Here is a 72089-nt window from a genome sequence, read left to right on the forward strand (position 1 = left end):
GTTATCTCTTGCTCTAGCAGTAACATTTTTGATTGGCCTTTCCTTTCCATTTGAATTCCTTCTCGTTTTATGGACTGAAACATTTTCTGTAGTAATATTTTTTTTACTACACATATTTCTTATGAAATATTTTGTGCTCTTACCCGGTGCTTTCTTCGTGACTTGACAAATCTTTTTGTTAGAGGACTGCTGCTTATTTTCTTTCACCTGCTGTCTTTGACGTTTTGCAGCCTTTCTCTGTCTTTCTATTGTTGGCATGGTGAAATCTTGAAATGATCTGCAGTTGAATCTGTGGTAAAATATAATAAAAAATGTTATTAACCATTATTACCAAACAGTAAAACAATAACAGTGATCAAAAACTTAACACACTACTTCACATTTTAAATAGAAGATTTTTTAGTCCTTGCAAATTTACAATACAGAAATAGCAGAAAAGAAATGACATTTATATTTATGTTACCTGTGCTATTTTATATGTGAATCTGATCTAATTTTATGAGCATATTTTAATATTTTATTGAAGACACTACACATAACCTGCTTTTGAAGGTGTCTTTATTTTTAAATTAAACGGTTTACCTTTTTACTTTTTATTAATTATAAATTTTAAAAATAAATGTTTATATTTCCATAGGCTCAAGCAGGTCAGCTTCCCATCCTATGTCATATAATTCGGACAAATCTGCATCCTCATCACGCTCTTCTTCATCCTCAGGATTTAAATCATCCAAGGGATCAACATCCACTGATGTTTCAATTACAAGTTCAATGATGAGGTCAAAATCAACTGATTGCAGATTGTCGCTCATGTTGAGGTTGTCTTTATCTTTAAAGAAAGATAACAACAATGAGATGTTGCAGAGTAAGAGACAAATCTCAGAGATTATAATAGTAAAATTGTTTAACAAGAGTAATATTTTGCAGCTATTATTTAGCCATGTCCAGCAATGCTGAGCAGGTGAAGACTATGTCTAAATTTTCAGTGAACAGGACTCATCTCTTCTTAACCTTGGATAAGCCTCACCGACTCTGTGTGTCCTGCACATACTTAAATGTAAAGGGGCAGATTTATGTTAAATGGCACATCCCCAGGCATGCACCAGTTAACGTGCACCACTACTCTGCCACCCATGGTGTGCCGTATTTACAATCAGATAGGAGAAAGCTTCGTCAAAACCCTGCGCCTGCTTTAAGCAGGCATAGGTCTTGACGCAACATTGTGGAGATGGGGCACCCCTGAGCCTTGCTTGAGCTGCATCGCACTTGCGATACAACTCCAGCAATCACTACCTTTACAGCACAGATACGTCACGCATCTGTGCCATTTTTGCCCCATGATGCCCCGTATTCTAAATGCAGCATACCATGGGTGGCGGAACAGCGGCGCAGGATGACTGACACATCCCTGGTGATGCACCAGCCATCATAAATCTATCCCTAAGCTTCTTATCTTGTTACAGATGAACCGCCATATGTAGCATGAAACTATTTTGCATTTCCTAAATAGCGAATTTTAAGGAATAAATAGCAATTCTTTACCATTCCTAATTTGCAATGAGCAAATTGCTAATTGCAAGTTACCCATTCATTTCCATGGGCTAGGAGGCTCATAGGAATGAAGGTTTAATTTGCGATTAGCAATTTGCTCATCACAAATTAGGAATTTTTCCAAGGGTGCAGGGGTGTCTCAAGAACACCCTGCTGCACCCCTGAAAAAGAAATTTGGGGGCATATGGCACACATACATGCCCTAAGGGCATGTGTTGGCGTCATATGGCACCTTTTGTTTTTTTGAAAAAAAGCTTTTTGAAAAGAATTCACAAATTACCACCAATTTACCACAATAGTTTCCAAATCCTTAATGTCATTTTTTACATATTTTTTGTTTGATACATTGCATTTAAGTAGTCACAAAATTTGCAAATCCTTCAGTGCAATTGCAAAATAAGGAATAGCAAATTTTGCTACTCCTTATTTTGCATCAAACTTGTTTGATACATACCATTTGTCTAATTAACATTCGCAAAGGCCGAAATTCGTAGAATTTTGATCTTTGCGAATGCTAATTAGCTTGATACATATGGCCCCAAGTGAGGCCTGTCTTGCGGCATGGTGCATCTTTTGCATCACTGCTGCATCGGTTTCATGTGGTACGTTTTTTTTACACCATGACATATCTGCCTAAATGCATCAATTTGTAATGTTGTCGCCTCTTGGCAAATCTTTTGCATCGCCGCTGCATCATAAAAGTGACGCACAGTGGCACAAAAGAGGCATACACCTATCATAAATCTGTCCCTAGCATTTTAAAAGATTAATCCAGGATGACGATAAGGTGTGGCCTATCCAGAGGTTTGTTTAAGGTGAGGCCTACTCAGGATTGCAGATTAAAGTTACGCTTGATGAAGAATACAGAGGAGATAATACATGTAAAGGCCTACCAATGAAGTAAGTAATGTGCACTTTATTGCGCCAGTCATCATAAATGTATCCCTAAGCTTCTTATCTTGTTACAGATGAACCACCATATGTACCATCAAACTATTTTGCATTTCCTAAATAGCAAATTTTAAGGAATAAATAGCAATTCTTTACCATTCCTAATTTGCAATGAGCAAATTGCTAATTGCAAGTTACCCATTCACTTCCATGGGCTAGGAGGCTCATAGGAATGAAGGTTGCAATTTGCGATTAGCAATTAGCTCATCACAAAATAGGAATTTTTTCAAGCGTGCAGGGGTATCTCAAGAACACCCTGCTACACCCCTGAAAAAGAAATTTGGGGGCATATGGCACACATACATGCCCTAAGGACATGTATAGGCGTCATATGGCACCTTTTGTTTTTTGGAAAAAAATGCTTTTTGAAAAGAATTCGCAAATTACCACAAACTAGAAGTTGGTGGTAGTTTCCAAATCCTTAATATAATTTTTTACATATTTTTTGTTTGATACATTGCATTTAAGGAATCGCAAAATTTGCAAATCCTTCAGTGCAATCGCAAAATAAGGAATAGCAAATTTTGAATTAAGGACATTTTAAGTAATTTCCACATGTGCAGTGTTTTCAAATTATGATTTGAAAATCGTTTTTGGGGAAAAGTAATGGTTTGCAAATTTATGACAAGGACATAATGGTGTATGCTTCTCTATAAGGCATTTCAGTGTCTCTGATGTCATTTTTCCCATATTACATTATAAGACCTTTCCCCATGGAGCACATTCCTTGTAAATATGCTCCCACCTGTGCATGGTGAATTTAGATTTTGACTGTTTGAGTCACATACCCATGTTAAAAGTCACCCCAAAAAATTGCAAACGCTTTAAAAAAACACATTCATGTGTCTTAAGGACATTTTAAGTCATTTCCCCGTGGACAGTGTTTTGTAAGTGGCGCAAAAGAGGCATACACCTATCATAAATCTGTCCCTAGCATTTTAAATGATTAATTCAGGATGACGATAAGGTGTGGCCTATCCAGAGGTTTGTTTAAGGTGAGGCCTACTCAGGATTGCAGATTAAAGTTACGCTTGATGAAGAATACAGAGGACATAATACATGTAAAGCTCTACCAATGAAGTAAGTGATGTCCACTTCATTGCGCCAGTCATCATAAATGTATCCCTAAGCTTCTTATCTTGTTAGACATCAACCGCCATATGTATCATATAACTATTTTGCATTTCCAAAATAGCGAATTTTAAGGAATAAATAGCGATTCTTTACCATTCCTAATTTGCGATGAGCAAATTGCTAATTGCAAATTACCCATTCATTTCCATGGAGCAGGAGGCCCATAGGAATGAAGGTGCAATTTGCGATTAGCAATTAGCTCATCGCAAATTAGGAATTTTTCCAAAGGTGCAGGGGTGTCTCAAGAACACCCTGCTGCACCCCTGAAAACGACATTTGTGGACATATGGCGCACATAAATTTTAACAACATTCCTTTACCTCAAAAACGATTTTCAATTCATAATTTGAAAACACTGCCCACAGGGAAATTACTTAAAATGTCCTTAAGACACATGAAAGTGTTTTTTTATTGCCTTTCCAGCATGGTTGGGTCACTTTTAACATGGCTATGTAACACAAACATTTAAAATCTAAATTTCCCATGCACAGGTCGGAGCATATTTACAAGCAACTTGCGCCACAGAGAAAGGTCTTACATTAAAATGGGAAAAATAACATCAGGGACAGTCAATTGCCGTATAAAGAAGCATACACCATTATGTCCTTGTCATAAATTTAAAAACAATTCCTTTTCCCCAAAAACGATTTTCAAATCATAATTTCAAAACACTGCACATGGGAAAATTACTTAAAATGTCCTTAAGACACATAAAAGCGTTTTTTGATTGCCTTTGCAGCATGTTTGTATCACTTTTAACATGGCTATGTAACACAAACATTCAAAATCTAAATTTTCCATGCACATGTGGGAGCATATTTACAAGCAATTTGCACCACATAATTCATAATTTTCTCCTAAAAGCACACTATTCTCTATCTAAATTAAAGAAATATTTTCTCACCTTAGCAAATACTTTGAGTTTGAAAACAGTCTCAGAAACACACCAATTTGTCTTCAGCAGAGCAAAAGGTATGCACTCCAGAGTCTGCAGCTATCAAAAGCACAGAAATGCTGTAATTCTTCACACATATCTCTCATGTCACCCAATCAAAACTCTTCCCTCACTTTTTTTCAAATGAAAACCCTTCCCCCCTCTGCCCTTTCTGCCTTTTCTGCATGGCAACCACCTCTTGGAAGACTTCTGGTGTTTGCAAGTTCACACAACTTTGTTGCAATTGAACTCTGAACTCTCAGTGCACCTGCATATCCAGTGCATTCTTTCATTTAATGATTTTTTATTGACCATTCAAAATACATCTTTCAAAGAACACATCCGTGCACCCTAACTTTCTGTTTTCAGCAATCAAAATCCACCAATCACTGTTACTGCTTCATGAACACAGAAACTCCACAGTTTTTTTCATTTTAAACTCTCATTTTTTCAACTGCCATTTCATTGCCACACTTCATCTGACTGCAGGAGAACCTTCTCTCACCATGTTTTCTGTCTGGATTGTTGGACATAGTTATATTCACTGGGCTCAAAGGTACGTTGAAAACAGGAAATTACCTAACCTCAATTTACAAGATGTGGAAATTAAGTGGTTTGGCCACAGAGGATTAAAATGTCACCAATTGATACCATTGGTGAAAACCTTTATGCATTTGCCCAAACCTGACCTGTTAATTGTGCACTGTGGAGGTAATGACTTGGGCACTTTGACTGGTGTAGGTCTGGAAATGCTTTTAAAGGACACCTTTGAGCAATTAATGGCACTTTTTCCTCAGACTGCCTTGGTATATTCAAATATATGCCAAAGACAGAAATGGAGGTGGTCAAACCAATTTTGTCCACAAATTGAGAAGTTGAGGAAGCATGTAAACAAATCTGTTTCAGCTTACATGAGAGACCATGGAATGGGCTCCCTGTACAACAATAACTTGCGTTACTACATGCAAGATATCTACAGAGGAGATGGAGTTCACTTCTCAGATGAGGGCAACAGAGTTTTCACTCTGAATTTAAGAATGTGCATTGGTACCTACTTATAAGTACCTAAATGTACCATAAACCCAAAAGCTCTTCTCAGAGCTACCCTACATCTGATCACTCACAATTATTATTTTACTCTAACATTTTTCACTAATTTCCAACAAAGTACGCTCCCTGGGGCGCTACCCGGTACGCGAACCGGGAGCTAACCTCGCGAAATTTTTTTTTTAAATGTTTTTTTTTCGCACATATAAGCCTCCTCAGCCACCCTCAGAAAACCTAGGGGGTCAAGATAACTCTACCGTGCCCCCTTCTACCCATTCTGAACATTATTTGCCCTCCATCTTGTATCTTAATTCGACCGAAACACAAAATGGTGGACTCCCGGAACGCTTAAGGTTCGCGAACCGGGGCGCTCAACGGTTCGCGTACCGGGTCGCTCTCTGGGAAGCGCACCATCAAAAAAGGTGGGAAAGTAGTTCACAGAAAAGCCACTGGAGACAATTTCACCAAATATAGATTAGCTCATACTACATACCAATCCCTACCATTTTCACAAATTTGATTGGAATTCCATTTAGTCATTTAGCCTGTAGACCTCTCTAAATACCGTGAGGTAAATTACTTCACAAAACACATCTGAAGTGTTGGAATTGACAACCAATGAAAATGTTACTTTCATTTTCTACTTTTTTTACCTGACATTTCATTGGTTATATACCTGAATATATATAAAGGAAGAGAAGAAAACACCGCCATTTTGACTACTACTTCTTGCTGTACATTTCAATAGTATTTTCACTAATTCCTTCAACTTCTTTCTAAAGGTAAGTTTTTATTTTTAAAACTGAAGTATATTGTGCACTATAAGTTAATATGGTAAACTTTTTCTGATAGATATATACTATCCCTCTGTAGTAGTTATAGATTTAGAGAGACTTCTCTGTTATAGTTATGGATGGAGTTAGGCTTCTCTTGTATAATTATGAATTTACTTACGTTAAATCACATACACTTTTTTATATTCCTACTTCCACTCTGATACTATACACTGCCCAAAGATAAATTCACTGATAAAAAATGCCTATCTAAAATTATTCCCAACATTGCCCTATCTCTACTAATATATATTTTTTTAATCCAAATTTCAGGCAAAATGGAAGGCGAAAACCAAGTTTCTTTTGAAATGGACCTGCAAGAGAGCAGCCAAGAATTGATTGATACAATTGATCAAATTGACATTGAATTTTTCGATGAAACTTGGGACAATGAACTACTGCAATGTGTACAAGCAGTAGATAACCTCCTTGCAAATGAGGACATTTTACACCCTCAGAGACTACAATGTATATTCCATGATAATTATGAAATTTCTGACAATGAAATGTTAGAAAGTTTAATAAATTATGAAACACAATCACAATAAAAAAAAATGCTTAAAAAATAAAGAAAATAAAAAATAATCAACAAAAACAACAATCAATTAACATACAGCATTTGAAAAGTCTATCATTCATTTTTCATTGCAGTACGCTGCCCAGAACGCTTCCCGGTTCGCGGACCGGGCGCTCCCCACGCAAAAAAAACAAAAAAATGTTTTTGTTTTTTTTGCCCCGCGGGGCCCTTTTAAAACCTCCACATTAAACCTAGGGGGTCAGGGAGGATCTAGTATGCCCCCTTATGGTCATTTTCGCCTTTGTTTTGGCCTCCTCTTGTCTCTCAATCCTACCGAGAGACAAGATGGCGGCCGCTCCGGACTGTTTAGAATGTTGACAGACACCGGAGAGCCAATCAGCTTAGCTACGCGAAGTTCCGGTACGCTTAAGGTCCGCGGACCGGAGCGCTGCCCGGTCCGCTGTTACAGATATATATCTTTTTTTAAACGTTAATTTCTCAAAATCCACTGGAGCACATATATTGAGACCTAGAAAAGGCACATCGGGCTACCAGTCCCTACAATTTTGCCAAGTTTCATGCAAATCCATTCAGCCGTTCGGGCTAAAAGTGAGGCCAACCGCCCTATGGAAAACTCAATGTTAAAAACACGTTTTGGGACCCCCCTTTTTTCTCGGCCCCCCCTTGACGAAACCCCCCCAAATTTCCAAGGGCTGCTCAGAAACGAAATGTTCAATTTTCCAGAAAATTTCAGCCAATTCCGTCCACAAACGCCAAAGTTATTAGACATAGAATTTTCAAAAATCCCATAGGGAAAAAATCCTAACTATATATACCTACTGGCGACCGCCAGTAGGTAATATATATATATATATATATATATATATATATATATATATATATATATATATATATATATATATATATATATATATATATATATATATATTATGAAAAAAGAAAAAAAAGGGGTGCCCCAAAGAGAGGGTCTCACCATCACGAGTTGCCGCACACCAATGCCGGTAGTTGATCACCAACACACTCTTTCACCTCTTGCGCTAGATCAGCATCGCGCAGCCAAACGCGTTTCGAGTGAATACTCTTCGTCAGTGGCTATTAATGAACACAAGAGTGGCGGTGATTGTTACTAATTTATTAATCAAAGTCCCGCCCCAGTGGGCGCATGGCATCCTGGTACTCGTAGTCCATAGAATGGTTGCCTGGGCTTTATACGTAACTCTTTCCCCAGTAGGCCACGCCCACTCTTGTGATGTCAAATCCAATGGAAAAATAAAATATAGTCAATCATATTCCAAGTGGGTAAAAGGTGTTAAAGGATGCTGGTAACCTCCTCAATACTCGTCCAGCACCGAGGCCTCGTGAAGTCTTGTGGTGCCTGTGGTTACCTGCACCAAGATCTGCTTTGAATGCAGCGGGACCCCCTCGCGGCCGGACCAGCCGCTAAACAAGAAAAACAAGGGGTCCCCCAATGAGAGGGTCTCACCATCACGAGTTGCCGCACACCAATGCCGGTAGTTGATCACCAACACACTCTTTCACCTCATGCGCTAGATCAGCATCGCGCAGCCAAACACGTTTCGAGTGAATACTCTTCGTCAGTGGCAATTAATGAACACAAGAGTGGCGGTGATTGTTACTCATTTATTAATCAAAGTCCCGTCCCAGTGGGCGCATGGCATCCTGGTACTCGTAGTCCATAGAATGGTTGCCTGGGCTTTATATGTAACTCTTTCCCCAGTGGGCCACGCCCACTCTTGTGATGTCAAATCCAATGGAAAAATAAAATATAGTCAATCATATTCCAAGTGGGTAAAAGGTGTTGAAGGATGCTGGTAACCTCCTCAATACTCGTCCAGCACCGAGGCCTCGTGAAGTCTTGTGGTGCCTGTGGTTACCTGCACCAAGATCTGCTTTGAATGCAGCGGGACCCCCTCGCGGCCGGACCAGCCGCTAAACAAGAAAAACAAGGGGTGCCCCAATGAGAGGGTCTCACCATCACGAGTTGCCGCACACCAATGCCGGTAGTTGATCACCAACACACACTTTCACCTCATGCGCTAGATCAGCATCGCGCAGCCAAACGCGTTTCGAGTGAATACTCTTCGTCAGTGGCAATTAATGAACACAAGGGTGGCGGTGATTGTTACTAATTTATTCATCAAAGTCCCGCCCCAGTGGGCTCATGGCATCCTGGTACTCGTAGTCCATAGAATGGTTGCCTGGGCTTTATACGTAACTCTTTCCCCAGTGGGCCACGCCCACTCTTGTGATGTCAAATCCAATGGAAAAATAAAATATAGTCAATCATATTCCAAGTGGGTAAAAGGTGTTGAAGGATGCTGGTAACCTCCTCAATACTCGTCCAGCACCGAGGCCTCGTGAAGTTTTGTGGTGCCTGTGGTTACCTGCACCAAGATCTGCTTTGAATGCAGCGGGACCCCCTCGCGGCCGGACCAGCCGCTAAACAAGAAAAACAAGGGGTGCCCCAATGAGAGGGTCTCACCATCACGAGTTGCCGCACACCAATGCCGGTAGTTGATCACCAACACACTCTTTCACCTCATGCGCTAGATCAGCATCGCGCAGCCAAACGCGTTTCGAGTGAATACTCTTCGTCAGTGGCAATTAATGAACACAAGAGTGGCGGTGATTGTTACTAATTTATTAATCAAAGTCCCGCCCCAGGGGGCGCATGGCATCCTGGTACTCGTAGTCCATAGAATGGTTGCCTGGGCTTTATAAGTAACTCTTTCCCCAGTGGGCCACGCCCACTCTTGTGATGTCAAATCCAATGGAAAAATAAACTATAGTCAATCATATTCCAAGTGGGTAAAAGGTGTTGAAGGATGTTGGTAACCTCCTCAATACTCGTCCAGCACCGAGGCCTCGTGAAGTCTTGTGGTGCCTGTGGTTACCTGCACCAAGATCTGCTTTGAATGCAGCGGGACCCCCTCGCGGCTGGACCAGCCGCTAAACAAGAAAAACAAGGGGTGCCCCAATGAGAGGGTCTCACCATCACGAGTTGCCGCACACCAATGCCGGTAGTTGATCACCAACACACTCTTTCACCTCATGCGCTAGATCAGCATCACGCAGCCAAACGCGTTTCGAGTGTATACTCTTCGTCAGTGGCACTTAATGAACACAAGGGTGGCGGTGATTGTTACTAATTTTTTAATCAAAGTCCCGCCCCAGTGGGCGCATGGCATCCTGGTACTCGTAGTCCATAGAATGGTTGCCTGGGCTTTATACGTAACTCTTTCCCCAGTGGGCCACGCCCACTCTTGTGATGTCAAATCCAATGGAAAAATAAAATATAGTCAATCATATTCCAAATGGGTAAAAGGTGTTGAAGGATGATGGTAACCTCCTCAATACTCGTCCACCACCGAGGCCTCGTGAAGTCTTGTGGTGCCTGTGGTTACCTGCACCAAGATCTGCTTTGAATGCAGCGGGACCCCCTCGCGGCCGGACCAGCCGCTAAACAAGAAAAACAAGGGGTGCCCCAATGAGAGGGTCTCACCATCACGAGTTGCCGCACACCAATGCCGGTAGTTGATCACCAACACACTCTCTCACCTCATGCGCTAGATCAGCATCGCGCAGCCAAACGCGTTTCGAGTGAATACTCTTCGTCAGTGGCAATTAATAAACACAAGAGTGGCGGTGATTGTTACTAATTTATTAATCAAAGTCCCGCCCCAGGGGGCGCCTGGCATCCTGGTACTCATAGTCCATAGAATGGTTGCCTGGGCTTTATACGTAACTCTTTCCCCAGTGGGCCACGCCCACTCTTGTGATGTCAAATCCAATGGAAAAATAAACTATAGTCAGTCATATTCCAAGTGGGTAAAAGGTGTTGAAGGATGTTGGTAACCTCCTCAATACTCGTCCAGCACCGAGGCCTCGTGAAGTCTTGTGGTGCCTGTGGTTACCTGCACCAAGATCTACTTTGAATGCAGCGGGACCCCCTCGCGTCCAGACCAGCCGCTAAACAAGAAAAACAAGGGGTGCCCCAATGAGAGGGTCTTACCATCACGAGATGCCGCACACCAATGCCGGTAGTTGATCACCAACACACTCTTTCACCTCATGTGCTAAATCAGCATCGCGCAGCCAAATGCGTTTCGAGTGAATACTCTTCGTCAGTGGAAATTAATGAACACAAGAGTGGCGGTGATTGTTACTAATTTATTAATCAAAGTCCCGCCCCAGGGGGCGCATGGCATCCTGGTACTCGTAGTCCATAGAATGTTTGCCTGGGCTTTATACGTAACTCTTTCCCCAGTGGGCCACACCCACTCTTGTGATGTCAAATCCAATGGAAAAATAAACTATAGTCAATCATATTCCAAGTGGGTAAAAGGTGTTGAAGGATGTTGGTAACCTCCTCAATACTCGTCCACCACCGAGGCCTCGTGAAGTCTTGTGGTGCCTGTGGTTACCTGCACCAAGATCTGCTTTGAATGCAGCGGGACCCCCTCGCGGCCGGACCAGCCGCTAAACAAGAAAAACAAGGGGTGCCCCAATGAGAGGGTCTCACCATCATGAGTTGCGGCACACCAATGCCGGTAGTTGATCACCAACACACTCTTTCACCTCATGCGCTAGATCAGCATCGCGCAGCCAAACGCGTTTCGAGTGAATACTCTTCGTCAGTGGCACTTAATGAACACAAGGGTGGCGGTGATTGTTACTAATTTATTAATCAAAGTCCCGCCCCAGTGGGCGCATGGCATCCTGGTACTCGTAGTCCATAGAATGGTTGCCTGGGCTTTATACGTAACTCTTTCCCCAGTGGGCCACACCCACTCTTGTGATGTCAAATCCAATGGAAAAATAAAATATAGTCAATCATATTCCAAATGGGTAAAAGGTGTTGAAGGATGATGGTAACCTCCTCAATACTCGTCCACCACCGAGGCCTCGTGAAGTCTTGTGGTGCCTGTGGTTACCTGCACCAAGATCTGCTTTGAATGCAGCGGGACCCCCTCGCGGCCGGACCAGCCGCTAAACAAGAAAAACAAGGGGTGCCCCAATGAGAGGGTCTCACCATCACGAGTTGCCGCACACCAATGCCGGTAGTTGATCACCAACACACTCTCTCACCTCATGCGCTAGATCAGCATCGCGCAGCCAAACGCGTTTCGAGTGAATACTCTTCGTCAGTGGCAATTAATGAACACTAGAGTGGCGGTGATTGTTACTAATTTATTAATCAAAGTCCCGCCCCAGGGGGCGCCTGGCATCCTGGTACTCATAGTCCATAGAATGGTTGCCTGGGCTTTATACGTAACTCTTTCCCCAGTGGGCCACGCCCACTCTTGTGATGTCAAATCCAATGGAAAAATAAACTATAGTCAATCATATTCCAAGTGGGTAAAAGGTGTTGAAGGATGTTGGTAACCTCCTCAATACTCGTCCAGCACCGAGGCCTCGTGAAGTCTTGTGGTGCCTGTGGTTACCTGCACCAAGATCTACTTTGAATGCAGCGGGACCCCCTCGCGTCCAGACCAGCCGCTAAACAAGAAAAACAAGGGGTGCCCCAATGAGAGGGTCTTACCATCACGAGATGCCGCACACCAATGCCGGTAGTTGATCACCAACACACTCTTTCACCTCATGTGCTAGATCAGCATCGCGCAGCCAAATGCGTTTCGAGTGAATACTCTTCGTCAGTGGCAATTAATGAACACAAGAGTGGCGGTGATTGTTACTAATTTATTAATCAAAGTCCCGCCCCAGGGGGCGCATGGCATCCTGGTACTCGTAGTCCATAGAATGGTTGCCTGGGCTTTATACGTAACTCTTTCCCCAGTGGGCCACACCCACTCTTGTGATGTCAAATCCAATGGAAAAATAAACTATAGTCAATCATATTCCAAGTGGGTAAAAGGTGTTGAAGGATGTTGGTAACCTCCTCAATACTCGTCCAGCACCGAGGCCTCGTGAAGTCTTGTGGTGCTTGTGGTTACCTGCACCAAGATCTGCTTTGAATGCAGCGGGACCCCCTCGCGGCCGGACCAGCCGCTAAACAAGAAAAACAAGGGGTGCCCCAATGAGAGGGTCTCACCATCATGAGTTGCCGCACACCAATGCCGGTAGTTGAACACCAACACACTCTTTCACCTCATGCGCTAGATCAGCATCGCGCAGCCAAACGCGTTTCGAGTGAATACTCTTCGTCAGTGGCACTTAATGAACACAAGGGTGGCGGTGATTGTTACTAATGTATTAATCAAAGTCCCGCCCCAGTGGGCGCATGGCATCCTGGTACTCGTAGTCCATAGAATGGTTGCCTGGGCTTTATACGTAACTCTTTCCCCAGTGGGCCACGCCCACTCTTGTGATGTCAAATCCAATGGAAAAATAAAATATAGTCAATCATATTCCAAATGGGTAAAAGGTGTTGAAGGATGCTGGTAACCTCCTCAATACTCGTCCACCACCGAGGCCTCGTGAAGTCTTGTGGTGCCTGTGGTTACCTGCACCAAGATCTGCTTTGAATGCAGCGGGACCCCCTCGCGGCCGGACCAGCCGCTAAACAAGAAAAACAAGGGGTGCCCCAATGAGAGGGTCTCACCATCACGAGTTGCCGCACACCAATGCCGGTAGTTGATCACCAACACACTCTCTCACCTCATGCGCTAGATCAGCATCGCGCAGCCAAACGCGTTTCGAGTGAATACTCTTTGTCAGTGGCAATTAATGAACACAAGAGTGGCGGTGATTGTTACTAATTTATTAATCAAAGTCCCGCCCCAGGGGGCGCATGGCATCCTGGTACTCGTAGTCCATAGAATGGTTGCCTGGGCTTTATACGTAACTCTTTCCCCAGTGGGCCACACCCACTCTTGTGATGTCAAATCCAATGGAAAAATAAACTATAGTCAATCATATTCCAAGTGGGTAAAAGGTGTTGAAGGATGTTGGTAACCTCCTCAATACTCGTCCAGCACCGAGGCCTCGTGAAGTCTTGTGGTGCTTGTGGTTACCTGCACCAAGATCTGCTTTGAATGCAGCGGGACCCCCTCGCGGCCGGACCAGCCGCTAAACAAGAAAAACAAGGGGTGCCCCAATGAGAGGGTCTCACCATCATGAGTTGCCGCACACCAATGCCGGTAGTTGAACACCAACACACTCTTTCACCTCATGCGCTAGATCAGCATCGCGCAGCCAAACGCGTTTCGAGTGAATACTCTTCGTCAGTGGCACTTAATGAACACAAGGGTGGCGGTGATTGTTACTAATGTATTAATCAAAGTCCCGCCCCAGTGGGCGCATGGCATCCTGGTACTCGTAGTCCATAGAATGGTTGCCTGGGCTTTATACGTAACTCTTTCCCCAGTGGGCCACGCCCACTCTTGTGATGTCAAATCCAATGGAAAAATAAAATATAGTCAATCATATTCCAAATGGGTAAAAGGTGTTGAAGGATGCTGGTAACCTCCTCAATACTCGTCCACCACCGAGGCCTCGTGAAGTCTTGTGGTGCCTGTGGTTACCTGCACCAAGATCTGCTTTGAATGCAGCGGGACCCCCTCGCGGCCGGACCAGCCGCTAAACAAGAAAAACAAGGGGTGCCCCAATGAGAGGGTCTCACCATCACGAGTTGCCGCACACCAATGCCGGTAGTTGATCACCAACACACTCTCTCACCTCATGCGCTAGATCAGCATCGCGCAGCCAAACGCGTTTCGAGTGAATACTCTTTGTCAGTGGCAATTAATGAACACAAGAGTGGCGGTGATTGTTACTAATTTATTAATCAAAGTCCCGCCCCAGGGGGCGCATGGCATCCTGGTACTCGTAGTCCATAGAATGGTTGCCTGGGCTTTATACGTAACTCTTTCCCCAGTGGGCCACGCCCACTCTTGTGATGTCAAATCCAATGGAAAAATAAACTATAGTCAATCATATTCCAAGTGGGTAAAAGGTGTTGAAGGATTTTGGTAACCTCCTCAATACTCGTCCAGCACCGAGGCCTCGTGAAGTCTTGTGGTGCCTGTGGTTACCTGCACCAAGATCTACTTTGAATGCAGCGGGACCCCCTCGCGTCCGGACCAGCCGCTAAACAAGAAAAACAAGGGGTGCCCCAATGAGAGGGTCTCACCATCACGAGTTGCCGCACACCAGTGCCGGTAGTTGATCACCAACACACTCTTTCACCTCATGCGCTAGATCAGCATCGCGCAGCCAAACGCGTTTCGAGTGAGTACTCTTCGTCAGTGGCAATTAATGAACCCAAGAGTGGCGGTGATTGTTACTAATTTAATACTCAAAGTCCCGCCCCAGTGGGCGCATGGCATCCTGGTACTCTTAGTCCATAGAATGGTTGCCTGGGCTTTATACGTAACTCTTTCCCCAGTGGGCCACGCCCACTCTTGTGATGTCAAATCCAATGGAAAAATAAAATATAGTCAATCATATTCCAAGTGGGTAAAAGGTGTTGAAGGATGCTGGTAACCTCCTCAATACTCGTCCAGCACCGAGGCCTCGTGAAGTCTTGTGGTGCCTGTGGTTACCTGCACCAAGATCTGCTTTGAATGCAGCGGGACCCCCTCGCGGCAGGACCAGCCGCTAAACAAGAAAAACAAGGGGTGCCCCAATGAGAGGGTCTCACCATCACGAGTTGCCACACACCAATGCCGGTAGTTGATCACCAACACACTCTTTCACCTCATGCGCTAGATCAGCATCGCGCAGCCAAATGCGTTTCGAGTGAATACTCTTCGTCAGTGGCAATTATTGAACACAAGGGTGGCGGTGATTGTTACTAATTTATTAATCAAGTCCCGCCCCAGTGGGCGCATGGCATCCTGGTACTCGTAGTCCATAGAATGGTTGCCTGGGCTTTATACGTAACTCTTTCCCCAGTGGGCCACGCCCACTCTTGTGATGTCAAATCCAATGGAAAAATAAAATATAGTCAATCATATTCCAAATGGGTAAAAGGTGTTGAAGGATGCTGGTAACCTCCTCAATACTCGTCCAGCACCGAGGCCTCGTGAAGTCCTGTGGTGCCTGTGGTTACCTGCACCAAGATCTGCTTTGAATGCAGCGGGACCCCCTCGCGGCCGGACCAGCCGCTAAACGAGAAAAACAAGGGGTGCCCCAATGAGAGGGTCTCACCATCACGAGTTGCCGCACACCAATGCCGGTAGTTGATCACCAACACACTCTTTCACCTCATGCGCTAGATCAGCATTGCGAAGTCAAACGCGTTTCGGGTGAATACTCTTCGTCAGTGGCAATTAATGAACACAAGAGTGGCGGTGATTGTTACTAATTTATTAATCAAAGTCCCGCCCCAGTGGGCGCATGGCATCCTGGTACTTGTAGTCCATAGAATGGTTGCCTGGGCTTTATACGTAACTCTTTCCCCAGTGGGCCACGCCCACTCTTGTGATGTCAAATCCAATGGAAAAATAAAATATAGTCAATCATATTCCAAGTGGGTAAACGGTGTTGAAGGATGCTGGTAACCTCCTCAATACTCGTCCAGCACCGAGGCCTCGTGAAGTCTTGTGGTGCCTGTGGTTACCTGCACCAAGATCTGCTTTGAATGCAGCGGGACCCCCTCGCGGCCGGACCAGCCGCTAAACAAGAAAAACAAGGGGTGCCCCAATGAGAGGGTCTCACCATCACGAGTTGCCGCACACCAATGCCGGTAGTTGATCACCAACACACTCTTTCACCTCATGCGACAGATCAGCATCGCGCAGCCAAACGCGTTTCGAGTGATTACTCTTCGTCAGTGGCAATTAATGAACACAAGAGTGGCGGTGACTGTTACTAATTTATTAATCAAAGTCCCGCCCCAGTGGGCGCATGGCATCCTGGTACTCGTAGTCCATAGAATGGTTGCCTGGGCTTTATACATAACTCTTTCCCCAGTGGGCCACGCCCACTCTTGTGATGTCATATCCAATGGAAAAATAAAATATAGTCAATCATATTCCTAGTGGGTAAAAGGTGTTGAAGGATGTTGGTAACCTCCTCAATACTCGTCCAGCACCGAGGCCTCTTGAAGTCTTGTGGTGCCTGTGGTTACCTGCACCAAGATCTGCTTTGAATGCAGCGGGACCCCCTCGCAGCCGGACCAGCCGCTAAACAAGAAAAACAAGCGGTGCCCCAATGAGAGGGTCTCACCATCACGAGTTGCTGCACACCAATGCCGGTAGTTGATCACCAACACACTCTTTCACCTCATGCGCTAGATCAGCATCGCGCAGCCAAACGCGTTTCAAGTGAATACTCTTCGTCAGTGGCAATTAATGAACACAAGGGTGGCGGTGATTGTTTTTTTTTTTTTTGTTTTTTTTTTTTGTTGTAAGACATTTATTGCACATTGTCATAGAAATAGTACAAACATATCGCCTACAACCTGATAAGGCCGGCTGCCCATGTAACCAGAGAACGTACTTAGGAGGTCGTCCATACACAGCCCATCAGCCGACAACCATAGGTCTGGCGGCGCAATTTTCTGTGTCAATGTAGGCTTAGTATTTGACAATGCTTCCGTATGGCATATATGTTCTTTCAGTCTCACATTTTCATTTTGTTTTTCAGTCAGAACCCCCGTAACCAAGGGGAGTGACATAACATAAAAAACAGTAACCCCCTTCAAACAAAACCCCAAAATACTGTGTCACAACATTCTCCCCCCCTCATTGCCCCAGCGTGTATCTCACAGAGTAATAGATGACCTGTAGTGCGTGTGTGCTCAGCACGGTTCAGTCTCAGAAGCCACCGACATCAGATATTGTCGGAAAGGTTCCCAATAGTCTCTGGGGCGGGACCCCATAGGCAGTTCCTCTTCATATGTGACTAAAGTATCTCTGCAATAGGTCAAGTCCTCTAGCCAGTTTTTTACCTTTGGTTTCCGCTTACTGTTCCAATGCAAGGATATTCTCCTCTTCGCCATCAGCAGTGCGACCATACATAGTTTACGTCGCCTCGCTCTCAGTTGTGGCACCAACCCCAGTAGGCAAAGTTTAGCTGTACATGGTAATGTGGCCCCCAAGATAGTGTTGATAGTCTGTACCACCTGACCCCAATATTGCACTACCGCATCACAATGCCAAGCCAAATGTGGGAAATCTGCGTGTTCCTGCCCGCACCGAATACAGTTGGAGTTGTCCCTCAGACCATATCTATGTAATCTTTCAGGTGTATGATACATGTGATGTAAATATTTATAATGGATCAGTCTAAGATTTCCATTTGGTGTCAACATCCCCGTTAGCATGCAGGAAGCCTCCCATTCCTCTTCTGTTAGGGTGTCCCCCAGTGCTGTGCTCCATTTTTCCCTGGCTTTTGTAGTGTTGCCCCCGAAGCTAGTTTGCGCACTGCGGTACAGTCGAGATACCAAGTGAGATGCCGAGGGGGTGGTGAGCATGAGTTGAAGCGGTGCAAATGTTTGTGGTTCTGCTGGGAATGTCGGAAAATGTTCTTTCACCGCCCTCTGCAATCTGTAATAGTTGAAACTAAATAATAGGGTTGGATTTTGGATATAAGTCAGTTTGTCTAGCGTTATAAATTGCCCGTCGCTATATAAATCGCCCAGGGTATCTATGCCTGCACTTTTGAGGAGATCCATTCCCACCCGTTCCTGTGTGACAGATAGTGCCGGATGGTGAGCCAAGGGGAGTGTTGGGGCGTAGATTGGTGTGCACTGCGCCTTCCTACTTAGTGTCCTCCATGCGTCCAACGTGTTGTTCACAGGGTTGATGTCGTGATCGTGTAACTTGGGACGTTTATGTGTTAAGATACACGACAGAGGGATGGGATCAGCGTCCCCTTTTTCTACCGCTACATGCGTCAGAAATGGGATCTCGTGAAACCAATAATGCGCGAACTGCGCCTGCGCGCATAAATAGTACAGGTAAATGTCTGGCACCTGGAAACCCCCTTTTATGTACGGTAGGGTCATAGTTTGCAGTTCTAGCCGAGCTTGTTTCCCCGCCCAGATTAAGGTGAGCATGAGGGATTTTATGTTACGAAACACCTCCGCCGGGGGCTTGATAGGTATGTTGTTGAAGAGATATAAGAATTTAGGCAGGAGTACCATTTTCACTATGGCAAGTCTGTCTGCTAGCGATAGCGGTAGCCTAATCCATCTCTTTACCTTATCCTCTAGCTCCGATATGACTCTCCCGTAATTGGTGCGGATGACCAGCTCCGGGTCTCTGTGGAACCAAATGCCTAACTATCTTGTCGGGTCTTCTTGCCATTCCAAGGGGTAGTCTAGCACCATGGGCTGGGTACCATCTGTCAGCGGGATTATGAGGGATTTGCTCCAATTGATGTGGAGACCTGAGTAGTGGCCGAATTTAATGTATTCCCGCAGTAGCGGGTTGAGATTCGTCTCTGGGTCTTTTACGTAGAGGACCATGTCGTTAGCGTATAATGCTATGTGTATGGGTCGCGAGGGTAGCTGGATAGCTGAGTGGTGGTAGTGTTGCCGTATCTTACATGCCAAAGGCTCAGGTATGAGGGCAAACAGCATTGGCGATAGAGGGCATCCCTGTCTAGTGCCACGCCTGATGTCTATCGGGGCTGATAGATGTTTGGTCACCCTTATGCGCGCTGTCAGGCCCGAGTACAGCATTGTGATCCAGCCAATAAACAATGGCGGGAATCCCATCCGGATTAAGACTGCGATGAGAAAGGGCCAGTCAATAGTATCGAACGCCTTGGCCGCGTCCAATAAAACTGCCACCGCCTTTACGGTTGGGGCCAAGTAGTGCGCCAGAGCAAAAAGAGTACGAGTGTTGTGGGTGGTCGACCTATCTGGAATGAAACCAGCCTGGTCCGGCCGTATTAGTAGCGGCATGAGCGGTTTTAGTCTGTCCGCTAATATGCTCGCTAGTATTTTAGTATCTACGTTGATTAACGAGAGGGGGCGGTAGGAATCACAGCTCTCTTCGTCTTTGCCTGGTTTCAGGAGGGCTATGATCAACGCCTCTCTCATTGACGGCGGAAGCGTTTGGGCTTCGTGCGCGGCTTCATATAAATTCACCAAATGTGGCGCCAGTGTGGTTGCATACATTTTGTAAAATTCTATGACGAAACCATCCGGGCCCGGCGCTTTGCCGTTAGGGAGTCTTTTGATGGTATCTATAACTTCTTGTGTCGTGATGGGCCGTGCTAAATAGTTCCTGTGACTGTCTGCCAGCCAGGCTATCTCCACATCTGCCATGTATTCCAATAGCTCCTCTCGCTGTAATTGTGTCCTTGCCTCGTATAATGCCCCATATGTATCTCTGAATTCCCCCATAATGGTTTGTATGTCGTGTGCGCGTGTGCCATCTTTAGTTCGTATTGCCGTTATATGCTGTGGTGCCCTACCTGAGCAGATCTTTTCCGCTAGTGCTTTGCCCGGCCGTCCCCCTTCCCCATATCTCCTAGCCGTTGTCCTCTTGAAGAGGTGCTTTAGCTCATCGTCAGCAAATGTGTTGTACTCCGATAGTAGTACCTGAATGTCGCTTAGTAATGTTGTGTTTCCAGTGTTTGTGTACCGCATCTCCAAGTCCTGGATCAACTACTCCCTCCTTTTCAGCTGGTGACGGATGTCTTTTAGTATTCCCGAGGATGTGCTAATGCAGACGCCCCGTATCGTTGCTTTAAAAGCTTCCCACAGGAGGCACGGGTCCTCCGTAGTGGGGGAATTTAGGTCAAAGTAGTCCGTAATCGCTTTCATGACAGTGTCAACATAGAGTGGATCCCGCAAGGCCTGTGCATTAAAGCGCCAGGCATATGGCGGGGGGACATAGTGTGGGATTCGTAACCCCAGGCACACCGGGGCGTGGTCCGATAGCGTTCTCGGGAGATGTGTTATCTGCTCTACCCAAGTGGTAATATCCTGCGTAGCCAACCAATAGTCCAACCTGGACCAACTCCTATTTGCCGCATTTACATGTGTGGCCACCTGTTCCCCTGGGTGCAGTATCCTCCACACGTCGCTTACATGCAGCTCAGTCATTGCATCCAGCAACATTTCCCTCGCTTTGGTATGTTGTTCAGGTGTGTGTGGGGCTCTGTCAAGCCCGTCGTGGAGTGTGACGTTAAAATCTCCCCCCCATATAATGTTGTCCGCCTGAATACCCGCTATTCTGTGCCATATCTTTTCAAAAAATCCCGCATCATCCACGTTCGGGCCATAGACATTCACTAGCGCCACTCTCTGCTGCCTTACCTCGCCCACCACTATGACATATCGTCCCCCCGTGTCGGTGTGCACGTCTGTGATTTTAAAGTGAGTCCCTTTCTTTATCAATATACTGACACCCCGTGAGTATGTCGAATAGTAGGAACCAGTGGTGGATTCCGCCCATTTGTTCCCCAACCTGGTAGTAGTATTAGGTGCCATGTGCGTTTCTTGCAGAAATACCACATCTACTTTATGCCTGTTGAAGTATGCAAACATTTGTCGTATCTTTTTCGGAGTCCCTAGTCCCCTGACATTCCATGTTAGGAAGTTGAGTGTGTCAAGACGGGCCATTACCAGGATGTCAGTTGAGATCTACTGCTGTGTGAGCTGTGCGGCCTTCTGTCTGATAGTGCTCTTTTAATATTCTCTTTACAGGCAACAAGTGAGGTCACAATGTTTCTCAGACACAGTGTGAACATGTGAACCATTCTCAGCATCCCCGCCCCCCCACCACCCACTTCAGCACCCAAACTTCGCCAAAGCCATTCCCCCCCGAACTGCAAAACTGTAATTGAACTCGAATTGGGGTACACCCTCCTGGGGGTGCCGCCCGTGGTGCACATCTCCATCCACATGGTGGATATGGACGGGCGCGGTTTTTAACAATAGCAGTGTCGAATTTGTTCTCCCTCTTCTACCCCTCCCATTCCCCACAAGCGTTTTGGACATTTCCCTACCCCCCCCCCGGCTTCCATGCGTGATTTCAAGCATTCATACACCCTGCCACCCGCCTTCATAGTCAGTGTCTCGAGGCTACATAATGGTGGCGCATTCAGTACAGTGGCTGTCCGCACGCCCCAAGTCAATCAGCTCATGAGCCTCGCGCTTGGGCCCCTCTACAAAGATCCCCAATTGTACTCACTGCGTTCCTTCCAGACATGGCCCCCTCCCAATGTCCGTTGGCAGCAATATCCGCACCCTTGCAGAGTGCAATCCAGAGTCCCGCGCCAAATGTATCTTCCGTTACCTGGGGCCATCTCTGAAGGAGCAGCGCAGTAATCCGCCCATGTCTGCCATTAGCGTTGTCAGTCGTTGTCGCTCATTCTGCTCGCATTTTCCCGTTCTTTCCGGCGTTTGGCAAGTGTTTTGACGTACTCCTGCGCAGCGTGCACCGTCGTGAGAACTACTGGCTTTCCGTCCGTTAGGATTTTAAGTTTTGCCGGGTATAGCATTGCATATCCGATGTCCAGTTCTCGAAGTTTCTTTTTCACGGGAGCGAACTCCTTTCTTGCCTGCTGCACCGCCATAGTATGATCTGGGTAAAACTCCAGCTTGTTGCCCTGATGGTTGATAGCGCCTTTTTCCCTTGCCATCTTAAGTATAGTGTCCCTGTCTCTGTAGTTAAGTACTCTGGCAATGATCATTCGAGGTGGAGCCCCGGGTTTTGGAACGGGGGCCAGGGAACGATGTGCGTGTTCGATCAGGAAAACCTCAGAAAAGCTCCCAGCGCCGAAAATATCCTTCAGCATGTTTTCTACGTTCGTCTCCATCCTGCCGGTGTTGGTGGATTCTGGCAGGCACAAGATGCGCACGTTGTTTCGGCGTGACCTCGCTTCCTGGTCCTCCACCTTTGCTTTCAGAGTGTCCAGGGTCTTTTCCATTGCACTGCATGCCGCCGTGGTATCCCTGGAGCGATCTTCCACCGTAGAGATCTGCTGTTCTGCTTCCACCAGTCTCTCCTCATGGTTTTCCAGTTTGGCCGTCAGAGTGTCCACTCGCGCCACTACGTTGTCCATTTTGTTATGTATGTCCTGCAGGCTTTGATGTATAGCCCGCAGTACCGTCTCCATGTTGGCGCCGTCCCCCATTGCCTGTTCTCCGTCAGCTTCTAAAGCAGCTCCTGTTTTCGTCGCTTGCTTCCTGGTCTCGAAAGGCAGTTTCGACTGCTGTTTGTCAGGTTTCCCCATTTCACCAGGAGACACAGCGTGGCCGATAACCTGCGGGCTCTTCGGGGTCGCTGGCTTGGCCGCCGTCCGTTTGCGCAGTAGTTGTGCACCCACCGCCTCCAGCGCCGTGGGTTTATGCATTTGATGGTGCTCCTAGCCTCATAGTTTCCCAGCTCGGCGCTTGATGCGGGTGTGCCCTGTGTGCCCTGCGGTTTTGTAGGTGTGGTGGGACCCTATCCCCGCTGGGGTACCCTCGCTGTGTGGGCTGGAACCCGTGAGAGACGGCGGTCCCGTTCGGCGCCCTGCGCATCAGCACGCAGTGGTGATTCGGAGCCCGTCACTCAGCCACACTTTCCTGTTCACCCCCAGCAACTGCTCTCTCTTTTGCCCTTTCGTTGTGATGAAGTACAACGTGTCTGCAGCCGGTCCCACGCTGCGCTAGTGATACAAGGCGCTGTCAGCGTTTTCCGCGGGTTCGCCGATTATGCGTGTCACCACCGCCGCCATTTTGGCAGCCCTGGAACGCATAAGTTCCGCTGCAATATCCCCACGTAGAGCAAGCATTCCGTACCTTATTGTTGCCGGTCCGCAGTCCACGCTGCTGTCTGGTTAGGGTGAGGTCCGCCCTGAGAGCACCTGGGGGTGGTTCCATTCATTTATGTCCGTGGTCGCTACGGAGGTTCTCCGCCATTTTGAGTAGCCTTTCAGCGCGGTATGAGTATCTGCCGTTTTCTCCTTCGCGCTTCACTCCATCCGGCTTATATCTCCACAACACGGAGCCGGGGCTTTTAGCCGTCCATGCAGCCGATTTGCGCAGTATTCGGGGCAAGTTAGGGGCCAAGGGCGACGATTTTACCGCTCCCGTCCGGCGGAGCCGACTCAGCAGCCAGCCATCCCGCAGTGCGCCCTCTAGCGCCCCCACCAAGGGTGGCGGTGATTGTTACTAATTTATTAATCAAAGTCCCGCCCCAGTGGGCGCATGGCATCCTGGTACTCGTAGTCCATAGAATGGTTGCCTGGGCTTTATACGTAACTCTTTCCCCAGTGGGCCACGCCCACTCTTGTGATGTCAAATCCAATGGAAAAATAAAATATAGTCAATCATATTCCAAATGGGTAAAAGGTGTTGAAGGATGCTGGTAACCTCCTCAATACTCGTCCAGCACCGAGGCCTCGTGAAGTCTTGTGGTGCCTGTGGTTACCTGCACCAAGATCTGCTTTGAATGCAGCGGGACCCCCTCGCGGCCGGACCAGCCGCTAAACAAGAAAAACAAGGGGTGCCCCAATGAGAGGGTCTCACCATCATGAGTTGCCGCACACCAATGCCGGTAGTTGATCACCAACACACTCTTTGACCTCATGCGCTAGATCAGCATTGCGCAGCCAAACGCGTTTCGAGTGAATACTCTTCGTCAGTGGCAATTAATGAACACAAGAGTGGCGGTGATTGTTACTAATTTATTAATCAAAGTCCCGTCCAAGTGGGCGCATGGCATCCTGGTACTCGTAGTCCATAGAATGGTTGCCTGGGATTTATACGTAACTCTTTCCCCAGTGGGCCACGCCCACTCTTGTGATGTCAAATCCAATGGAAAAATAAAATATAGTCAATCATATTCCAAGTGGGTAAAAGGTGTTGAAGGATGCTGGTAACCTCCTCAATACTCGTCCAGCACCGAGGCCTCGTGAAGTCTTGTGGTGCCTGTGGTTACCTGCACCAAGATCTGCTTTGAATGCAGCGGGACCCCCTCGCGGCCGGACCAGCCGCTAAACAAGAATAACATGGGGTGCCCCAATGAGAGGGTCTCACCATCACGAGTTGCCGCACACCAATGCCGGTTGTTGATCACCAACACACTCTTTCACCTCATGCGCTAGATCAGCATCGCGTAGCCAAACGCGTTTCGAGTGATTACTCTTCGTCAGTGGCAATTAATGAACACAAGAGTGGCGGTGATTGTTACTAATTTATTAATCAAAGTCCCGCCCCAGTGGGCGCATGGCATCCTGGTACTTGTAGTCCATAGAATGGTTGCCTGGGCTTTATACGTAACTCTTTCCCCAGTGGGCCACGCCCACTCTTGTGATGTCAAATCCAATGGAAAAATAAAATATTGTCAATCATATTCCAAATGGGTAAAAGGTGTTGAAGGATGCTGGTAACCTCCTCAATACTCGTCCAGCACCGAGGCCTCGTGAAGTCTTGTGGTGCCTGTGGTTACCTGCACCAAGATCTGCTTTGAATGCAGCGGGACCCCCTCGCGGCCGGACCAGCCGCTAAACAAGAAAAACAAGGGGTGCCCCAATGAGAGGGTCTCACCATCATGAGTTGCCGCACACCAATGCCGGTAGTTGATCACCAACACACTCTTTGACCTCATGCGCTAGATCAGCATTGCGCAGCCAAACACGTTTCGAGTGAATACTCTTCGTCAGTGGCAATTAATGAACACAAGAGTGGCGGTGATTGTTACTAATTTATTAATCAAAGTCCCGTCCCAGTGGGCGCATGGCATCCTGGTACTCGTAGTCCATAGAATGGTTGCCTGGGCTTTATACGTAACTCTTTCCCCAGTGGGCCACGCCCACTCTTGTGATGTCAAATCCAATGGAAAAATAAAATATAGTCAATCATATTCCAAGTGGGTAAAAGGTGTTGAAGGATGCTGGTAACCTCCTCAATACTCGTCCAGCACCGAGGCCTCGTGAAGTCTTGTGGTGCCTGTGGTTACCTGCACCAAGATCTGCTTTGAATGCAGCGGGACCCCCTCGCGGCCGGACCAGCCGCTAAACAAGAAAAACAAGGGGTGCCCCAATGAGAGGGTCTCACCATCATGAGTTGCCGCACACCAATGCCGGTAGTTGATCACCAACACACTCTTTCACCTCATGCGCTAGATCAGCATCCCGCAGCCAAACGCGTTTCGAGTGAATACTCTTCGTCAGTGGCAATTAATGAACACAAGAGTGGTGGTGACTGTTACTAATTTATTAATCAAAGTCCCGCCCCAGTGGGCGCATGGCATCCTGGTACTCGTAGTCCATAGAATGGTTGCCTGGGCTTTATACGTATCTCTTTCCCCAGTGGGCCACGCCCACTCTTGTGATGTCATATCCAATGGAAAAATAAAATATAGTCAATCATATTCCTAGTGGGTAAAAGGTGTTGAAGGATGTTGGTAACCTCCTCAATACTCGTCCAGCACCGAGGCCTCTTGAAGTCTTGTGGTGCCTGTGGTTACCTTCACCAAGATCTGCTTTGAATGCAGCGGGTCCCCCTCGCAGCCGGACCAGCCGCTAAACAAGAAAAACAAGCGGTGCCCCAATGAGAGGGTCTCACCATCACGAGTTGCTGCACACCAATGCCGGTAGTTGATCACCAACACACTCTTTTACCTCATGCGCTAGATCAGCATCGTGCAGCCAAACGCGTTTCAAGTGAATACTCTTCGTCAGTGGCAATTAATGAACACAAGGGTGGCGGTGATTCTTACTAATTTATTAATCAAAGTCCCGCCCCAGTGGGCGCATGGCATCCTGGTACTCGTAGTCCATAGAATGGTTGCCTGGGTTTTATACGTAACTCTTTCCCCAGTGGGCCACGCCCACTCTTGTGATGTCAAATCCAATGGAAAAATAAAATATAGTCAGTCATATTACAAATGGGTAAAAGGTGTTGAAGGATGCTGGTAACCTCCTCAATACTCGTCCAGCACCGAGGCCTCGTGAAGTCTTGTGGTGCCTGTGGTTACCTGCACCAAGATCTGCTTTGAATGCAGCAGGACCCCCACGCGGCCGGACCAGCCGCTAAACAAGAAAAACAAGGGGTGCCCCAATGAGAGGGTCTCACCATCACGAGTTGCCGCACACCAATGCCGGTAGTTGATCACCAACACACTCTTTCACCTCATGCGCTAGATCAGCATTGCGCAGCCAAACGCGTTTCGAGTGAATACTCTTCTTCAGTGGCAATTAATGAACACAAGAGTGGCGGTGATTGTTACTAATTTATTAATCAAAGTCCCGCCCCAGTGGGCGCATGGCATCCTGGTACTCGTAGTCCATAGAATGGTTGCCTGGGCTTTATACGTAACTCTTTCCCCAGTGGGCCACGCCCACTCTTGTGATGTCAAATCCAATGGAAAAATAAAATATAGTCAATCATATTCCAAGTGGGTAAAAGGTGTTGAAGGATGCTGGTAACCTCCTCAATACTCGTCCAGCACCGAGGCCTCGTGAAGTCTTGTGGTGCCTGTGGTTACCTGGACCAAGATCTGCTTTGAATGCAGCGGGACCCCCTCGCGGCCGGACCAGCCGCTAAACAAGAATAACAAGGGGTGCCCCAATGAGAGGGTCTCACCATCACGAGTTGCCGCACACCAATGCCGGTAGTTGATCACCAACACACTCTTTCACCTCATGCGCTAGATCAGCATCGCGCAGCCAAACGCGTTTCGAGTGATTACTCTTCGTCAGTGGCAATTAATGAACACAAGAGTGGCGGTGATTGTTACTAATTTATTAATCAAAGTACCGCCCCAGTGGGCGCATGGCATCCTGGTACTCGTAGTCCATAGAATGGTTGCCTGGGCTTTATACGTAACTCTTTCCCCAGTGGGCCACGCCCACTCTTGTGATGTCATATCCAATGGAAAAATAAAATATAGTCAATCATATTCCAAGTGGGTAAAAGGTGTTGAAGGATGTTGGTAACCTCCTCAATACTCGTCCAGCACCGAGGCCTCGTGAAGTCTTGTGGTGCCTGTGGTTACCTGCACCAAGATCTGCTTTGAATGCAGCGGGACCCCCTCGCGGCCGGACCAGCCGCTAAACAAGAAAAACAAGGGGTGCCCCAATGAGAGGGTCTCACCATCACGAGTTGCCGCACACCAATGCCGGTAGTTGATCACCAACACACTCTTTCACCTCATGCGCTAGATCAGCATTGCGCAGCCAAACGCGTTTCGAGTGAATACCTTTCGTCAGTGGCAATTAATGAACACAAGAGTGGCGGTGATTGTTACTAATTTATTAATCAAAGTCCCGCCCCAGTGGGCGCATGGCATCCTGATACTCGTAGTCCATAGAATGGTTGCCTGGGCTTTATACGTATCTCTTTCCCCAGTGGGCCACGCCCACTCTTGTGATATCATATCTAATGGAAAAATAAAATATAGTCAATCATATTCCTAGTGGGTAAAAGGTGTTGAAGGATGTTGGTAACCTCCTCAATACTCGTCCAGCACCGAGGCCTCTTGAAGTCTTGTGGTGCCTGTGGTTACCTGCACCAAGATCTGCTTTGAATGCAGCGGGACCCCCTCACAGCCGGACCAGCCGCTAAACAAGAAAAACAAGCGGTGCCCCAATGAGAGGGTCTCACCATCACGAGTTGCTGCACACCAATGCCGGTAGTTGATCACCAACACACTCTTTCACCTCATGCGCTAGATCAGCATCGCGCAGCCAAACGCGTTTCAAGTGAATACTCTTCGTCAGTGGCAATTAATGAACACAAGGGTGGCGGTGATTGTTACTAATTTATTAATCAAAGTCCCGCCCCAGTAGGCGCATGGCATCCTGGTACTCGTAGTCCATAGAATGGTTGCCTGGGTTTTATACGTAACTCTTTCCCCAGTGGGCCACGCCCACTCTTGTGATGTCAAATCCAATGGAAAAATAAAATATAGTCAATCATATTCCAAGTGGGTAAAAGGTGTTGAAGGATGTTGGTAACCTCCTCAATACTCGTCCAGCACCGAGGCCTCTTGAAGTCTTGTGGTGCCTGTGGTTACCTGCACCAAGATCTGCTTTGAATGCAGCGGGACCCCCTCGCAGCCGAACCAGCCGCTAAACAAGAAAAACAAGCGGTGCCCCAATGAGAGGGTCTCACCATCACGAGTTGCTGCACACCAATGCCGGTAGTTGATCACCAACACACTCTTTCACCTCATGCGCTAGATCAGCATCGCGCAGCCAAACGCGTTTCAAGTGAATACTCTTCGTCAGTGGCAATTAATGAACACAAGGGTGGCGGTGATTGTTACTAATTTATTAATCAAAGTCCCGCCCCAGTGGGCGCATGGCATCCTGGTACTCGTAGTCCATAGAATGGTTTCCTGGGCTTTATACGTAACTCTTTCCCCAGTGGGCCACGCCCACTCTTGTGATGTCAAATCCAATGGAAAAATAAAATATATTCAATCATATTCCAAGTGGGTAAAGGGTGTTGAAGGATGCTGGTAACCTCCTCAATACTCGTCCAGGACCGAGGCCTCGTGAAGTCTTGTGGTGCCTGTGGTTACCTGCACCAAGATCTGCTTTGAATGCAGCGGGACCCCCTCGCGGCCGGACCAGCCGCTAAACAAGAAAAACAAGGGGTGCCCCAATGAGAGGGTCTCACCATCACGAGTTGCCGCACACCAATGCCGGTAGTTGATCACCAACACACTCTTTCACCTCATGCGCTAGATCAGCATTGCGCAGCCAAACGCGTTTCGAGTGAATACTCTTCGTCAGTGGCAATTAATGAACACAAGAGTGGCGGTGATTGTTACTAATTTATTAATCAAAGTCCCACCCCAGTGGGCGCATTGCATCCTGGTACTCGTAGTCCATAGAATGGTTGCCTGGGCTTTATACGTAACTCTTTCCCCAGTGGGCCACGCCCACTCTTGTGATGTCAAATCCAATGGAAAAATAACATATAGTCAATCATATTCCAAGTGGGTAAAAGGTGTTGAAGGATGCTGGTAACCTCCTCAATACTCGTCCAGCACCGAGGCCTCGTGAAGTCTTGTGGTGCCTGTGGTTACCTGCACCAAGATCTGCTTTGAATGCAGCGGGACCCCCTCGCGGCCGGACCAGCCGCTAAACAAGAATAACAAGGGGTGCCCCAATGAGAGGGTCTCACCATCACGAGTTGCCGCACACCAATGCCGGTTGTTGATCACCAACACACTCTTTCACCTCATGCGCTAGATCAGCATCGCGCAGCCAAACGCGTTTCGAGTGATTACTCTTCGTCAGTGGCAATTAATGAACACAAGAGTGGCGGTGATTGTTACTAATTTATTAATCAAAGTCCCGCCCCAGTGGGCGCATGGCATCCTGATACTCGTAGTCCATAGAATGGTTGCCTGGGCTTTATACGTATCTCTTTCCCCAGTGGGCCACGCCCACTCTTGTGATATCATATCCAATGGAAAAATAAAATATAGTCAATCATATTCCTAGTGGGTAAAAGGTGTTGAAGGATGTTGGTAACCTCCTCAATACTCGTCCAGCACCGAGGCCTCTTGAAGTCTTGTGGTGCCTGTGGTTACCTGCACCAAGATCTGCTTTGAATGCAGCGGGACCCCCTCACAGCCGGACCAGCCGCTAAACAAGAAAAACAAGCGGTGCCCCAATGAGAGGGTCTCACCATCACGAGTTGCTGCACACCAATGCCGGTAGTTGATCACCAACACACTCTTTCACCTCATGCGCTAGATCAGCATCGCGCAGCCAAACGCGTTTCAAGTGAATACTCTTCGTCAGTGGCAATTAATGAACACAAGGGTGGCGGTGATTGTTACTAATTTATTAATCAAAGTCCCGCCCCAGTAGGCGCATGGCATCCTGGTACTCGTAGTCCATAGAATGGTTGCCTGGGTTTTATACGTAACTCTTTCCCCAGTGGGCCACGCCCACTCTTGTGATGTCAAATCCAATGGAAAAATAAAATATAGTCAATCATATTCCAAGTGGGTAAAAGGTGTTGAAGGATGTTGGTAACCTCCTCAATACTCGTCCAGCACCGAGGCCTCTTGAAGTCTTGTGGTGCCTGTGGTTACCTGCACCAAGATCTGCTTTGAATGCAGCGGGACCCCCTCGCAGCCGAACCAGCCGCTAAACAAGAAAAACAAGCGGTGCCCCAATGAGAGGGTCTCACCATCACGAGTTGCTGCACACCAATGCCGGTAGTTGATCACCAACACACTCTTTCACCTCATGCGCTAGATCAGCATCGCGCAGCCAAACGCGTTTCAAGTGAATACTCTTCGTCAGTGGCAATTAATGAACACAAGGGTGGCGGTGATTGTTACTAATTTATTAATCAAAGTCCCGCCCCAGTGGGCGCATGGCATCCTGGTACTCGTAGTCCATAGAATGGTTTCCTGGGCTTTATACGTAACTCTTTCCCCAGTGGGCCACGCCCACTCTTGTGATGTCAAATCCAATGGAAAAATAAAATATATTCAATCATATTCCAAGTGGGTAAAGGGTGTTGAAGGATGCTGGTAACCTCCTCAATACTCGTCCAGCACCGAGGACTCGTAAAGTCTTGTGGTGCCTGTGGTTACCTGCACCAAGATCTTCTTTGAATGCAGCGGGACCCCCTCGCGGCCGGACCAGCCGCTAAACAAGAATAACAAGGGGTGCCCCAATGAGAGGGTCTCACCATCACGAGTTGCCGCACACCAATGCCGGTTGTTGATCACCAACACACTCTTTCACCTCATGCGCTAGATCAGCATCGCGCAGCCAAACGCGTTTCGAGTGATTACTCTTCGTCAGTGGCAATTAATGAACACAAGAGTGGCGGTGATTGTTACTAATTTATTAATCAAAGTCCCGCCCCAGTGGGCGCATGGCATCCTGGTACTCGTAGTCCATAGAATGGTTGCCTGGGCTTTATACGTAACTCTTTCCCCAGTGGGCCACGCCCACTCTTGTGATGTCATATCCAATGGAAAAATAAAATGTAGTCAATCATATTCCAAGTGGGTAAAAGGTGTTGAAGGATGTTGGTAACCTCCTCAATACTCGTCCAGCACCGAGGCCTCGTGAAGTCTAGTGGTGCCTGTGGTTACCTGCACCAAGATCTGCTTTGAATGCAGCGGGACCCCCTCGCAGCTGGACCAGCCGCTAAACAAGAAAAACAAGGGGTGCCCCAATGAGAGGGTCTCACCATCATGAGATGCCGCACACCAATGCCGGTAGTTGATCACCAACACACTCTTTCACCTCATGCGCTAGATCAGCATCCCGCAGCCAAACGCGTTTCGAGTGTATACTCTTCGTCAGTGGCAATTAATGAACACAAGAGTGGCGGTGATTGTTACTAATTTATTCATCAAAGTCCTGCCCCAGTGGGTGCATGGCATCCTGGTACTCGTAGTCCATAGAATGGTTGCCTGGGCTTTATAGGTAACTCTTTCCCCAGTGGGCCACGCCCACTCTTGTGATGTCAAATCCAATGGAAAAATAAAATAGAGTCAATCATATTCCAAGTGGGTAAAAGGTGTTGAAGGATGCTGGTAACCTCCTCAATACTCGTCCAGCACCGAGGCCTCGTCAAGTCTTGTGGTGCCTGTGGTTACCTGCCCCAAGATCTGCTTTGAATGCAGCGGGACCCCCTCACGGCCGGACCAGCCGCTAAACAAGAAAAACAAGGGGTGCCCCAATGAGAGGGTCTCACCATCACGAGTTGCCGCACACCAATGCCGGTAGTTGATCACCAACACACTCTTTCACCTCATGCGCTAGATCAGCATCGCGCAGCCAAACGCGTTTTGACTGAATACTCTTCGTCAGTGGCAATTAATGAACACAAGAGTGGCAGTGATTGTTACTAATTTATTCATCAAAGTCCTGCCCCAGTGGGCGCATGGCATCCTGGTACTCGTAGTCCATAGAATGGTTGCCTGGGCTTTATACGTAACTCTTTCCCCAGTGGGCCACGCCCACTCTTGTGATGTCATATCCAATGGAAAAATAAAATATAGTCAATCATATTCCTAGTGGGTAAAAGGTGTTGAAGGATGTTGGTAACCTCCTCAATACTCGTCCAGCACCGAGGCCTCGTGAAGTCTTGTGGTGCCTGTGGTTACCTGCACCAAGATCTGCTTTGAATGCAGCGGGACCCCCTCGCAGCCGGACCAGCCGCTAAACAAGAAAAACAAGCGGTGCCCCAATGAGAGGGTCTCACCATCACGAGTTGCTGCACACCAATGCCGGTAGTTGATCACCAACACACTCTTTCACCTCATGCGCTAGATCAGCATCGCGCAGCCAAACGCGTTTCAAGTGAATACTCTTCGTCAGTGGCAATTAATGAACACAAGGGTGGCGGTGATTGTTACTAATTTATTAATCAAAGTCCTGCCCCAGTGGGCGCATGGCATCCTGGTACTCGTAGTCCATAGAATGGTTGCCTGGGCTTTATACGTAACTCTTTCCCCAGTGGGCCACGCCCACTCTTGTGATGTCAAATCCAATGGAAAAATAAAATATAGTCAATCATATTCCAAATGGGTAAAAGGTGTTGAAGGATGCTGGTAACCTCCTCAATACTCGTCCAGCACCGAGGCCTCGTGAAGTCTTGTGGTGCCTGTGGTTACCTGCACCAAGATCTGCTTTGAATGCAGCGGGACCCCCTCGCGGCCGGACCAGCCGCTAAACAAGAAAAACAAGGGGTGCCCCAATGAGAGGGTCTCACCATCACGAGTTGCTGCACACCAATGCCGGTAGTTGATCACCAACACACTCTTTCACCTCATGCGCTAGATCAGCATTGCGCAGCCAAACGCGTTTCGAGTGAATACTCTTCGTCAGTGGCAATTAATGAACACAAGAGTGGCGGTGATTGTTACTAATTTATTAATCAAAGTCCCGCCCCAGTGGGCGCATGGCATCCTGGTACTCGTAGTCCATAGAATGGTTGCCTGGGCTTTATACGTAACTCTTTCCCCAGTGGGCCACGCCCATCTTGTGATGTCATATCCAAAGGAAAAATAAAATATAGTCAATCATATTCCAAGTGGGTAAAAGGTGTTGAAGGATGTTGGTAACCTCCTCAATACTCGTCCAGCACCGAGGCCTCGTGAAGTCTTGTGGTGCCTGTGGTTACCTGCACCAAGATCTGCTTTGAATGCAGCGGGACCCCCTCGCGGCCGGACCAGCCGCTAAACAAGAAAAACAAGGGGTGCCCCAATGAGAGGGTCTCACCATCATGAGTTGCCGCACACCAATGCCGGTAGTTGATCACCAACACACTCTTTCACCTCATGCGCTCGATCAGCATCCCGCAGCCAAACGCGTTTCGAGTGAATACTCTTCGTCAGTGGCAATTATTGAACACAAGAGTGGCGGTGACTGTTACTAATTTATTAATCAAAGTCCCGCCCCAGTGGGCGCATGGCATCCTGGTACTCGTAGTCCATAGAATGGTTGCCTGGGCTTTATACGTATCTCTTTCCCCAGTGGGCCACGCCCACTCTTGTGATGTCATATCCAATGGAAAAATAAAATATAGTCAATCATATTCCTAGTGGGTAAAAGGTGTTGAAGGATGTTGGTAACCTCCTCAATACTCGTCCAGCACCGAGGCCTCTTGAAGTCTTGTGGTGCCTGTGGTTACCTGCACCAAGATCTGCTTTGAATGCAGCGGGACCCCCTCGCAGCCGGACCAGCCGCTAAACAAGAAAAACAAGCGGTGCCCCAATGAGAGGGTCTCACCATCACGAGTTGCTGCACACCAATGCCGGTAGTTGATCACCAACACACTCTTTCACCTCATGCGCTAGATCCGCATCGCGCAGCCAAACGTGTTTCAAGTGAATACTCTTCGTCAGTGGCAATTAATGAACACAAGGGTGGCGGTGATTGTTACTAATTTATTAATCATAGTCCCGCCCCAGTGGGCGCATGGCATCCTGGTACTCGTAGTCCATAGAATGGTTGCCTGGGCTTTATACGTAACTCTTTCCCCAGTGGGCCACGCCCACTCTTGTGATGTCAAATCCAATGGAAAAATAAAATATAGTCAATCATATTCCAAATGGGTAAAAGGTGTTGAAGGATGCTGGTAACCTCCTCAATACTCGTCCAGCACCGAGGCCTCGTGAAGTCTTGTGGTGCCTGTGGTTACCTGCACCAAGATCTGCTTTGAATGCAGCGGGACCCCCTCGCGGCCGGACCAGCCGCTAAACAAGAAAAACAAGGGGTGCCCCAATGAGAGGGTCTCACCATCATGAGTTGCCGCACACCAATGTCGGTAGTTGATCACCAACACACTCTTTCACCTCATGCGCTAGATCAGCATTGTGCAGCCAAACGCGTTTCGAGTGAATACTCTTCGTCAGTGGCAATTAATGAACACAAGAGTGGCGGTGATTGTTACTAATTTATTAATCAAAGTCCCGCCCCAGTGGGAGCATGGCATCCTGGTACTCGTAGTCCATAGAATGGTTGCCTGGGCTTTATACGTAACTCTTTCCCCAGTGGGCCACGCCCACTCTTGTGATGTCAAATCCAATGGAAAAATAACATATAGTCAATCATATTCCAAGTGGGTAAAAGGTGTTGAAGGATGCTGGTAACCTCCTCAATACTCGTCCAGCACCGAGGCCTCGTGAAGTCTTGTGGTGCCTGTGGTTACCTGCACCAAGATCTGCTTTGAATGCAGCGGGACCCCCTCGCGGCCTGACCAGCCGCTAAACAAGAAAAACAAGGGGTGCCCCAATGAGAGGGTCTCACCATCACGAGTTGCCGCACACCAATGCCGGTAGTTGATCTCCAACACACTCTTTCACCTCATGCGCTAGATCAGCATTGCGCAGCCAAACGCGTTTCGAGTGAATACTCTTCGTCAGTGGCAATTAATGAACACAAGAGTGGCGGTGATTGTTACAAATTTATTAAACAAAGTCCCGCCCCAGTGGGCGCATGGCATCCTGGTACTCGTAGTCCATAGAATGGTTTCCTGGGCTTTATACGTAACTCTTTCCCCAGTGGGCCACGCCCACTCTTGTGATGTCAAATCCTATGGAAAAATAAAATATAGTCAATCATATTCCAAGTGGGTAAAGGGTGTTGAAGGATGCTGGTAACCTCCTCAATACTCGTCCAGCACCGAGGCCTCGTGAAGTCTTGTGGTGCCTGTGGTTACCTGCACCAAGATCTGCTTTGAATGCGGTGGGACCCCCTCGCGGCCGGACCAGCCGCTAAACAAGAATAACAAGGGGTGCCCCAATGAGAGGGTCTCACCATCACGAGTTGCCGCACACCAATGCCGGTTGTTGATCACCAACACACTCTTTCACCTCATGCGCTAGATCAGTATCGCGCAGCCAAACGCGTTTCGAGTGATTACTCTTCGTCAGTGGCAATTAATGAACACAAGAGTGGCGGTGATTGTTACTAATTTATTAATCAAAGTCCCGCCCCAGTGGGCGCATGGCATCCTGGTACTCGGAGTCCATAGAATGGTTGCCTGGGCTTTATACGTAACTCTTTCGACAGCGGGCCACGCCCACTCTTGTGATGTCATATCCAATGGAAAAATAAAATGTAGTCAATCATATTCCAAGTGGGTAAAAGGTGTTGAAGGATGTTGGTAACCTCCTCAATACTCGTCCAGCACCGAGGCCTTGTGAAGTCTTGTGCTGCCTGTGGTTACCTGCAACAAGATCTGCTTTGAATGCAGCGGGACCCCCTCGCAGCTGGACCAGCCGCTAAACAAGAAAAACAAGGGGTGCCCCAATGAGAGGGTCTCACCATCATGAGTTGCCGCACACCAATGCCGGTAGTTGATCACCAACACACTCTTTCACCTCATGCGCTAGATCAGCATCCCGCAGCCAAACGCGTTTCGAGTGAATACTCTTCGTCAGTGGCAATTAATGAACACAAGAGTGGCGGTGATTGTTACTAATTTATTCATCAAAGTCCTGCCCCAGTGGGTGCATGGCATCCTGGTACTCGTAGTCCATAGAATGGTTGCCTGGGCTTTATAGGTAACTCTTTCCCCAGTGGGCCACGCCCACTCTTGTGATGTCAAATCCAATGGAAAAATAAAATATAGTCAGTCATATTCCAAGTGGGTAAAAGGTGTTGAAGGATGCTGGTAACCTCCTCAATACTCGTCCAGCACCGAGGCCTCGTGAAGTCTTGTGGTGCCTGTGGTTACCTGCACCAAGATCTGCTTTGAATGCAGCGGGACCCCCTCGCGGCCGGACCAGCCGCTAAACAAGAAAAACAAGGGGTGCCCCAATGAGAGGGTCTCACCATCACGAGTTGCCGCACACCAATGCCGGTAGTTGATCACCAACACACTCTTTCACCTCATGCGCTAGATCAGCATTGCGCAGCCAAACGCGTTTCGAGTGAATACTCTTCGTCAGTGGCAATTAATGAACACAAGAGTGGCGGTGATTGTTACTAATTTATTAATCAAAGTCCCGCCCCAGTGGGCGCATGGCATCCTGGTACTCGTAGTCCATAGAATGGTTGCCTGGTCTTTATACGTAACTCTTTCCCCAGTGGGCCACGCCCACTCTTGTGATGTCAAATCCAATGGAAAAATAAAATATAGTCAATCATATTCCAAGTGGGTAAAAGGTGTTGAAGGATGCTGGTAACCTCCTCAATACTCGTCCAGCACCGAGGCCTCGTGAAGTCTTGTGGTGCCTGTGGTTACCTGCACCAAGATCTGCTTTGAATGCAGCGGGACCCCCTCGCGGCCGGACCAGCCGCTAAACAAGAATAACAAGGGGTGCCCCAATGGGAGGGTCTCACCATCACGAGTTGCCGCACACCAATGCCGGTTGTTGATCACCAACACACTCTTTCACCTCATGCGCTAGATCAGCATCGCGCAGCCAAACGCGTTTCGAGTGATTACTCTTCGTCAGTGGCAATTAATGAACACAAGAGTGGCGGTGATTGTTACTAATTTATTAATCAAAGTCCCGCCCCAGTGGGAACATGGCATCCTGGTACTCGTAGTCCATAGAATGGTTGCCTGGGCTTTATACGTAACTCTTTCCCCAGTGGGCCACGCCCACTCTTGTGATGTCAAATCCAATGGAAAAATAAAATATAGTCAATCATATTCCAAGTGGGTAAAAGGTGTTGAAGGATGTTGGTAACCTCCTCAATACTCGTCCAGCACCGAGGCCTCGTGAAGTCTTGTGGTGCCTGTGGTTACCTGCACCAAGATCTGCTGTGAATGCAGCGGGACCCCCTCGCGGCCGGACCAGCCGCTAAACAAGAAAAACAAGGGGTGCCCCAATGAGAGGGTCTCACCATCATGAGTTGCCGCACACCAATGCGGTAGTTGATCACCAACACACTCTTTCACCTCATGCGCTAGATCAGCATCGCGCAGCCAAACGCGTTTCGAGTGATTACTCTTCGTCAGTGGCAATTAATGAACACAAGAGTGGCGGTGATTGTTACTAATTTATTCATCAAAGTCCTGCCCCAGTGGGTGCATGGCATCCTGGTACTCGTAGTCCATAGAATGGTTGCCTGGGCTTTATAGGTAACTCTTTCCCCAGTGGGCCACGCCCACTCTTGTGATGTCATATCCAATGGAAAAATAAAATATAGTCAATCATATTCCAAGTGGGTAAAAGGTGTTGAAGGATGCTGGTAACCTCCTCAATACTCGTCCAGCACCGAGGCCTCGTGAAGTCTTTATATATACATATAAAAAGAAGGAGAGAACTCTGGGTAGTTTTGTTTTGATATATATATATATATATATATTTATAAATTTTATCGTGTTTCTAACATTCTATAATTAAAATAAGAATGTATTAATAATAATAAGTTAATATATATATATAATTTATTTTATATATGTACGTTTCATTTTTTTATATTACATTTATTATTCATCATTTTTAACTTTTTTAAATAATTAAGGGGCCATTAGTATGGCGATCCGCCCGCCAAAACACCCCGCCGGACGGCCATTTACCCCCGCCACATTAGCATGGTGGGGGATACCGCAGATGACGGAAAAACCGTCAGCCGCTGTTCCGCCATCGGCACGATTGCCTTCCGGGCCGAAAAGGCCCATTCATATGGTGGCGGTGCCTTGCAGGCATCACCATCCATTTTATGATATGTGCAGAGAAATGCCTTTCCATGGCGGAGACTGCCATGGAAAGGCATGCGGTGTTTACTTTGGGGGCCCATTGCAGGACCCCGGGGGGTGGAGGGCATGACCTGGGGCATACCCATGGTACCCCCCTACATTGGTATTCACAAGGTGGCAGGCACCGCGCGGTGTTTGTCAAGTTGCGCATGCCAATGCACAACATGCATTTTCAACATTGTGGCGGGTGCTGCTTACACCACCGCCTGCCACAAAGTTGAATATGCGAGATGCGACCGACAGGGTATCAGTCGCATCCTAATTGGGAGTGCGGGATCACTGCACCACTGTTGCGATCCCAGCACCGCTAGGGTGGCGGGCGGACTGAAGTCCGCCCACCATCCTAATGGGGGCCTTTGTTTTTATTAATTATATTTATTATTTAATTCATTTTATATTATTTTCAAGACATTTAAAAACAAAACGATATTTTAAGCAACTTTATTTTGGTTTCAATATCTTTGTACTTACCTTTGTAGAGATAGGATGTCTATATTTTGTCCATTGATATTCTGTACTCTATATTCTTGCAGGTCGATATTCCTTCCGTCGATATTTTTTTCAGTGATCCCTTGAGTAGAATTACAGAAGCATCAAAGATACTGATCCAGACTCTGATTAGTTTGTTCAGTTGGAGAATCTCTATCAGATATAATGGTAGAAGCTAAACCAAGAAAATGAAAAATGTCTGTTAAGAAACATTGAACCATTTCTTCTGCTCTAACTAAGTTATGTAAAGGGGAAAATGTGTTGCAGCTTAACAAGTGTCTACTGTAAAGCTTTAGTTGAGCCTGTGCCATGGCTCGGGAGCCACCAATTATAGCTGCTAATGCCCCAGAGTTAAGAAGCGTGATGATTTATTTTGAGCACAAATGGGACAATAAAGAATATATACTTGAACATCAAAATGAACAGTTGGCTACCAGAATGATTGTAAGGCTAGATATAACATAGTATTAATCCCAATATGGCCAGAGATAGTATTATTTGAAACATACTCATCACCACAATATGTCATTCTTTAGTAAGAATAAAAAAGCTTGTTCAATAAAACTCATGTTGTTTCACCAGTGATATCTCAAGATGAAGTTCCTCTTGCACCACCTTCCCCCATTCTACGAGGACTGAGCAATGTCACAACACAAAGTTAGGGACACTAGGTTGGCCATAGACAAAAGATGACTGTTCACTCAATAGAAAAAGGCCCTTTTCATTGCTACTAGCTCCCTCCACTCTCTGACCAGCATGAGGCAAAAAGATGATAGGGTGTTCTCGCTCATCACTTTCTTTGCACTTGGTTTATCTGTAGACCTCAAGGCTAAGGTCTGCATTATTGCGGTACAAAAGGGGGTGGTGATGGACGCAGCATCTGAATCAATCAAACACTCACACCCAGTCAAAAGATCTGGGTTTAATCCATCACCGTTCTTTAGCCCACTCTGCCACCCCAGTTCAGACATGGCTATATGCAAATCAGTCTGACCCTGTGCCTCCTGGGAACAGTCCAGGCCGAAATGCCAAACCACGCCTTCCCTGGACCGGAAACAAGCTTCCGAAGACCGGTTTCTGGCATTCCAGCAGTCTTCAGCCCAGCTTGCTTGAATCCAGTGGCAAAGTGAGCAAGGGACTCACGTCTGAGCATACCCTGCCACACTTATGGCGGCCAAAAGCGGTACAAAAGGGGGTGGTGATGGACGGAGCATCTGAATCAATCAAACACTCACACCCAGTCAAAAGATCTGGGTTTAATCCATCACCGTTCTTTAGCCCACTCTGCCACCCCAGTTCAGACATGGCTATATGCAAATCAGTCTGACCCTGTGCCTCCTGGGAACAGTCCAGCCCGAACTGCCAAGCCATGCCTTCCCTGGACCGGAAACAAGCTTCCGAGGACCGGTTTCTGGCATTCCAGCCGTCTTCTGCCCGGCTTGCTTGAATCCAGTGGCAAAGTGAGCAAGGGACTCACGTCTGAGCATAACCTGCCACACTTATGGTGGCCAAAAGCGGTACAAAAGGGGGTGGTGATGGATGGAGCATCTGAATCAATCAAACACTCACACCCAGTCAAAAGATCTGGGTTTAATCCATCACCGTTTTTTAGCCCACTCTGCCACCCCAGTTCAGACATGGCTATATGCAAATCAGTCTGACCCTGTGCCTCCTGGGAACAGTCCAGCCCGAACTGCCAAGCCATGCCTTCCCTGGACCGGAAACAAGCTTCCGAGGACCGGTTTCTGGCATTCCAGCCGTCTTCAGCCCGGCTTGCTTGAACCCAGTGGCAAAGTGAGCAAGGGACTCACGTCTGAGCATACCCTGCCACACTTATGGCAGCCAAAAGCGGTACAAAAGGGGGTGGTGATGGACGGAGCATCTGAATCAATCAAACACTCACACGCAGTCAAAAGATCTGGGTTTAATCCATCACCGTTCTTTAGCCCACTCTGCCACCCCAGTTCAGACATGGCTATATGCAAATCAGTCTGACCCTGTGCCTCCTGGGAACAGTCCAGCCCGAACTGCCAAGCCATGCCTTCCCTGGACCGGAAACAAGCTTCAGAGGACCGGTTTCTTGCATTCCAGCCGTCTTCAGCCCGGCTTGCTTGAATTCAGTGGCAAAGTGAGCAAGGGACTCGCTTTGTTCGCCCTAAGTGTGGCAGGGTATGCTCAGACGTGAGTCCCATGTTCACTTGGCCACTGGATTCAAGATAGCCTGGCTGATGAGGATTATGAATCCGAAACCGGTCCCAGGATGCTTGTTTCCGGTCCAGGGAAGGCATGGCTTGGCAGGTCGGGCTGGACTGTTCCCATAAGGCACAGGGTCAGACTGATTTGCATATAGCCATGTCTGAACTGGGGTGGCTGAGTGAACTAAAGAATGGTGATGGATTAAACCCAGATCAGTTGACTGGGGGTGAGTGTTTGATTTGTTCAAACGCTCCGTCCATCATCCCCTTTTGTATCGCTTTGTTCGCCTAAGTGTGGCAGGGTATGCTCAGACGTGAGTCCCTTGTTCACTTGGCTACTGGATTCAAGATAGCCTGGCTGATGAGGATTATGAATCCGAAACCGGTCCCAGGATGCTTGTTTCCGGTCCAGGGAAGGCATGGCTTGGCAGTTCGGGCTGGACTGTTCCCATAAGGCACAGGGTCAGACTGATTTGCATATAGCCATGTCTGAACTGGGGTGGCTGAGTGAACTAAAGAATGGTGATGGATTAAACCCAGATCAGTTGACTGGGGGTGAGTGTTTGATTTGTTCAAACGCTCCGTCCATCATCCCCTTTTGTATCGCTTTGTTCGCCCTAAGTGTGGCAGGGTATGCTCAGACGTGAGTCCCTTGTTCACTTGGCCACTGGATTCAAGATAGCCTGGCTGATGAGGATTATGAATCCGAAACTCATCCCAGGATGCTTGTTTCCTGTCCAGGGAAGGCATGGCTTGGCAGTTCGGGCTGGACTGTTCCCATAAGGCACAGGCTCAGACTGATTTGCATATAGCCATGTCTGAACTGGGGTGGCTGAGTGAACTAAAGAATGATGATGGATTAAACCCAGATCAGTTGACTGGGGGTGAGTGTTTGATTTGTTCAAACGCTCCGTCCATCATCCCCTTTTGTAAGGTCTGCATTAATGCCAAATTGTAAACGAAGAATTATTGGTAACTTTTGTGCAAGGTCCTGTGAAGAAACAATGGCATGAAAAAGCCTGAAAATGTGTTGGAGGCACACTCTGTCAAAACAAGGATGCTGTGAAGGTCTAAGGAGTTTCCTTCTTGATTGCCCGAATTGTGCCACCCTGCACTTAATATACTTGGAAAATATGTCAAATGTATCCAAAAGACGGCCTCAGATAGCAGGTAGAAAGCAATCAAGGGCAGAAAAAAGCTCCTAGGCAATCTTGGTAGTTCTTGAATGAAGATGAAGATGATGAATTAATACAAGTATTCAAATGCAAACAAATGAATGGTTTGCGACTAATCTATCTCGTATCACTGCCTTCTCATACATGCTCTAAAACATAAATTACATTACAGCATATAGATTGGCTCTATTTAGGATTGGAAAATTCAGGTAATAATCACAGGAAAAAACACAATCTTGGGAAGAATCATAAGCGTATAAAGTATACTTATGAAAATATGTATAAGGGTAGCCATGCTTACTTCTTCAGAGATATTATGTCATTCTGGTATGAGATGAGCTTCACATTTTAATCCTTCCTCTGTCAGCGTCCACGCTCTAATGTCAGCCTTTGAATGCCCAAGCTGGGAAATGCCCGTCATGGCAGGCTCAGCGGCAGGAAAAACAGTGAATGAAGGGACTCCTTCCTTTGAGCTGAGCACTGGGACTGAAGACACACTGCCTCACCACATGTAGTGTGAGGAAACCAGGAACAAGCTGCCTTCTCATAACTTCATACCTCTGCCTCTGACAAAGTTCTGGCATGGATAGAAGTAACACAGATGTGTAGCTCACAAATCTGCTAGTTGTATTGTGATACAGTTTTTTCCCCATACAGGCTTTTTGTGTTCTTGAGAGTATGAACACAAATTATTGTTTATCAGTGCAGGAGGGTATGCATTTCTAAAACAAAAAACAAAAAAGGTCAGTTTTAACACAGCCCAATCAAAAACTCTATTCAGAAAAGGGGGTGGTGATGAACAGAGTGTCTGAATTAAGCAGACCACTCTTACCCAGTCCAAAGATCAGGGCTTGATTAATCACCGTTATTTATCTCACTGCCCCATCCCAGCTCAGAACCTGGCTATATGCAAATTAGTCTGTCCCTGGCCCAGTGCATCATGGGAACAGGGCAGACCAAACTACCAAGCCAATTCTTCACCAGACTTTAGCAGTGAGAAAGGGACTCATGTCTGAGTATACCCTGCCACACCTATAGTGGCCAAAAACGATTCAGAAAAGGGGGTGGTGATGAACAGAGTGTCTGAATTAAGCAGACCACTCTTACCCAGTCCAAAGATCAGGGCTTGATTAATCACCGTTATTTATCTCACTGCCCCATCCCAGCTCAGAACCTGGCTATATGCAAATTAGTCTGTCCTTGGCCCAGTGCATCATGGGAACAGGGCAGACCAAACTACCAAGCCAATTCTTCACCAAAAAACAAAAAAGGTCAGTTTTAACACAGCCCAATCAAAAGCTCTGGCATTTGTCTTTAATTAAGGTTTTTGGGATTATCATTAAGCTCTATGTTTATGGTATTTGATGGCAGTTTTGATAGGCCCGAATTGAATGGATAACTGATGCGTTATTACCTGCCTTCTGACATCTGAACTGCCAAGAAGTTCTCTTTGCTTTAGGAGTGGTGGATATAGTAGGATCAATTGAGAAATATGTAGAATATTGTTCTTAAGAAGTAGAGAGAATATGGTACAACCTCAATATGCAGCAGTTCGATATCACTTCTGTTCAAAGTACAGCAGTAACACAGCAGTACAAAGAACAAGGCAGTAATGAAAACCCACATTATCTGTAAAAGGTGAGTATTAATATGATATCACATTTCGTGGAATATGGAAACCAGCATTTACTCCAAAGTTTTTCATTCATTCATTCATAAATCTTTATTTCGGCAACTCTATCGCCATACAAGATGTACACAAAATATATAGAAAAACACATTAGATAATTGAACATGATATTAAGTTAAAACATCATTATCTACAAGAAAAAAAAACACCTTAATCAGAATGCACCATACAAAATATTGCACAAAGTCCCAAAGGTTGCAGTCTAAAGATCTACTCGTCTGTAAAAATCAATTTGCCATTTAGACATATGGGTACTTTTTATGGGGGCGTTATTAGGAGCCTACGCTTAAACCACATGGCTGTAAAAAATGTTGCTACAGCAAATTCAATAGAACCGGATAACTCTGTTTTAAATATTCTCTAGGCCTGCATACACTTAATAAATCCCATGATTTTGCAGACAGGTATAATCCAGTACTTTCTAGACTTTTTGTACGCTGGGCAAAAGAACAGTACGTGCAGTTCATCTTCAGAGCCACAACTACATCCCGGACAATTTTTTGGTGTGGGTGGAGACCAGTGGCTAGCAAGCGCTCTGATTGGTAAGGTGCCATGTTCCATTGTAGATATAATTTCCTAGTTAAAATTGGGAAAATATCAAATACATGTTCAAAGTGATAAAAATCTTTAACTTAAAAAAAAGATTCTGTTAAGGTGCCGATCTGTGGTTTACATAAAACAGCAGATATTTTGCTATCATAAAATAAGCTTACGCGGGATGCCATTACAAGCAGTTTCAGGATCGGACCATAATAAGGGTAGTCCCAGCCTCCCACATTCTTTCTTAATATACATAAGCCAGGGAATTTTCCCTAGGTTTGGTAAGGTTAAAATTTCCTGAAGCTCCTGCCTGTAGTTATGTAACTCAGGTGTTATCCATAATCTCCGCCAAAATCTTAAAGGTTTAAGGGCCAATTCCTCATCTATAGGTCTAATACCTAAATCAAACCGCAGAGGCAGAAGTGGAGTACTTGGCGGTAACGCCAAGAGTTGTTTTAGGAATTTATTCTCAGTGACGGTGATCTCTGGTCTGCATGGATAACCCCAAAGTTCACTGCCATTGATAACCGCCCCCCCTTGCCTGCATTTTATATATTTCCAGGGGTGGGCCAATAGGTTTGTGTGTAGAAGTGTTGTAAAGGTTCAAGATTCCCCCTGTAAGTTGTGCCAGTTTAAGCTGGCATTTAATTTGTTGGGGTAGCCAGGTCATGTTCTCATTCATGGTTACCCCTAGATACTCAAAAATCTGGACCCTCTTCAATCTTACAGGGCCTATACTGGGGGCAGGACGAGTAGTTGCCGGGGGTTAAAAATCATACATTTTGTTTTAAAGCATTTATTTCCAAACCCTGTTCCACACAAAATGCCTCAAACCCATCCAATACACGTTGGATTCCCATTGGGGACTTTGAAAGCAGAAGCGTGTCGTCTGCGAACATAATCGCAGGCACCCTTCTGCCAGCCTCGGTGCGTCAGTATTTGGAACGGCATTTGGGTGGGCGATTACCCCATTGACATAGAGGCAAAACAGGGTAGGTGCCAAAACACACCCCTGCCTTACCCCCTGTCAATGGGGAATCTGGAAGACAACTGTCCGCTCTTCCCATACCTGACCCGTGCATAGTTTTTCTCATAGAGCCTCATTAGAATATTCAGGCGTTGTGGTGGAATGGCCAGCTCAAGAAGTACTGACCAAAGTTTGCTTCGTGGGACCAAGTCAAAGGCAGCGCGCAAATCCACGAAAACCGTGTATAGCGAGCCGCCCTCTATCGTAACAGTTTTCCAAAATAATAGATTTAAACGGACAATTTGGTCCATAGTAGATGTATTTTTTCTGAACCCCGCTTGGAAAGGACTCAAAATTGAATGATCATCCATTCAGTCTTGTATCTGCCCCAAAATCAACCTCGCAAAAATCTTCTGCGGCACGTCAATAAGACTGATAGGTCTGTAGTTGGCTCGGAGCAGAGGAGAGCCCTTCTTAAATATGGGGACAATCTCTGCGCCCAGCCGGGTACAGGGTATCACCATTCCTCTCAATATTGCGTTGAAGATAGTTGCCAGGTACGGAGCCCAAATCACCGGTTCATGTTTGAAGAGGTCACGCGGGAGTTTATCCAAACCCGGGGCTTTAGCAGCCGCGAGTTTGGATATTGCAACACAGACCTCATCCGTGGTGAACTCAATCACCTCACACTGCTTGATGGAGTCCAAACTCATCCCACTTTGGTCCCCAGCTATCTCATCACTGTTCACTACATACAGGGCCCAAAAGTGGTCCTCCCAAACTTCAGCTGCTATATTGGGTTGTATAGCCGAAATAGATTCGCCTGACCCTGTATTCACGATTGACCAGAATTTACGTGAATCTCTGGTTGTGAGGAAGGTGGTTAGGTTGACCCATTTGTCTTGGTCCCATTCCATTTTAGCAGATTTGATTATGTGCTTATACTCTAATCTCCTGGCTTGGATTTTTGTCTTATTGTTGTTTTGCTTCAAGGCCAAGAGCAACTCCGCTTTTGCCTTTCTGCATGCTACATTGTACAAAGATGTTTTATTACCCTTGACGATCCTCTTGGTCACTCGGGGGTTGAAGGTTCCGGCCAGTGAGCTTGTTAAATCCCCATGTAGACCAAGAAGCTTGTTGTACCAGTCTGGGGAGTAGGGTTGCTTAGTTAGAGCCCCGACATCTTCCAATACAGGCACAACCCGCGCATACAGTTTACAAAGATCCCCAGGGTGTGTTACTAAGTTATCCCACCTGACTCTACGTCTATCATTGGATAGAGTCATCCTTGAGTCGTGGCATCACTGGCATTATATGTGTCCTTTCCGACTCCGGGGAGAGACAATTCCAGAATCAGCACATTGTGGTCGCTGTCCACTCTATCATTTACCCAGAAGTCAATAACTTTTGGGCCACAAACTAGTCGTTACCAGTATGTAGTCCAACCGCGACTCCTGTCCAGGCCTGTTAAATGTACACCTAGGCGGGATGTCAGCTTGCACACGGCCATTGCAGGCCCTTATCGAGTGTTTAAGTGTAAGCGCCGTGATTTGGACAGCCAAAGGCGTCCATGACCTCGGCGAAGGTGCCGCAGTTGCCGGTATTAACCAATATTCGTCCTCCTCCACTAGAGCCCCATCCCTCAATCCAGCCAACGGCTCAAAGTGGCAGTTGAGGTCTCCCCCAACCACAAGCAGAGTGTCACTGGGAATGGTAATCAAGAATAGGGACAATTCCTCAATCGTTCCTGACTCACTCGTGACGTTAACAGGTCTAGAATATATATTGACCAACGCTAATTTAAACACATTTGGTCACTCAAGCTCCACACATTGGACATCATCTGTCTGGGTATTCACTGACTTTGCCTTGCATTCTAGATGGGTACCCACCCAAATAGTGAGGCCCCCCGACGGGCGCCCTCTCCCTCCCCAATGTGCGAGTACATTAAAAGAGACAAAACCACTACGAGTTTGATTTTCTCTGGCCCAAGTCTCCTGAAAAAAATATACATCGTTCCTATCTCTGAACGAATCCCACTCTGGATTTGCCATTTTATTAGGCAATCCTGTCAGATTCCATGACACTATCCGCAGTGTTCCAAGATTGGCTTTGCCGGTCGATCGCCCTTCTTGGAGCCCGGTAGCCACTTCTTTTGGATTGGCCATAGCCAGTGTGCCCAAAGTGACAGGTTGATTCTTGGGGCCAGCAACCAGGATAGGCTGAACTAGACTGGGTGTGGATGGACAGACTAAGGAGGTTGGGAGTTTACTTAAACACGAGTCACTCCCTGTACTTCCAATCACTTGACTAGCTCTGGGGGTCCTATTAAACATGGTTCTTAAATTGATCGGTCCATCCTTCAACCTTAGTCCCGTGGCTGCCCCTTGCATATCTTTAGGTCAATCGACCATATCTAAACAACTGAACCGGTTATGATGGAAATACTGGGAATACAGAGGGGTTTGGTCAAGCTTGTCCCTATTCAACCTATTTATCCCTCTTGCTTCCACTCTTGCCCAATCTACGCTGTCCCTACATTGTGTGGCACAAAAAAAAGGTGGCTAAAAATAGGCCAATGGTAGTGACAAGATAGTAGACCCTGAGTCACCTTGTGACTGGCGATAACTATCGCCATCGTCAGTCATCGCAAGAAAAGTTAACGCTGCCTAGCCCTGATTAATATCGCCATTTTACTGGGCTATTTTCAAGCCCGCGGTATATGGCGATAGTAACAGGGAAGGGGTTTCAAAACCCACGTACTAATCATTGCGATGGCGAATTAAAATCCTGTGTTAGCCGGCAATTCGTTGTAAATGGCCAGTTATCGCCTAAGAAGTACCATCATCACTACTTTTAGCTCCCAGCCCAAATCTGCCCCTGCTGAAAGCCAGGTGTCACTGTGAGACTGACAGCATGGTGACCAGGGCAATCAGCTTTCTCGAAGTCTGACCATTTTTTTAACCAAAAATACTGTCATTTTAGTGGTGCTAACTTAGGCAGACACCTTCCATCTGGAATACCTGTATCTTAAAAGGCTCCTGGCTGTGTTCCCCTCCATGCTGCAAGTAGTCGTCCAGCTTAACACCTGCAAAAGGCAGGTGTAAAATCCCTGGTGCTACCGCGGGTTATCTCGTTTTTGCTTCGCTTCGCAGATCTGGCAGTTCATTGTGAATGGGTTGTTGTGGTTTTCTCTGGTTTTTGCACGGGAATGCCTACTCTGCATCTCATTAGTGTCAGTTGGTGGTGTCCTCCGTGGAGATAAATTTGGGGGCAGTTATCGCGGGAATACTGGTGTTGTCTGCAGTTTGCACCAGCTTGTGAATGGGGTGTTAATTCTATCACCACTTTTGATGTGTTAAAGTGGGGATAATTCGGAGATAAATCCTTGTGAATATGCCCCTTAGTTCATTTACATGATTTGTTAACCCCTTAACCAACACACGGGCACCATCTATCTGGGTTTAGAGTATGCAAAGCAGAAGAACAGCAGATGTTACTTTGACTCCTCAAGACAGCAGGGAGCTGGGCACAATTCACAATTATCAACAGTGGCTTAGCAGGTCCATTGGCGAGTGACAAAATGCCATATATAATCTTCAAATAAAGTGATCTTGCAAATAGAAGATTAATGTAATCTGAAAATTCCTCAGACTTAAATACATGTTTGGTAACCAAGAAGCATTTATACCAGATTACCAAGAGCATCAATGTATCCTGTTAGCTAAATACATAAGGCACAGTTCCTTGGTTTGGGTACAGTATCAGGGTTGCCAGATGGATGAGTGTGTACTAGCAATTTCTCATGCTTAGGTCTATTAAAGACTGCCTGACATGATACAGTAAAGAAACCCTCTGTATGTTAGGATAACTAATAACATTGCATAGAGCATCTTTTTCCATCTTCAGTTCGTTAGTACTCCAAATGCAAAATCTATATAGAGTGGGCTGTAACTTAACGAGCCCTAGCATGGGCTTAAGGGCAAGATCTAGTCTAAGAGGCAATAAAAGGGTACCCTGCACCAGATTAAAAAGAGAATTATAAAATATTACTTTCTTCCCCCAAATTAGCTGTGTCACCTTTGCCCCAAAGATTTGCTCTATCAAGGGCAGCACTCCCAACTTGAACATTGTAAACTTGATACCTGGAGAAATTGGATAAAAAGATGCCCTTTTGGTAATCCTAACTATAGCGGAGGCCCGGTGCTTAATCAGTGAGTAGGTCGTAGCAATTTGTGACTCCCATAAGTTAGAACCACATAGTCAGATTTCCAGGTAATCAAATTATTTAACCCTCTCATGGGTGATCTCACTCACACTGATATTCCCTTGATGATTCTCTCATTTGCTGTAAGTCACTAATGTCTTCTGTGCATTAATTACCAACCTACGATTATCAAAAAAATAAGGAAAACCTGTTTAATGATTTGAAAGCTAGCCGGGTTTATGAAATAAGGATGCAATCACAATAGAAAAGTAACAGAAGTACCTTCTGGATGGGTAAAATAAGAGATTCATTTACACAGTTTGCTGAAAATGCAACACAATCATTAATGTATAGACGGAACAGAGTCAGGGTCAGAGCGCTGGCTAACTTCTTTTTTTTAACATTGATTTTATCAATGAGTTCACCATTTTGGTCCCACCATATCTGTGCATAGTTGTCCTTTTATAGGTGGAATATGATCTTTAAAACATCACTCAGGATTTTCATGCTGGCTTGTACCTCCCATACGCATAAGCAAGTAGAAGTTGACGTAAGGTATCCCCCAACAATGTCGACCATCTTCCAGTTGGTCATGAAGAAACAGAAAATATAGTCCACAGTACCAGTTTTCATTTAAATCCTGCTTGGAGGAGGCATGGCGAGGATGGTGGCTAGGTAGGATACACCGTCTTGCTCCTCTATCTGGCCGCTGTCACATAGAGTAATTTCAGCACTGCACAAATGATTGGACCAAAATGTAGGGACTGTGATGGCAGGATAATGGCAGGGGTGCAGGAGAAAGCGGGTCTACCCCGATTGGCTGAAATGGCAGGCATGCTACTGAGGAGGGGCAACCCAGAGTCCTGCATCAAAATGGTGGTGATTCTGAGTGAAGAGGGCAGGTGTGGGTTGTGACGGACAGCCCGGTGGCGTTCCATCAACTCCGGAAAGAGCCAGCACCACCTGCAGCTTTTTGGCCAATGAGGGGTTCTAGAGGTGCGTGGAGGCCAGAACAAACTGCGGCCTGAGAAGGAGTACAGCTGCCTGTGAGACACCAGGTGCGTAGGGGTGGGTAGAGCTGTGGGAGAGCCGGGCCCTCCGAAACTATCGCCATCGTCAGTCATCGCAAGAAAAGTTATCGCTGCCTAGCCCTGATTAATATCGCCATTTTAGCGGGCTATTTTTAAGCCCGCGGTACATGGCGATAGTAACAGTGAAGGGGTGTCAAAACCCACGTACTAATCATTGCGATGGCGAATTAAAATCCTGCGTTAGCCGGCAATTCGTTGTGAATGGCCAGTTATCGCCTAAGAAGTCCCATCATCACTACTTTTAGCTCCCAGCCCAAATCTGCCCGTGCTGAAAGCCAGGTGTCACTGTGAGACTGGCAGCATGGTGACCACGGCAATCAGCTTTCTCGAAGTCTGACCATTTTATTAACCAAAAATACTGTCATTTTAGTGGTGCTAACTTAGGCAGACACCTTCCATCTGGAATACCTGCATCTTGAAAGGCTCCTGGCTGTGTTCCCCTCAATGCTGCAAGTAGTCGTCCTGCTTAACACCTGCAAAAGGCAGGTGTAAAATCCCTGGTGCTACTGCGGGTTATCTTGTTTTTGCTTCGCTTCGCAGATCTGGCAGTTCATTGTGAATGGGTTGTTGTGGTTTTCTCAGGTTTTTGCACGGGAATGCCTACTCTGCATCTCATTAGTGTCAGTTGGTGGTGTCCTCCATGGAGATAAATTTGGGGGCAGTTATTGTGGGAATACTGGTGTCTTCTGCAGTTTGCACCAGCTTGTGAATGGGGTGGTAATTCTATCACCACTTTTGATGTGTTAAAGTGGGGATAATTCTGAGATAAATCCTTGTGAATATGCCCCTTAGTTCATTTACATGATTTGTTAACCCCTTAACCAACACACGGACACCATCTATCTGGGTTTAGAGAGGCAAAGCAGAAGAACAGCAGATGTTCCTTTGACTCCCCAAGGCAGCAGGGAGCTGGGCACAATTCACAATTATCTACAGTGGCTTAGCAGGTCCATTGGTGAGTGACAAAATGCCATATATAATCTTCAAATAAAGTGATCTTGCAAATAGAAGGTTAATGTAATCTGAAAATTCCTCAGACTTAAATACATGTTTGGTAACCAAGAAGCATTTATACCAGATTACCAAGAGCATCAGTGTATCCTGTTAGCTAAATACATAAGGCACAGTTCCTCTGTTTGGCTACAGTGATCAGGGTTGCCAGATGGATGAGTGTGTACTAGCAATTTCTCATGCTTAGGTCTATTAAAGACTGCCTGACATGACACAGTAAAGAAACCCTCTGTATGTTAGGATAACTAATAACATTGGATAGAGCATCTTTTTCCATCTTCAGTTCGTTAGTACTCCAAATGCAAAATGTATATAGAGTGTGCTGTAACTTAACGAGCCCTAGCATGGGCTTAAGGGCAAAATCTAGTCTAAGAGGCAATAAAAGGGTACCCGTGCACTAGATTAAAAAGAGAATTATAAAATATTATTTTCTTCCCCCAAATTAGCTGTATCACCTTTGCCCCAAAGATCTGCTCTATGAAGGGCAGCACTCCCAACTTGAACATTGTAAACTTGATACCTGGAGAAATTGGATAAAAAGATGCCCTTTTGGTAATCCTAACTATAGCGGAGGCCCGGTGCTTAATCAGTGAGTAGGTCATAGCAATTTGTGACTCCCATAAGTTAGAATCACATAGTCAGATTTCCAGGTAATCAAATTATTTAACCCTCTCATGGGTGATCTCACTCACACTGATATTCCCTTGATAATTCTCCCATTTGCTGTAAGTCACTAATGTCTTCTGTGCATTAATTACCAACCTACGATTATCAAAAAAATAAGGAAAACCTGTTTAAGGATTTGACGGCTAGCCGGTTTTATGAAATAAGGATGCAATCACAATAGAAAAGTAACAGCAGTACCTCTGTATGGGTAAAATAAGAGATTCATTTACAGAGTTCGCTGAAAATGCAACACAATCATTAATGTATAGAAGGAACAGAGTCAGGGTCAGAGCGCTGGCTAACTTCTTTTTTTAACATTGATTTTATCAATGAGTTCACCATTTTGGTCCCACCATATCTGTGCATAGTTGTCCTTTTATAGGTGGAATATGAGCTTTAAAACATCACTCAGGATTTTCATGCTGGCTTGTACCTCCCATACGCATAAGCAAGTAGAAGTTGACGTAAGGTATCCCCCAACAATGTCGACCATCTTCCAGTTGGTCATGAAGAAACAGAAAATATAGTCCACAGTACCAGTTTTCATTTAAATCCTGCTTGGAGGAGGCATGGCGAGGATGGTGGCTAGGTAGGATACACCGTCTTGCTTCTCTATCTGGCCGCTGTCACATAGAGTAATTTCAGCACTGCACAAGTGATTGGACCAAAATGTAGGGACTGTGATGGCAGGATAATGGCAGGGGTGCAGGAGAAAGCGGGGCTACCCCGACTGGCTGAAATGGCAGGCATGCTACTGAGGAGGGGCAACCCAGAGTCCTGCATCAAAATGGTGGTGATTCTGAGTGAAGAGGGCAGGTGTGGGTTGTGACGGACAACCCGGTGGCGTTCCATCAACTCCGGAAAGAGCCAGCACCACCTACAGCTTTTTGGCCAATGAGGGGTTCTAGAGGTGCGTGGAGGCCAGAACTAGCTGCGGCCTGAGGAGGAGTACAGCTGCCTGTGAGGCACCAGGTGCGTAGGGGTGGGTAGAGCTGTGGGAGAGCTGGGCCCTCCAAAACTATTGCCATCGTCAGTCATCGCAAGAAAAGTTAACGCTGCCTAGCCCTGATTAATATCGCCATTTAAGGGGCTATTTTCAAGCCCGCGGTACATGGCGATAGTAACAGGGAAGGGGTGTCAAAACCCACGTACTAATCATTGCGATGGAGAATTAAAATGCTGCGTTAGCCGGCAATTCGTTGTGAATGGCCAGTTATCGCCTAAGAAGTCCCATCATCACTACTTTTAGCTCCCAGCCCAAATCTGCCCCTGCTGAAACCCAGGTGTCACTGTGAGACTGACAGCATGGTGACCAGGGCAATCAGCTTTCTCGAAGTCTGACCATTTTTTTAACCAAAAATACTGTCATTTTAGTGGTGCTAACTTAGGCAGACACCTTCCATCTGGAATACCTGTATCTTAAAAGGCTCCTGGCTGTGTTCCCCTCCATGCTGCAAGTAGTCGTCCAGCTTAACACCTGCAAAAGGCAGGTGTAAAATCCCTGGTGCTACCGCGGGTTATCTCGTTTTTGCTTCGCTTCGCAGATCTGGCAGTTCATTGTGAATGGGTTGTTGTGGTTTTCTCTGGTTTTTGCACGGGAATGCCTACTCTGCATCTCATTAGTGTCAGTTGGTGGTGTCCTCCGTGGAGATAAATTTGGGGGCAGTTATCGCGGGAATACTGGTGTTGTCTGCAGTTTGCACCAGCTTGTGAATGGGGTGTTAATTCTATCACCACTTTTGATGTGTTAAAGTGGGGATAATTCGGAGATAAATCCTTGTGAATATGCCCCTTAGTTCATTTACATGATTTGTTAACCCCTTAACCAACACACGGGCACCATCTATCTGGGTTTAGAGTATGCAAAGCAGAAGAACAGCAGATGTTACTTTGACTCCTCAAGACAGCAGGGAGCTGGGCACAATTCACAATTATCAACAGTGGCTTAGCAGGTCCATTGGTGAGTGACAAAATGCCATATATAATCTTCAAATAAAGTGATCTTGCAAATAGAAGATTAATGTAATCGGAAAATTCCTCAGACTTAAATACATGTTTGGTAACCAAGAAGCATTTATACCAGATTACCAAGAGCATCAATGTATCCTGTTAGCTAAATAAAGAAGGCACAGTTCCTTTGTTTGGCTACAGTGATCAGGGTTGCCAGATGGATGAGTGTGTACTAGCAATTTCTCATTCTTAGGTCTATTAAAGACTGCCTGACATGATACAGTAAAGAAACCCTCTGTATGTTAGGATAACTAATAACATTGCATAGAGCATCTTTTTCCATCTTCAGTTCGTTAGTACTCCCAATGCAAAATCTATATAGAGTGGGCTGTAACTTAACGAGCCCTAGCATGGGCTTAAGGGCAAGATCTAGTCTAAGAGGCAACAAAAGAGTACCCTGCACTAGATTAAAAAGAGAATTATAAAATATTGTTTTCTTCCCCCAAATTAGCTGTGTCACCTTTGCCCCAAAGATCTGCTCTATCAAGGGCAGCACTCCCAACTTGAACATTGTAAACTTCATACCTGGAGAAATTGGATAAAAAGATGCCCATTTGGTAATCCTAACTATAGCGGAGGCCCGGTGCTTAATCAGTGAGTAGGTCGTAGCAATTTGTGACTCCCATAAGTTAGAATCACATAGTCAGATTTCCAGGTAATCAAATTATTTAACCCTCTCATGGGTGATCTCACTCACACTGATATTCCCTTGATAATTCTCCCATTTGCTGTAAGTCTCTAATGTCTTTTGTGCATTAATTACCAACCTACGATTATCAAAAAAATAAGGAAAACCTGTTTAAGGATTTGAAGGCGAGCCGGGTTTATGAAATAAGGATGCAATCACAATAGAAAAGTAACAGCAGTACCTTCTGGATGGGTAAAATAAGAGATTCATTTACACAGTTCGCTGAAAATGCAACACAATCATTAATGTATAGAAGGAACAGAGTCAGGGTCAGAGCGCTGGCTAACTTCTTTTTTTAACATTGATTTTATCAATGAGTTCACCATTTTGGTCCCACCATATCTGTGCATAGTTGTCCTTGTATAGGTGGAATATGATCTTTAAAACATCACTCAGGATTTTCATGCTGGCTTGTACCTCCCATACGCATAAGCAAGTAGAAGTTGACTTAAGGTATCCCCCAACAATGTCGACCATCTTCCAGTTGGTCGTGAAGAAACAGAAAATATAGTCCACAGTACCAATTTTCAATCAAATCCTGCTTGGAGGAAGCATGGCGAGGATGGTGGCTAGGTAGGATACACTGTCTTGCTTCTCTATCTGGCCGCTGTCACATAGAGTAATTTCAGCACTGCACAAGGGATTGGACCAAAATGTAGGGCCTGTGATGGCAGGATCATGGCAGGGGTGCAGGAGAAGGCGGGGTTACCCCGATTGGCTGAAATGGCAGGCATGCCCGGTGGCGTTCCATCAACTCCGGAAAGAGCCAGCACCACCTGCAGCTTTTTGGCCAATGAGGGGTTCTAGAGGTGCGTGGAGGCCAGAACTAGCTGCGGCCTGAGGAGGAGTACAGCTGCCTGTGAGACACCAGGTGCGTAGGGGTGGGTAGAGCTGTGGGAGAGCACTGGTACTAGGGGGCTGACTTTGCAGAGCTAACTGGTAGGTCTGCAAGCCTGAAAGACATGAGCCAAGGGTGCCAAGGCCTGCACCACCAAGTGACCATTGGGGCTCCATGAGGCTGCATTTAACTGAGGAGCGCTGCTCATCACACGGCTGTGTTTAACTAAGGAGCACAGCCCACAGTGCTAGTGGAGTCACCAGGGTCTGCTGCACCCACCCTTCCATGAAGAGGTAAGTTAGACAAGTGGGGTGAGAGGGGTAAGGGAACCAGAGATGGGATTGCGCCACACCACCCCAAACTACAAGGCCTCCTTTTGATCCTCCTGGGGTGCCATCTGCACTTCTGCGACGCTGGTCTGCTTGGTCCCTGCATGTCCATGATCCCCATGCTTATTTGTGCATCCCTGGGATATGCCTCCTGATTAAGTATGGGTGGAAAATTTGTTCCGCTCGAGGAATTTGCGAATTTTTGGCAATTTCGTGATCCGTGAATCGCACAAAATGTGTCAAAGATTCGCAATTCGCAAGTTGGCGGATTTTTTTTTCTTGTTTGCGCTTCAAAAATACAATCTTACCATGATTCTGCGTTCGCTGATGAGTTTTCTTCCCTGTTCTTGTGCGCTGCGAGATTTTGGTAGCTGGCCGAGCGACGCCGCGATCACATCATTGCGACCCGAAACAGGAACTTGTGAACACGTCATTGCGACCCAAAACAGGAAATTGCAAACTCGAACACGTCATTGCGACCCGAAACAGGAAAAAGTCATCGCGAGCAGGCTGGTTAAGTGGAAACAACATGTTCGCGACCGTTGCGACCGCATGCGCAAGTTCTCGTTCCCGAACTGGTAAGAAAATCTCGCGAACTGGCATAAAAAAAATTTGCAAGCTCGCAGAATTTGGCAGATTTTTGCAAATCGTGATTACGAATTATTGTGAATTCGCAAATGCTTACTCCTGATACGTCCATTTTGAGGCCCACCCAGGGACACAGACTTGCCCTCAAGCAGCGACCCCACCATGTGCAGCTAGATTTCTGAGTTAGACTCTCTACCTGTGGCTCTTGAAGTATACAAGCACTGCTGGCTTTTCCAGGGAGCTCCATCAAGAGGACTCGATTAAGGGGTCCAACTAGCGGCAGCTTAAGACAATGCCCTCCAAGAGGGGCACGCTGTTCTAGCACCGCAATGCAGGAGAGCATGCAGACACTGTGCGATCAGCAGTGGATGAGGGGGACAACGAAGAGGCCCCATTAACGAGATCCTTCATGGAGGCTCTTTTTGCTCCTCACCATTAGGACATTCACACAGTAACGAAAGAACTGAACCTGGACATCAAGGAGGTCAAGTGGGATCTGGCGGACTTGGGTGACAGGATATCCACCCTTGAGGACCATGAAGCTGACCACGATGAAGAGATGAGCAGTTGCAACAGGAGATTATCCATCTGCACGACCAGCAAGCCAACCTTCAAGCCCATGCCGAAGACCTCAACAATTACTTCAGAAGAAAAAATACCCACATTTGTTGTGCGGCAGACAGGGCGGTAGGTTCGGACATTGTGGCTAAAATGGCACGGAGGTGCAACTGGACACAGTGCATAGAGTTTGCCTCTCGTTGGGGTTGGGTGCCCACCCACAGGGCTTCCTCATCAGGATCTACCATGACCCCTCCTACCCTTAAGAGGGAAGCCAGGCAAACGGGTTGAGGCAGGGTAAGAGAACCAGAGACTGAAGTTCTCCACACTGTGGTGAACTACAAGACCCCTTTTGATCCTCCTGGGGTGCCCCCTGAACTTCAGTAACACTGTTCTGCCTGGTCCCTGTGTGTCAGTGACCTCCCTGTTCATTCGGCATCCCTGGTATCTGCCCCCCTAATATGTAGTTCACAAACCCATTGACAGGCCCGCTCGGCATTGCAGCATCATGCTGCATGTACCTCTTTGGGCCAGGGCCAGCTTGATCGTGCTACATCGCCATTGACTACTGGTTTGCTTCTGGGCGGGGTAGTGAGGGTGAGCTTGTCTCATTTTGTTGGAGACAGTTTTTACTGATATTTTCCTAGGTGCCCCCACTGGAGTTACCCGTTTACCCCTGGCAGACACTCTTTTGACATTGTTCTTGTTTTGTTTTCAAGATGAGTTTTGTAGGGGTTCTTCTTTTGAGGTAGGCGCACACTTCCTTATGCTTGAATCTGAGCTAGCCAACCCCCTTCCCACACCTGAGATGGGGGAGCCATGAACAGATAAATGTGTCCTGATGTGTCCATGCCCTTCACAACGTACACTGCCACACTTCCCTTTCCCTCCACGCTGAACTGATGGTAGTCACCTTATATGTGAAAGGGCTTAACAGCCCAGTCGAATGCAAGGCAATCTCATCGTACCTAGAATGTACTGGGGGGATACTTGTCTCCTTCAGGAGACACACTTACTAGCAGGAGGCTGGCATAGACTGAAGTCTTCTCACTTTTCATGACAATACTTCTCTAACTCCACCAAAACAGGAGGGTTGCCAAACTTATAGTGTTTTTCTTTAAATGTACTGTGGGATGTAAAATTACACAATTGAGGGAGCAACTGCTAGCATACCAAGGGGACTTAACCCTCATATTAGCCTCTATTTGCACACCCCGGACAGCCCATAAAAATGCCTTAAGCAGGCCACTTTGGAAATACTGAGCTCTCTTGATCAAATGGAATTGATCAGAGGGAATTTGAACCTGGTGATGAGGAATGACATGGACAGATCCGGACAGAGCTATGGACAAATGGAGGAGCTGTCTTAAGATGGATTGTGCTGGATACAAGAAATAGGGCTTAGTGACTTATGGTGAAGCATGCACCCACAAACCAATGATTATTCTTTCTACTCGCATGCAGACAAGACATACGCTCACCTTGACCACTTTCTAGGCACAATGGACATAAAGGTGCAGGTCATAGAAGTTGAGATAGACTACCCTATGGAAAACATTAAAGCCAGTAATAGGGGGAATTCGTCGCCCTCTCTGCTGCAGATAACAAGGTTTGTATAGCAAAAAGACAGGAGTTTGATGGTAAGGTAAGGGAACTAGAGATTATTTACAAATGAACAGGGACCCCAGGATATGGCGGGAACTGGCGTTGGCTTGTATGCAGCTTAGCGGATTAGACTTCTATAAGACAGAGTACGGCATACTTCTCCTTCAACACTCTTTCTACATAGGGGGAGATAAATGCTGCAAAATGTTGGCTAATAAACTGCAGGCCAAGTGACAAATGCAGAGGGTGGATACACTACTCCTTCCAGATGGCACAGAAATACATGGAGACATATCCCTACCAGCTGCCTTCTGTGACTACTACATGTCGCTCCACAAGACACAAGACTTTATACAGGAGGCTCTGCAAGATTTACTCCAGGGCGCACAGACACCATGGCTTACGCCCCAACAGGCCGCCACTCTCAACCAGCCCATATGTATAGAGAAGATGGTGATGCTCATAGCATACCCGAAATTGTTGAAATTCCCAGCTCAGATGGGGTTCCCTCCCTCTTCTACAAGCAGTTTGGCCAGATACTTGCACTCAACTCTTCACCTCCTTTGCCGACCCCTGTACTCTACCACCTTCTATGCTAGAGGCTTCAACCACGGTCATTCCCAAACTTAGGAAAGACAAGAAGCAGTGCAGTTCCAACTGGCCGATCTTACTAGTCAATGTGGTTGTGAAGCTATTCACCAGCATTCTCGCAGCAAGATTGGCATCTTATATGTCGTTCTTGAGGAACCCAATTAGTGGGGATACATTCCCATCGCCTGTGTGGTAACAACACCAAGCTTATGTTGCATCTGGTGGACAAAGCAAAACGCTTGTGCAAGGAGATGATGCCCCTCACCATCGATGCTGAATAAGCATTCGACCGGGTACCTGGAACTACCTGCAGGTGACATCAGCCCACTTTGGTATCAGAGACAGGTTCCCAGACTGAACTATTAGCAACTGAGGAGCACTGTGGGAGACAGTTTTGGCAAATGCTTTGGTTTCTGCTCCCTTTCCTATAAGCAGGGAGACCAGACATGGGTGTCCGCTGTCCCTCTTCTATTCACCCTGTATATGGAACCGATGGCGCAGAGGGTACGGGATAATTTACAAATCACTGGGGAGCTTTTCAGGACTGAGGTACATACCATCAGCCTATACACTGATGATGTCCTAGTGGCATTAGAAGACCCTTTACAGACCTTTCTGTTTTTTATAAGCATTGGGGAGATTTGGAGAAGCTGCAGAATTTCGCACAAACCTCCAGAAGTCTTAACCTCTCTGTTTCTGCTAGGACATTGACCCACCTGACTGATAGATACCCACTTCAGTGGGCAGACACCTCCGTATCTTACCTGGAGATTCAAATTGATGCTACACTACAGGACACCATAGTCAACTATCAAAACGTACTCAAGCAGATAAGCAGCGACCTCGTCCAGTGGAAGCACTACAGCCATTCATGGCTTGGATTAATAGATGTGCTCAAAATTACCTTGCTGCCTTAAGCACTTTTCTTGTTTCAAATGACACCACTAGCGCCCCCAGTGGCTATATTGCAAGCTTTGCAGACAGTAGTTAACTGCTTTGTGTCCTAGGGTAAGTGAGCATGTATGAGTTGTGAACAAGCCTATCACCCCAGTGGTGAGGGGGCCTGGGGATTCCTAACCTGCGATGAAAATCGCAGGCATAGATACTATCAAGCAGCTCAGCTCCGCTTTCTTGTGGAGTTGTACGGAATCAGAGAAGCTTTGCTGCTTCATGGACAGGGTGGTAGCGGGCGAGCATCTCTGGAAGGTCCTCTTCTTGCACAAATCCCAGAGGGCACGGTGCTTATAACCCTCCCCTATTACAAGAGCCACTCTGGAGGTGTGGGATCAAGTGGTGCCCACAATGGGCCGACTTCCTTCCCATCACCACTGACGCCCATCTGCATAAACCTAGATTTTTTTCCTGGGGCTTCATCCCACTTAATTTTTGGCCTGGAAGACTACTTGCTGCCAATCACTGGGCCAACTGTTTGATACCAACGGGCCCCTTACTTTTGACAAACTTAAGATAGTTTAAGGTCTTCATAAATGGAACAACTGCACTTAATGCAACTTAGACACTGGGTCACTCACCCAAGCATATATAAGTTGTGCTCAGAGCCCGCTCACTCCCTTTGAGAAGTGTCTACTCTCTAAGGACACCAACAGATGCCTCATTACTGAATTATAAGCTTTCCTAAAAGATGAGCTTGCCAAAGACAAAACTCTGGGGCAGAAATGATGGAATAAGGAACCGTGGTGGACACTGACATGTAAGAAGTGAGACAAGATATAGGGCAAGACACACAGCGCAGAAAATCGCAGGCATTGAGTCACTTGTTATGATTGTAACTTACTTGTACCAAACTTGCGCTCGCCTCCCCTGGGGCAACAACAGAGGATGTGGGGCCCCTGGCACCTTGCTTCATCTTTTGAAATTGAGAAATTGAGAAATATCTCGACACTCAACTACCATGCTTTCCAGCTTACATTATCTTGGGGTCGATTCTGATTCGGGAAAAAGCGCTCCAATTAGCTGTACGGAGCGTTTTTCCCGTACGAACCGTACACCTACAAAGTCCCCGTACGTACGAGCAAGTACGATTCCAACCCAAAGCGCCACTCGTACCAAACACCGTACAACTAGAAAGTACATACGGATTGTCTCCAGGTGACGCTGTACGCTACGTACGTACATAAATAGGCAGCCATTTCCGGACCAGGAAGTACGATCCGTGTTGACGACACTCCGTACGGCTTTTTTGCTACGAAAGCTGTAAACATCTGTAAAACCAGAGTCCGGCCCGAACTGCACCCCGGTACGCAACATACACGACATGAACCCCTTCGAGCGTGTCATCCCAGAACAGAACGCCTACGACCTCGTATATAGAAACCGACGACGGCGCAGACAGTGAGTACAACGTACTGCAACAACGGAAGTATACCTGTACGGTGCGCCACACGCTAGCGCATATCACCATTGCTATAGTGATACGTGTCACACATACGCCAATAACGTCGGGGTACAGTGCGCCACACTCTAGTGCATATCACCATTGCAATAGTGATACGTGCCGCACATACGCTATTACCGTCAGGGGGGGTATGGTGCGCCACACGCTAGCGCATATCACTATTGCAATAGTGATAGCTGCCGCACACACGTCTGAGATGTCGGGGTACGGTGCGCCACACGCTAGCGCATATCACCATTGCAACAGTATAGGGGGTGGGTGCAGAGGACTCCCAGAAGTGCCCAGCAGTGCCCAACAGTATAGGGGGTGGGTGCAGAGGACTCCCAGCAGTGCCCAGCAGTGCCCATCAGTGCCAAACAGTATAGGGGGTGGGTGCAGGACTCCCAGCAGTGCCGAGAAGTGCCCAACAGTATAGGGGGTGGGTGCACAGGATTCCCAGCAGTGCCCAGCAGTGCCCAACAGTATAGGGGTGGGTGCGGAGGACTCCCAGCAGTGCCCAGCAGTGCCCAACAGTATAGGAGGTGGGTGCACAGGACTGCCAGCAGTGCCCAACAGTATAGAGGATGGGTGCACAGGACTCCCCGCACTGCTCAGTCATAGGGGTGTGCATGTCCAACATCATACAGCAACTACATGCTTGTATGTGTACATCCCTAACTGGGAACACTCATCAATCAATCAATCATGCCATTTGTATAGCGCACTACTCACCCGGGAGGGTCTCAAGGCGCTTGGGGGGAGGGGTATGCTACTGCTCGAACAGCCAGGTCTTGAGTTGTTTCCTGAAGGCGAGATGGTCCTGGGTCAGCCGAAGGTGGATGGGGAGGGAGTTCCAAGTCTTGGCAGCCAGGTAAGAGAAGGATCTTCCTCCGGCGGTGGCTCTTCGGATGCGTGGTACGGCTGCGAGGGCGAGGCTGGTGGACCGTAGCTGGCAGGTGGGCGTGTAGAAGGTCAGGCGGTCGTTGAGGTACTTGGGGCCCAGGTCGTGGAGAGACTTGTGTGCGTGGGCGAGGAGCCGGAACGTGATCCTCTTGTCGACGGGGAGCCAGTGCAGGTTCCTCAGGTGGCTGAAGATGTGGCTGCGTCGGGGCACATCCAGGATGAGTCGGGCGGAGGCGTTCTGGATGCGCTGGAGTCTTTTCTGTAGCTTGGCTGTGGTTCAGGCGTAGAGGGCGTTTCCGTAGTCCAGTCGGCTGGTGACGAGTGCCTGGGTGACAGTCTTCCTGGTCTCGGTCGGGATCCAGCGGAAGATCTTGCGAAGCATACGCAGGGTGTTGAAGCACGATGAGGAGACGGCGTTGACTTGTCTGGTCATCGAGAGGGAGGGGTCCAGGATGAAGCCCAGGTTGCGTGCGTGGTCGGTTGGTTTGGGTGCGGTGCCCAGGGCTGGGGGCCACCAGGAGTCGTCCCAGGCGGAGGGCGAAGATACCAGGATGAGGACTTCCGTCTTGTCCGAGTTCAGTTTCAGGCGGCTGTCCTTCATCCACTCGGCGACGTCTTTCATCCCTTCGTGTAGGCAGGTTCTGGCGGTGTTGGGGTCTCTGGTGAGGGAGAGGATCAGCTGGGTGTCGTCGGCGTAAGAGATGATGTTGAGGTTGTGCTGGCGTGCGATGGCTGCGAGAGGTTTCATGTAGATGTTAAAGAGGGTGGGGCTGAGTGAAGATCCTTGCGGGACGCCGCAGATGACTTCGGTGGCCTCGGAGCGAAACGGGGGGAGGCGGACTCTTTGTGTTCTTCCGGCGAGGAACGAGATGATCCATTCCAGTGCCTTCTCTTGGATACCGATGTTGCTGAGGCGCTGGACTAGGGTGCAGTGGCAGACCGTGTCGAACGCAGCGGAGAGGTCCAGGAGGATGAGGGCCACTGTTTCCCCCTTGTCGAGCAGGGTCCGGATGTCGTCGGTGGCTGCGATGAGGGCGGTCTCGGTGCTGTGGTTGGCTCTGAAGCCGGACTGCGAGGGGTCGAGGGATCCGTTCGTCTCGAGGAAGGCGGTCAGCTGTCTGTTGACTATCTTCTCGATGACTTTAGCAGGAAAAGGGAGGAGCGAGATGGGGCGGAAGTTTTTGAGATCGGTGGGGTCCGCTGTAGGTTTCTTCAGGAGGGCGCTGATCTCGGCGTGCTTCCAGCTCTCCGGGAAGGTGGCGGTGTTGAAGGAGGCGTTGATGATGTTCCGGAGTTGGGGTGCGATGGTGGAGTCGGCCTTGTTGAAGACATGGTGTGGGCAGGGGTCGGTCGGTGATCCAGAGTGGATGGTGTTCATCGTGCGGGCTGTGCCTTCGGTGGTCACCGTGGTCCAGGTGCGAAGGGTGGTGGTGGGGGGCGTTGGTTCGACGGTTGGGTGCGTGGGTGGGGCGCCGAAGCTGTTGTGGATGTCGGCGATCTTGCGGTGGAAGAACGAGGCGAGGGAGTTGCAGAGGTCTTGTGACGGAGTGATGTCGTTGGTGCCGGTGCTGGGGTTGGAGAACTCCTTGACGATAGTGAAGAGCTCTTTGCTGTCGTGGGCGTTGTTGCCCAGTCGTTCCTTCAGGGATTTCTTCTTGGTGGTGCGGATGAGCTGGTGATGCTTGCGGGTAGCGTGTTTGAGGGAGGTCATGTTGTCGGTGGTCCGGTCGAGGAGCCAGGCTTTCTCGAGGGTGCGGCAGGTCTTCTTGGAGTCCTTGAGGTCGTCGGTGAACCAGGATGCCTTCTTGCTTCTGGGTCTGCTGGGAGGGTTCTTTGGTGGCGCGAGGTCGTCGGCGCAGGCGGTCAGCCACTGTGTGAAGTTGCGGGCTGCTTCGTTGGGGTCTGTTGTGTTGGCGGGTGGGCTCTGGCTGAGGGAGGTGGTGAGCTGGTCTGCGGTGATCTTGCTCCAATTCCTGTGAGGTACCTGTTGCGGGTGGTGGTGGGTTGTGGATCTTTTGAAGCTGAAGTAGACGCAGCTGTGGTCGGTCCAGTGGAGTCCGGTGGCGTGGCTGAAGGTGATGTACTTGCTGGAAGAGAAGACGGGATCAAGCGTGTGGCCGGCGTAGTGGGTGGGGGTGTTGACCAGTTGCTTGAGTCCGAGGTTGGCGAGGTTTTCCAGCAGGGCGGTGGTGTTGCGGTCCTTGTTGTTCTCCAGGTGGAAGTTGAGGTCCCTGAGGAGGATGTAGTCAGTGGAGGGGAGGGCGTGCGGGCTGATGAAGTCTGTGATGTCTTCGCTGAATTGTGTGCGTGGTCCCGGGGGTCTGTAGAAGAGGGTGCCTCTGAGTGTCGTCTTAGGGTCGGTGTGAATCTGGAAGTGGAGATGTTCGGCTGCGGCGAAGGAGTCGTTGGCGTCGGTCGTGATGCGGATGGTGTTCCTGTGGACGATGGCGATGCCACCTCCGGTCTGGTTGAACCGGTCCCTTCTGATGATCTTCTTGTACCCATCCGGGATGGCGATGGCGATGTCGGGAGCAGAGGAGGCGTTCATCCAGGTTTCCGTGAGGAAGGCGACGTCCGGTGATTTAGCGTCGAGGAGGTTCCAGAGTTCCACGGCGTGTCTGTGGACGGAGCGGGTGTTGATCAGGATGCACTTGAGGTGGTTGCTGCTGGTGTTTGTCTTGGCGGGTGCGGGGCAGGTTCGGAGGCAGGTGAACTTGCAGGTGCAGCAGGTGAAGGGTCCGTGGGTGCGTCTCGGGGTGGCTCGGCAGCAGGCGTGGGTCCGGCCGGCATTGAGTGCGTTGAGAGTGGCGGCGTCGTAGGTCAGTCGGGTCGTCTTGCCTCGGCGGGGAGGGCCAGGGGTCCTGGCGCTGGGCGCGGTCCAGGCGCGGACGGGCGCAGAGGGGCTTACCTTTGGCGCACCTTCGGCGCTCAATCGGTGCTCCCGCTGCGCGCGTCCGCTGCGCGGTCGCTCTGGGGGCGTCATAAGTAAGGAGCCGGGAGGGAGGAGCAGCTGGATAGCGGGGCGGCAAATGGAATCACAGGGGGGCGGGGCCGCAGGGAGGCAGCGGCGGGAAATTCCAAGAAGCAGCGGGCAGCTGGAAATTCCCAGGAGCAGCGGGAAATTCCCAGGAGCAGCGGGCAGCGAGCGAAGGAATCTGCAGGCAGGAGGCGGCAAAGGCAGGCAGGAGCGGCAGCAGTGAGTGGGGCGACCAAGCCCTGTGGAGGGGCTCATGATAGTTGCATATCAACACATCACACACAGCAGTGACCCACTCCACGGAGATTGGTATCCTGTCACACACTGGGTGACACACCACATGTGGGTGTATTGTCAGATCCCACATGTATATCCACCCGTCTAGTTTGCTGGCACACACCCCTCCATCATGACTCAATAGTGTGTAGTCATGTAACAGACCACCAAACAAATGAAGCACAAATGGAATAATAAAGTGTCATGTACATCCCGGACATGATGTGAATGTCCAGGTGGTGCAACATGTACTCCCTCATGGATGTAACAGGGTAGAAATCCCCTAGATACAAAGAACCAAAATGTATTTAGTGTGTCAAAATAGTAAAAATTTACAATCTGAATCATAACGTCAAGGCTGATAACATTGTCATGCATGGTATGATGGTCTTCCTGAAGGCATTACTACATACTACAAACCCAAGCACAGTGAGTAGCATATATGGCACTGACCAATTATCTGAATTCATTTGTGAGCAGGCATGGCCATTGCTGAAGGGAAGGTACAAATCTATAGGGAATAAACACAAACGTCATCACAACAATTGTGCAACTGTCCGTAGTGAAGATCACATGTGTCACTGAGGAAGGGACACTCTTTGGGACAATGTCTGCATGCAAACTGCACACACACCAATCTAGATATTTTGCTGCAACATGGGATAGCACAAACATACCATGGTCCACCTCATTACCATCAGGAAATAGACATGTTACAATACCCAAAAATGAACATTACACCAACTCGTAGGCACACAGCAGCTAAAGCAATTTCCTGAAATGCAAAAGTTCAGAATGAAAAATGAAAAGCTTTATTCAGCGCCATAATCAAAATTACGAAAATAATGATTCCAGGCTCACAAAAGGCCAATGGCCAGTCCAAATAAATGTCCTCACCAAAACTTGCCTGCACATGAAGTTCAGATGTCTGTGGGCACATGGGGGGCATCATCGGGGTAATTGTCCGGCACCGCAGGGACAGGAGAGGGAAGGGCAGGTGTAGTGGGTGCAGGTGGGGTGGATTCCTCCACAGTGGCCGGTGCAGCGCAAAAGGATGACAAATATTCAGCGCTGCACACTGCTGCCAGTTCAGACAAACTACCACCTGAACCTGGGGACACAATGGGGGTGGAGGTAGAGGGCTCTGAGTCAGGTGTCGTGTGTCTGTGGACGCATGTGTGACGTCTGTCCCCTCTCCCTGTGGGTGTGCCTATATCCCCTTGAGCTTGGGTGCGTGGAGATTTGCGTTTCGACTACCGTGTGGGTGTGCTAGGTGTGTCTGTTGTGGTGTCTGATATGTGGCGTCTGCGTGTAAGTTGGACAGGTATGGGAGAGGGTGATGTGGATGGGTCTGAAGGAGTGGGGGGGCTGACACTGCAAGATGGACAGTGCTGCCGTCAGTGAAGACTCTATGGCTGCCAAACTCTGACTTTGGCCAGACATGGCTGATGACATGCCCTCCATGTATGACAACAACTGTGTCATGATGTGTGTTTGGCCATGGAGGACAGTCAGCATTGACGTCTGGCCAACTTGGATCTGCCGGAGCAGGTCCACAGACTCAGCACTGAGGGCAGCAGAGGAGACAGGAGTAGGGGCTGCGGTGCCGGGGACAAAGGAGACACGGGGGTAGCATGGACCTTAGGGACTCTAACAACTGGGAGGGTGGAGGTGGGTCTGGAGGAGGAGGAGGGGACAGGCATAGTTGTTGTAGATGCCATAGCTGCATATTCCCGCTCCTCCCAGCCGTCCGCATGGTATGAGGTGTCGTGCTCATGAGGTCCGGCCACCTGACTCCCCTCACCCTCTGTGCCACTGCCTCCCTCCGACTCCTCAAAGCTGGTGGCACTGTTGCTGGGTCCCTCTGTCTGGTCCGTGCCTGTGTCTCCTACAGATTGTGGTGATGATGCTGTTGGCAAGGAGAAAATGAAAAATATATCAGTCACCTGTACACATCAGACATATCAGCAACAAATCATTTTGGGACATTTCTAATCATGGCATGCATCATGAGTCACATGCCACATAACTCTGCACATATATAAGTCTAGTAATGGGGAATTGTAATAGACACAACGCTCATTCTATACAAAGATACAGGTAACAGACCAGGCTACAACTTGGATGAGAGTCACAATGATGAGCCTCTGCCTGTCAACAGGATAGGTGTTGATCAATCACCGTTCAGTTGCCCACTCTGCCACCCAAGTCCAGACATGGTCTTGTTCAAATCTGTTTGACCCTGTGCCACATGGGAACAGTCCTGCCCGAACTGCCATGTGATGCCATCCCTGGACCTGACATAAGTTTTCCATCACCTCTCACTGGCATCACAGCTGTCTACAGCCAGGCTTGTGTGAAACACAGATGTGTATACAAACAAGCATGGCTGAAGACGGCTGTAATGCCAGAAAGTGGTTCCAGGAATCTTGTTCCCAGTCCAGGGAAGGCATGGCTTGACAATTATGGCTGGGCTGTTCCCATGAGGCATATGGACAGACAGATTTGCACATGACCATGTTTGAACTTGGGGGGCAGAGTGTGCAACAGAGAGGTGATGGATAAAACCCTGACCTGTTGACTGGGTGTGAGTATATGATTGGTACAGAGGCTCCCTCCATCACCACACACTTTAGTGAAACTCCTCACAGGGGCATCTATCACCAGAACATACAGTTGCTAGCACACTGGTAGTCAAGTGAAGTGGCACACATGTCCAAAATCCTGAAAAAGACAAAGCTAATGTGCCTACAATTGTGAATGTGAAAAACATTGATGCATTCTTGACACACCCGCAGCCACATGTGAAATTTGAATACAGTAGTGTGCACACCAAGACAAAACTGCGTTGCCCCACCAATCCATACATGTAGCAGAAAACGATGTGGAACAATCATCTCTGTGAGCCAATAACATCGCCTGTAAATCCAACAATGACTGCATTGTCCAGCAGCACAGTCTAAGTGCATAGTGACAAGTTCACATCAGAAATAACATACACAGCACACCACTGACAAGGCTAAACAGGCAGACCCATCACACCTCCCATGCACAACACCCCAATCACTCCGTCAATGTGAGTGATACAGCTCAAGTAGTGAAAACTCAGAATCTGGGTATCAATAACTGGGCAGCTATATTAAGTAAGCCAAGGTCACATTGTGTGGCTGCCCATCAATATTAGTCCCATGCAACCTGCAACATTTCTTGTGAATATGCACACACGCACTGCCCAGTGTGAGTATGCGCAAGCCAAATTTTGTATACATGGACAGTGTGCACATGTAGCTAACACATGAGAAATACAAAGTATACCAGGGACAAAGGCCACTGAGGCAGACCCGTGCTGAACTCCATGTTGAGACTCATGATCGGTGCCAAAAAATCATGAAGGGCAAACACAGTGCACAGGTCGTGGAACAGGTAAAGTACCAACACATGTCACAGACCTCCCTCCAACATGATGATGTGCTAAGCAATATGCATACTAATACATTGCGCCCTAGGAGGACATGCGCAAAAATGAAATACCCAAAGCAGGAGACAAATGTGGAGGAGGGGAAGGGATGTAAAAGAGCATCTGCTGAATATGGGGCATTGACATGACAATGCATAAAGTGCCTGTCTGACCAGACCATGCCAACTGTGGGAGTGTTACCAGGCTTCGGAGCACTTCAGGTAGCATGTGACACACATGACAACAAACAGACATGTACCTACCCCCTCCTTGCTGCTGTCCCTCCTGAAACTGCCTATGGAGGTCCGGAAAAACCACGCCCAGGACCCGGAGCAGGGGGGGGGGGGTGAGGTGACGTGTGCCGCCATGCCGGCGTGGAGCTTCAAGCTTCAGCTGCACCCGGGCGATACGGCGGCTCCAGCACCGGATGCCCTGCCACCTCTTGCGGATGTTCCGGATCTTGCGGTGAGGGCCCCCCACAGACCTGACATCCCTGACAGTCCTGGCTATGGTCAGCTAGATCTCCCCCTTCTTATAGGCAGATACCTGTCAGGAAGACAAAGTGAAACAACATCAGTACACCTGCTCCATGTCCCAAAGACACACCCTTGCATCACATTGACTATGACAACAGGGCATAGGATGCTGACAGGACTTGCATAATTGTCCATGTGAATGTGGCCTGTGAGCAAACACCAATGCACTACATGCTTTTGAAAGGCAACAGATGCCCTAAGGGGTGCAAACCACTCACTGAGCATGGCTAACACTGAACAAGATATGCAACTTCAGGGTGGTGGACAGCACGTGACATGCTGTCACATATCCCACTACACCTAAGAACTCTCAGCAGTCCACACATGCACGCCCTGGCACAGATCACTTGCTTATCAGTGTCAACAGTGTATACAGCCTCACTTTGCACATGTCACACTTTACAAAGATGTGACACAGGCCTCATGTTAACTGTCCAAGTCATGCACACGGCACTGCATACTTGTCACATCAGATGGGTACAGCTGTGGCATACGCCATGCATCAGTGTTGCTAAACATCACATACACAATTAGCCTGGTGACAAGGAACATACACACTCTTCAATGTCCATGACTTCAAAGCATGCATTTGTCAAACATCCACACAGGTCACGAGAACCAATTGACAACAGTGAGTACATTCATCTGTCACTCTGGGGGGAACACTGTTACACCTCAGTAAAAGAGTGATTCACGTTGCATTGAATGTCACAGTTAGCACAATGCCGGTAAGCAGTAAACACTATTTAGCTACATCATTCACTGCATGGTAGATACCACAATGTACACACCCGGCACTCACTCCAAACTACATTGCAACTCTCTGTCCCATAAATACACAATGGCTGTAGTGACACTCACACATTCATCACTCACCTGATCCCCTGGTTTCCCATACAGCTTGCTCTAGTTAGGTAGGAGGGCATCCAGCAGGGCCTGGTTCTCCTCACCACTGAATGCAGGTGCCCTCTCCATGGTCAGCATTATCAGGGTCCAGGAAAAGCAGAGACAGCAGCAGTGTAGTCCACTCCAATGTTGTGCAAGCAAGTGCCCTCTCACAGCCACATGCAGCCTTAAATCAGTGCTGCTGAGGGGCTGTCAGTCTCAGGAAGACAGTGTGATAGGGCAGATTACTTTGCATCCTATGTTTCATCCAATCCCATTCCACATAAGGCCCTGACACACATTTGCATGGTTTACAATTTGAGCTCTAGCTACACAACAAATATTGCAACATTGTATAGTGTTGGCCAACTAAATTTTGCAGAACACCAGTAGCACACTCAAATC

Source organism: Lissotriton helveticus, chromosome 3_1, assembly GCF_964261635.1.
Source record: "Lissotriton helveticus chromosome 3_1, aLisHel1.1, whole genome shotgun sequence".
NCBI classification, from domain to species: Eukaryota; Metazoa; Chordata; class Amphibia; order Caudata; family Salamandridae; genus Lissotriton; species Lissotriton helveticus.